This window comes from Cryptotermes secundus, unplaced genomic scaffold (genome assembly GCF_002891405.2).
Source record: "Cryptotermes secundus unplaced genomic scaffold, Csec_1.0 scaffold2042, whole genome shotgun sequence".
NCBI lineage: Eukaryota > Metazoa > Arthropoda > Insecta > Blattodea > Kalotermitidae > Cryptotermes > Cryptotermes secundus.
Window position 1 is genome coordinate 1,936 of NW_019743681.1, and position 71,286 is coordinate 73,221.

At 43.8% G+C, this 71,286-nt stretch overlaps 1 protein-coding gene across 1 annotated transcript; it reads right to left on the reverse strand.

Annotated features, from left to right (window-relative positions):
- Positions 1-26,147: 26,147 nt before the first annotated feature.
- LOC117283077 lies at positions 26,148-34,754 on the reverse strand. The gene is made up of 2 exons (XM_033755400.1): positions 34,738-34,754; positions 26,148-27,580 (listed from the first exon to the last, which is right to left on the reverse strand). The coding sequence occupies exon 2, from the start codon at positions 27,351-27,353 to the stop codon at positions 26,148-26,150; it is 1,206 nt and encodes a 401-aa protein (XP_033611291.1). The 5' UTR covers positions 27,354-27,580; positions 34,738-34,754.
- Positions 34,755-71,286: the final 36,532 nt, after the last annotated feature.

Consider the following 71,286-nt stretch of genomic DNA (forward strand, 5'->3'; position numbering starts at 1 on the left):
TTGTTGTTGTTGTTGTTATTATTATTATATGAATCTGGGTACCATAGTCGGTATAGCGACTAGCTACGGACTGGATGACTGAGTGGTCGGAGTTCGAGTCCCGGTAGGGTCAAAATTTTTCTTTCCTCCAAACCGTCCAGGCCGTCTCTGAAGTCCGCCCAACCTCCTATCCAATGGGTACCGGTGGAGCGTTCTTCGGGGGTAAAACGGCCGGGGCGTGAAGCTGATCACTCACCTCCGGCTAGTGCCTAGGTCAAGAAAATGTGGAACTATACATCCACTCCCCCATACGCCTTCATGGCCTAGTGCTTAATTAGTTAAGCACAGGGACAACTTTTCATTTTTATTATTATTATTACTAGGAGACGTCGCCTCGATGCTCTCTTTCTTATCAAGTTTACTTTGGCTCGAAATTCTGTCCTTCTGTTCTGGAAATTGTTGGTCTCCGAGTTCCTGCTCGGTACATCACTCATGTAAAAACTGTCCCTCTGCTACATGCGCAGCGGCTGCTAATGTTGTCTGCAGGGATGGTGACATATTCGGAGCCAGGAATGTTCTCCCCAAATGATTTGTACGAGTAAAGATAGTATAATTGTTAGTATTATTATTTGCATGTACAATAAACAACAATTAAACTGAATTATTATTATTATCCTCTCTGAAAATCTATACTTTTCATTTCTCAGTTCGCAATAACACTTAGATTTATGTTAAAGAAATTATTATTACTACTGTTGTTGTTGTTGTTGTTGTTTGTTTGTTTACTTGTCTGCATTATTGTGTTTTCCTCCAGTGCTTGCCTGTAATTTGTCTCTGACTTTATGTTGTGTTTGTCCATAATGTAATTGCTTGTATCTACACTGTGCTCTGTCTGTAATTGGCCTTGCGGCTGTTGACTTGGCACATACATAATAAAGAACTGAATTGAATTGAATTATGTCTCTACAGCCCTTTGTTGGACCTTGGCCCCATTTTTTAGTTACTTGATCCTATTCGCAGTCGGTAGGACTCCTTGGACGGGGGATGAGCCCGTCGCAAGACCTCTACCTACACACAGGACAACACAAACACAGAGTAAATGCACACAATACAGGCATCCACGCCTTGACTGGGATTCGGACCCACGATCCCAGCTTTCGAGCGGACGAAGACAGTTCAAGCCTTAGACCGCGCGGCCACTGCGATCAGCAAGTATTGCGAGATATTGCAAAGCTAACCATGCTACGGGTTACACTCTACCCTAATCAGAAATTGTTTTTCTTTGCATTTTATTAACTACACATGACTTCGAGAAATATACCATTAGTTTTGCGGATTTACGAGTATGTATATTTCGTATGTGCCGGTCACGGTAGCCGAGCGGTCTAAGGCATGTACTGTCTTCGCTCGCTTGGAAACCGGGATCGTGGGTTCGAATCCCACTCAGGGCATGGATGTTTAGCTTGTGTGTGTGCGTTTTTCTGCGTTTGTGTACAGGCAGAGGCTTTGCGACGAGCTGATCACTGGCCCAAAGAGTCCTACCGAATGTGTAGGATCTAGTAAACCGAAGTGAAACGGAGAGTTTCATGGTGGTAGGCCAAGGCCCAAATGAGGGCTGTAGCGCCAATGGGAAAAAAAATACAAGAAATTTAGTTGGATCTGAGCCTCATGTAAAGTCTTTTTTGATAGGATGAAACTGTGTGCATTCATACTTATGTCGTAAATGACCCAATGTAGCAGCCGTGGATAACATATGAGAAATGGGCACATTGTAGAATGACAATTGGCAGAGAAAACCGAAATTGAGAACTTGCCTTGTGCCACTTCAACCACCACAAAGCCCACATGAATTTGCTTGCAATTAACCCGAGACTGCCAAAATGGCACAGCTAATTCATCTAAATATATTGGTTCCATTTGCACTGCTATTAAAGTAGGATGGCGACAACTATTGGTGGATCCTCAGCATCAATTTTCGTCAAAATGAAATTAGTCGTTACGGAGATTAAACACGGGATCAGACAGATGGACACTACCTTTCCATTTTGCGCTAAAATCGCAAGCTTTCATCACATGATTCTCTCATGGGGGTGGGGGGGGAGGACTTACTACTTGGCACCATATTAACCCTACCTAACTCCGTCCAAATGTTTTTGTTCGGGATAATGACAAAGGTCCTAGGGGCAAAATATGCCAAAGCAATGCAACAAGTGGCTCCAGAAATGTTGAGCTGCTCTAGAGAAACCTCGCTGTGCGACATCTCCTGTGCGATGAATGCCAAACAGGTCATGAAGGGGAACTTTTCCCGTAACTCCGGTGTAACTTCCATTTCTGTACAAAGTTTTATTAAAATGTTTGGAGTATTTTCTTCCTTAAAATGTTCTTTACCTTATGCCATTTCTAAAGGACTTTTCTTGTAATAGTGCAATAGCAAGTCAAAGAAATGGTTCAGTGTACTTCACACGACAATTTTTGCAGTACTTATTCACAAACTTTACTCTGAATAGTCCAGTAGATTGCATCCGCTTCCTAACCTGCTGACAATGTTAACAACAGCAGAGACAACAGCAACAACAAAATAATCTTGGCCGGCTTCGCAGAAACATTATAGGTCCGCAGTAATTACCTTTTACTTGCCCTTCGACAATTCCTACAACATGCAGAATTCCAAACATGTACCCTTGAACTACACACATTTTTGACATTGAAGTAACAATAGTTTACTAAGTTTATTGTCTCTCTAACACCCGCACACCTACGCTGAACCACGTCGCATACACACACTGCCTTCATTACAACTTCGCTCTAAACACGCACAAGTGCGGAAGAACGGCACTGTCGTACAGGAAAGGGCAAGACAGTAAAGTTATCCTTCTGCTTTATTACTCGTAATTACGTGTCACGACATAAAGGCAAATGGGGGAGCAGCTCCGCCATTGTTGACATCTGCACTGTACGGATATGAGTGGTCTACCTCATACCCTGGTCGGTTTGCCCCAGGGAAATGCCCTCGGTACACATTGGACAGGAGGCTGGGTTGGTCCCTGGGCCACTGAGGACGCTGTGGAGAAATGAAATATCTCTTGGCCGTACCGGTAATCGCAACACAGCCGTTCAGCCGTGGCCAGTCGCTATACCGGCTGAACGGGCTGAACTATCCCGACTCAAAGGGTATGCGAGTGCAAGAATGAATGAAGCAAAATGGCTACCACTCACTAACACAAACACTCGTATCTTCCTAACGCTGACAACACGCTTGTTCACAGTCTACATAACGCTAACTCACTGTGCGGTCCTAGACACTGTTTTTTCAACAATGCACAACAACAGCAGCAACAACAGGGGCAAGAATAATACAGTTAACATCACTTTCTTTATTTACGTATGTTATGTTCTCTCTCATTGGTGGAGTCATAGACCTGAATTCAGAAAATACCTACGTAATACTCTTTCATCAAACATTTTGTCATCCCTCATAATGGTTCAATTTGAAAATCGACTGGGTATTTTATTATTATTATTATTATTATTATTATTATTATTATTAGTGGGGTGAGACTGAGTCCACTTGGTACTGGGAACACATTGCCCTATTTTACCAGCCCAATTTGATAGGTGATGGTGATTGTGAAGCAATTAGTGAAATGAAGATTGGCAGGGGAAACCGAAGTGCTTGGAGAAAACCTGCCCTAGTGTCACTTTGTCCACCACAAAGCACACATGACTTGACTCAGGCTCGAACCCTGGTCGCCGCGGTGGGAAGCCAGCTACCAACCGCCTGAGCTATGCAACGGCCTAAAATCGACTGTGTTACATTATGTTCTAATTGTTTACGTCAACTTTATGTAAAGAATATTTAACCAAAAAACAACTTAACTAGGGATACGTTATTTTCATTTCGGTCGGCCGGAAAAATTCACGACGATTTCGTAAGTCGTCTAGGTACTGTCAAACTAACACAGCATTTTACACAGTCATCATATTCTGACAAACAATGACCAACACCAAGCACCCAAAATATTTTAAGCTGAATTCAACTCACCACAACAGTGATTTACTCCGCTCCAAGTCCATATAAATCCCAGGCGACATGGCAGCGCATCTCACGGGTTCGCTGGAAACACAGCAGCGAGTTATGTTCAGCACAGCATTCCCACGCCTCAACTCCACCTCCGTGTTCGAGCAACAACTGATTCGTTGCCGCCAAGTCTCCGCCATTATCAGCAACAACAACGAGCCGCCTAGCGGTGGACAACCACACTCGTGCCCCAGCAAAGTGCTCGGCTGTATTTTCACTTGCCCGGGGCTATGGTGAAGGCAACTTCTTGGTGATGTTAAACTGGGCTAAGTATATGACTTGTAAAACTTCACAGTTCCATCATGTTCCAAGTGGTGAAGAAAGAATGAATAAATGAATATATGAATGAAGGGACGAGGAACTAAGGGAGTGGCTGTGTCGGTGAGAGAGTGAATTATTGAGTGAATGGATTAAGTACGAAGTCGGAGAATGTGTGAATAAAGAAACAAGGGCCTGAGGGAAATAGCGTACTAGTTAAATGGATGAGGAGTGTTAATTGTGCCGGGATAGCTCAGTCGGTATAGAGACTGGCTAAGAGCTGGACGGTCGAAGGGTCGGAGTTCGAGTCCCGGTAGGGTCAAGAATTTTCTCTTCTCCATATCGTCCAGACCGGCTCTGGGGCCCAATCAGCCTCCGATCTAATGAGTACGGAGGGCTTTTTCAACTGGGGTAAAGCGTCCGGGGTGTGAAGCTGACCACTCACCTCCACCTAGTGCCGAGGTCAAGAAAATGTGGATCTGTATATCGACTCCCCCATACGCCTTCATGGCATAGTGCTTGAGTAGTTAAGCACAGGAACAAATTTACCTTTGCCTTTTACTGTTTATACTCGTACTTAGCGACACAGCACCACTGTTGGAAAAAAAGAAACTGCAACAAACCGGAGAGGCCCTAGAGAATTTAAAAAGAGATTTGCTGTTACACTGAGGTAGGAACATTAATTTACTCAACCATCGCGTCGCATCGCATATCACAGCGTAGCACTGCAGGCCCTGTGAACGTACGCACACAGTTGTCCATATGTTCAGAGGCCTTGTTTTTTATTGCTAGTGGGTTGGGACTAAGTTCCTTGTACTGCGGCCACTTCTGGCCTATTGTACCAGCCCCAGATGATAGATGAGGGTGATTTTGGAGCAACTGGGGGAATGAAGATTGGCAGGGTAAACCGGAGTACTCGGAGAAAACCTTCCCCAGAGCCACTTTGTCCACCACAAATCCCACTTGGCCAGACCTGGGATCGAACCCGGGCCGCCGAGGTGGGAAGCCAACGACTAACCGCTTGAGCTATAGCGCGGCCTTTCAGAGGCCTTTAAAGAACGTCAAAACTAATCTTCAAATCATGTGATTCCACATTTCGCTGTTGCAATGTCAGTAGTGTCGTTGCACTAAACAAATTCTCACCTTCCATCAGGAGTAATGAGGCCGCGGGGAGGAAGACAGCTCCGCCCTGTGTAAGCTTAACACTTCTGTTCACAGGCTTCACTTCCGTAGCCATCAACGTTCTTATTCCCCACCCTTAACCCCCTTTCGCAAGAAGCCCCCTTTTTCATCACTTTTACTGTCAACGAATATTAATGTGGTCTGTGAAATACAATAACCAGCAGCCTATTCTCTACAGACCTACAGTTCAGTGACTTGTCCTCCACTGGCAATTTTACCATAGTAAAGTCAAAGTTTGGCAAGCACTGTCTTCTCTCGCTCGGAAGCCGGGATCGTGGGCTCGAATCCCACTCAGGGCATGGATGTTTGTGTGCGTTTTCCTGTATTTGTGTACAGGTAGAGGCCTTGCGACGAGCTGATCACCCGCCCAAAGAGTCCTACCGAATATGTAAGATCTAGAAAAACCGAAGTGAACGGAGAAGTTCATGGAGGTTGGCCTAGGCCCACTGGGGCTGTAGTGCCAAGGGGGAAAAAAAAAGTAAAAAGACAAAGTTTAACCTTTGGAACTGGTTTACTTTTAAGATTATTTTAAGTTTATTTTTATTAATGATTATTGAAACTCCTGTCCGACACTTCACTTCCCATCCAGCTGACCGTCGCGTCCCATCGGTTCAGTAGTCAATGCTTAACAAAATGCATGCAGTGACTGTCGATAATAATAATTATTATCTTCAATCACTAATTATTATTATTATTATTATTATTATTATTATTATTATTATTATTAATCTGATTCGCCGGTCACAGTAGCAGCGCAGTCTAAGCTCGTTAGGACGCTGGATCGTTGGCTCGAATCCCACTCAAAGCATGGATGTCTGTGTGTTTATTCTGTGTCTGTGTTGTCCTGTGTTTAGATACCGGCCTTGCGACAGGCTGATCACTCATCCAAGGAGTCCTACCGTCTGTGAAAATTAATTACGGAACTGAATAAGAGACCTGGGCCCTAAATGGGCTGAAAGGGTCATTGAAAAGAAAACATATCAATCTGATTCATTCTTGGGACGTCGATAGTGGCTTAAATGAGCAAGAAATCATTTCGCCTCAAATTATAAAAGAGTTAGTTCAGAGTTCATTCGAAGGTATCCCGTGTGGAGGCGGGGTCGTATACCTCCACCGTAGCCCTGCGAGTTGTAAGAGGCATCAAAAAGGGAAATTTTGATTCTGAGACAGTAAAATATGGTCGCGAGTCCCACGGGACTCGGACCCGAGAATGACTGCGCTAGCGAGGCCCAGCAGCAACTGTAAACGACAGACCTGTCCTCCCGTCAGAGAGAGCGCCCCACATCAACAAACCCGCAACTGTCTGAGAGAAATAAAAATCTGATCGTGAGCCCCAGATTGGTGCTTTCTTCCAAGACAGACTGGCCGACTGACTGTCTGTCGTAACGTAAGACTCGACTCGACTCATTCGAAGGTGAGTCGCCATTCTTCCTTCAGTTCAGCCGGAAGAGATACTTCTTTTGCCATTCGTCACAGCGGAAGAGAAGACACTCCTAGTCCAGCAAGTCACTGATTGTGAGCTGTCGTAATTGATTGCAATTATAATAGAAGTGCCAATAAATCCAATCACCGAAATAGAACCCGTTATTTTAGTCACGCGTACCAACCTACACGTGACAACATTTTGGAGTTGGCAAGGCATGCTTAATGAACTTTCAGAAAAGAGGACCTATATTGTTGCCACGATTTAGGGGTGTGACTTTAGACGGGGTTTGGATTGGTGAATGGATTTATTAACCACTTTAACATACAAACACTTAATTACAGCGCCACCGGCAATCTCCAGTATAAACAAATCACCACTGCACCCGCTAATTTTGTCGAGGCTGCTGTCTTCACCAGCCGCTTCCTGGCAACAGCATTTACACAATACACAACTCCAAAAACATTCTTAAACACATTATAAATAATTACTAACTCAACTTTCAGGGGTAAATCAACGCTACACAGACCCTGAGAAGGGCCCCCTCACGACGCGTCGACCTGCGACTTATCAACTTATTCACTTATAACTAAGATAAACCCTGATTTCCCTAAAACTACTCCTAAGTTTAAGCTCACCTTAGACGCAACTCTGTATCTCAGGTGTAACTCTGGTAGCTAATCGGAAAAGTGTTTGATCTTTAATTTTTAATTTTTATTTTCAAGGACAAAAGTGTATTAACAGCTACGTAAATTTAAAATACAAATTATATAAGAAATTATCAGTCTTAATATCAGAAAAGGAAACATAATTAAAAAATATATTGTTAAAGTATTTTGGCGTGTATTTATTAAAGATATCTAACAATAATATGGTATTATATATAAACAATAAAATAAATTGTAATAATATGGATCTATATTAAAACGAATTCAAGAACTAAGATCGAATTCTGGTAAGTACGCCTGATGATGACCTCTTGAAGGTCGAAACATGTATAATAAACAGATGGCGATACATTAGTATCGATTTGTCTTTGTTCACTCCCATAGATATTATTATTATTGTGCGGAAGGCGCCATTTTGATATTCTGAGTGTCGAGGTTCTTCAGCTTCCCGCTTTCAGGTTCTATCTCGCAGCGTCCCTTGCAGAACTCCCTTATTGCTCCAACTCTCCTGGTTATAACGGACAACATAGAAAACACCGTTCTCCCATTGTTGTTTTCGTGGCCGTTTCCGCGTGTGTTCACCGAGCTGTTGTTCAGAAACGGTCGCGGCTCGGACCACACAGAAAACACACGGTTTCGAAGAGTAACTCTATTGTTGCTTGCGTATTTGTTGTCGCAGGAACGTGTTTATCGAGCCGTTGCTCAGACACGGTCGTTGTTTGCAGAGTCCCCGCTTAGCAACGGTCTATACGCCACATTATATTGGTGCTGAAATTGAAGAAATGTGCCACTGACAAGTAACAATGTTGCAGAAAGTTTGCTGCCCGCACTCGACTCTTTCCTTTATTGAACAAAGCGTACAATCGGAGCTGTTCCCTTTATTGAGCGGCTTTGTAATACCCGATAAGTAATGAGAGTGGGAATCCCCGTAGCGTATCATAATGCAGCATCCGATCCTGCCTGCTGTCGCCCGTTACGGGATCGAACCAGAATCTACAAATTTCATTGCCTTTCTTTCAAATCTTGGAAAGTCGGTTTAGCCTGTCTCCACGTGACTGCGTGAGAAATTCACACAGGCCTATCGAATCTCCTTCTTAAAGTTTCACTTGTTCTAATTTGTATTGACTGTAGCTAAGTGGATTCCCTGCCGGTTACGGTAGCCGAGCGGTCTAAGGCATGCACTGTCTTCGCTCGCTCAGAAGCCGGGATCGTGGGTTCGAATCCGACTCAGGGCATGGATGTTTGTGTGCGTTTTTCTGTGTTTGTCTACAGGTAGAGGCCTTGCGACGAGCTGATCACTCGCCCAAGGAGCCTAATGTGTAAGATCTAGTAAACCGAAGTGAAACGGAGAGTTTCATGGAGGTAGGCCTAGGCCCAAATTGGGGCTGTAGCGCCACAGAAAAAGAAATGGATTCCCTAGCAACATGACTTGCTGTACGAGTATAAGTGAACTTCTTGCTAATTAGTAACATTTTAAATATACTTGTCGTAGGCAAAGATAAAATTTAAAGTTGCCCCCGTACTTAATTAATTACGCACTGTGCCATAAAACATATGGGGGAGTTGAGGTATAACTCCAACTTTCTTGACCTCAGCACTAGATAGAGGTGAGCTGTTAGGTTCACATCCCGGCCGGCTTACCCACGGTGAAAGTGCCCACGTTACCCATTCTCTCTCTCTCTCTTTCACCTTGCTCCCACTTTTGGAGCAGAGGACATGCGTGGAACGTTTGTTTCATTTCAGTCTCTTAATCCTAAGACAGTCGGCAGGACTCCTTGGACGGGGGATCAGCCTGTCCCAAGGCTGATATCTACACAAGAAAACGCATACACAGACATCCATGGATTGAGTAGGATTCGAACCCACAATCTCAGTGTTGGATGGAACGAAAACAAATCTTGTCTTAGACCGCGCGGCCACTGTGATTGGCAGGAGTTTAGAATACACGTACATCTGATAATGACACACTGTGCCACCAAGGAGTACGGTTCTTTCTTCCGACTGGACAGAAGAGGGAGGATGTAATAAAAAAATGTATATGATCATAAAAGACCGCTTCTGTGGTCTAGTGGTCAGAGTTCCTTCATACAGATCAAAAGGTCCCGGGTTCGATTCCCGGCGCTACCAGATTTTCTGAGAAGTAGTGGGTCTGGAGCGGGGTCCACTCAGCCTCCTGAGAATAATTGAGGAGCTATTTCAAGGAAATAGCGGCAGCGGTCTAGAACATCGAGATTAACGGCCGTGGGAATTCGTTGTGCTGCCCACGTGACACCCTCTATCCGCTAAAGTTTGCACTAATTTCGCCGACAAGCGGCGGTCGCTCGGCCGGTATATTTCGCTTGTGGACTACAGGCCACGGAGTTTTTATTTTCTTAGTATGATCATAAAACGAACAGCTTTATTATTTATATATCAACTCTTCATGAAAGCCTGAATAGCTCAGTTGGTATAGTGACAGGTTACGGGTTAATGGCCGGGTTGGATTACTTTCTTCTCCAGAGCACCCCCACCGGCTCTGGGGCTCATTCTGCTTCATATGAACTGGCTACCGGAGTCCTCTTCTCCTCAGTACAAAGCGGCCGGTCCGCGAAGTTGACCACTCACTCCAGTCCAGTGTCACGGCTAAAAATGGCGGTGCTTTACCTCCACTCTCTCATGGGTTCTTATGGTGTGCTGTTTAATTACGCACAGCTGGCTGCAGTCCCCTGCTCACACTAGTTCCCAGCTCGCGGATTGTTCTACCCTGAAATAGGAAGTGATACGTTCCTCCGAAACGTCGGTTCACATAAGATCTTCATGGGTCCACATCCCAGTAGACAGCATACTCTTTAACTCTAGAATTGCTGGATGAATTTTTATTAAATTTTATATTGGAAATATGCTGAAATCTGTCAACACGTTCCCATTGTGGACTGGCTAGGAAGATAAGAACTTACATTTTACATGAAGCCCGATAGGTTTATCTGCGCGCACCTGGAGCTTAATTTGAGTTCAACTCGCTACATATTTATCTTCATTCATTGCTTCATTTATTCATGCATTCATCAATGGCTCTACAGCCCTTTGTTGGCCCTGACCTCTTCTTCGGTTTTGTAATCTTTTTTTACACAGTCGGTAGGACTCCATGGGCGAGTGAAATATTTGTCATAGAGAATAAGATTTCCGACTAAAGCTACAGGAAAAAGGAAACACGTGTGTTTTACCCGATGCTGTTCCAGATAACTGAACGAACGGAATATGTATGCTGTGTTGCTACACATTTCCAAAACACTGCGTCCACCCCGCCCCATGCATAACTCTTTAGGGTAGTTCATCAAAATTGTGCCATTCACGGTTTTCGTATCTTGAGGCGATAACAGAACGAATGTGTCACGAACGTTATGCCAAGCATGCATTTCCTAACTTGTTTGTTATTTCATATCTAGATAAAGTTGGTGAAATTGTTCCTATGCTTAAATAACTAAGCACTACGCCATGACAACGCATTTGGTAGCAGACATATAGATCCACTATTCATGACCTGCGCAGTAGAATGGTTAGATTCAAGCCCCGGCCGCTTTACCGACGAGAAAGAGCCCCTGGTACCTATTGTACCGGAGACTGGGTTGGGTCCCAGAGCCGCTCTAGACAATATAAATTCCCTGCCCTAGCCAGGTATCGAACTCCGACCATCCAGCCCGTAGTCCGTCTTTATGCAGACTGAGTTCATGGGACATCACCTATAAACAGGTAACAGCCGTCTCTCTCTTACAACTCACAGTTACGTTCGATGCTACTAAAACCTTGATGTTGAAACAGGGTCGATAAACAAAAAGAAACAGATTTACTGCCTTTCTCTTCCCAATTTCCTATCTCGTTTCACCCTAAACTATGCTTATAATGTGAGGATAAAGTTTGGAAACTTTTTTGTTCTTCACTGAACATCATACCGTGAAGACGTATGGATAAGTGCAGAAATAGCTCCACGCATTCTTAACCTCTGCACTAGGTTGATGTCAGCTGCGTAAATTGTGCTAAGGGATTCGTTTCGTGTTGAGTGCCGCTCTAGTGCTACAAATTCTTTGTCCTTAAGCGGTATAACCAACATTCTTTTTCAGTCGGTATGCCCCGGCACGAGTACCGGCATACTTGTCGAAATTCACGCATTTTCCGGGACCTGGTACATACACACCTCGAGGGGAACTGGCCTGAGCATAAGCGCAGTGCCGCGGGTGTGTTCAGAAACGGTCGAACTCTATTCTCTGTAATGACGTACCGAGAACTTACACGAATAATCTTACCTACTCTCGAAATTCGCGAGAGCGCTGTGTACGCTGTAGACGTTTCGGCACGATATATGTAACATTCAACATATTGTGGCATGTCCGCTGAAAGCCGGAATAGTTTAATCACAAGAGACGTCCGTTACTAAGTTACGGCACTCTTAAATTCCGCGTGACCAGAGTTCAACAGTTTTGCACACAACAATACAGAATTATGGGAAGCGGTGTTTTCTGTGTGTATGTGCAGAGACTATAGCTGGAGAATCGAAACGCAGTTCACCTGGCCCCATTTGCAGACGACACCTCTCTGTATGTGACAAATCGCAAGGAGGGTTTTATTGTCAGAAAACTCCAGCGCGTCTCTGCTCAATGGAGACCTGGTGTGAGAGCTGGGACATTACAATTAATGAAGATAAGACTCGGGGGGTCTATTTCTCTCGTAGTCGTCGACCGCCTGAGTCTAGTCTTACTCTAAAGGGACGAAATATTCCATTTGTAAACAGCGCAAAATATCTAGGTGTAATCTTTAATAGGAGAGTTACATGGAAATTGCACATATAAATGAACGAAGCCAAGGCCTTCAGAACATCCATTAGAGTATATTCCCTATCCAAAAGTGAGCGTTTAAGCGCTAACATTAAGCTGACCCTCCACAAAGCTCTCATTAGATCCGTAATGACTTATGCTAGTCCCGCCTGGGAGTTTGCGGCAGACACCCATCTAGTGAAATTGCAGCGCCTGCAAAACAAGGTTCTCCGCACGATTGGCAATTTTCCGAGGCGCACACCGGTCCGCGATTTGCACATGGCATTCCAAATCCCGTACGTATATGACTATATAACAAAATTATGCAGGCAACAAGCAGAAGTCATACAAAATCATGATAATGAGAATGTTCGCAACACCGGACAAGGCGAAGCCCGACACAGAAAGTATAAGAGGCTTAAACTTGGCGGCGGTCAGGCATACGGCCGTTCAAGTGAGTAGACTGCCGTTGTAGCGGATACTACTAGCTGCAGTGAGCCTAAATTGACAGAGGCCTTGTATAGATTATACACAGAAATAGGAATTACGATTAAATTTGTAAATATATGTAAATACTGACAATGGACTTACTAATATGGACTATGACTGACAAATGATATACCCGACCTCTCGTCAGAGAGGGCACCCCACATTGACAGGAGAGTAACTTTCAAATAAGGGGGAAAAAAAGAAAAAAAGAAAAAAAAATCTGGTCATGAGCCCCAGCTGGGGCTCGACGCCAAGACAGACAGACTGACTGACCGTCAATCGCAATATGACTTTGACATTGGGACGCTCTTACCGGTGTGGAGGCGGAGTCGAATACCTCCACCGTGACCATGCGAGTCATAGGAGGCGACAAAAATGGAAGTCTCAAATCTGAGACAGTAAAATACGGTCGCGAGTCCCAAGGGATTCGGGCCTAAGAAAGACTGCGTTGACAAGGGCCAGCAGTTTGTGCAAAAAACAGACCCGTCCTCTCGTCAGAGAGGGCGCCCCACGAAAACAAGACCGTAACTGTCAAACAGTAATAAATATCTGGTCATGAGTCCCAGATGGGGCTCGACACCAGGACTTACTGACTGACTGAGCGTCAGTCGCAAAGTGACTTTGACTTTGACGGGAGCCCGATTTCGAAACACTCACGTGTCTAAGACAGAACGAAAATCTTGGCCATGAATTTCGAGGGGACTGAAACCAGGAATGATTGTGCTGGCGAAGACCAACAGCAATTTAACCGACCGACAGCTAATTCAGGGGAGAGGCCAGTAGATTTCGAGCTCGGAAGCAGAGAGCCCGAAGTTGATACGGTCGTCTGCAGATTGCGTGGGCAACGGGGCAGCCCCAATTGATGTAAGCCGTTGCGTAGCAAAGTCGAGTGAAGAGGTGAGATAGCGGATAGCCAGTAAGAACAGAATCCGCTGAACACGGAAGCTGAGGGAATGTTACCAGGCGACAGCCGGTAGAGACATGGCAGACTGAGAAGACTTAGTGTGGGTTCTGGTAAGCTGCAGGCTATTGTTACCTCCTGTAGTCACGAACTTATGCGTCCAGTAAACCCGACTGCCAATCCACACACCGTCTATAGTCACTTAAGAGCTAAAAAATTGAGGTGCTTCTTAAATGCGAGGATTATCCACCTGTTTACAAAATGTCCACGGGGTGGGCTGGAAAGTACTTAACGTAAATGTTATCCATCCCCACTTTTAAATGTCAGTCTTAAACACCTTCAGTCTATGTTCCTCCCTTAATGTCAGAGATCAAGTTTCACACCCATACAGAACCACAGGCAAAGTTATAGTTTTGTATATTCTAATTTTTATGTTTTTGGACAACAGACGAGAAGACAAAAGGTTCTTGGCTGAATGGTAGCAAGCATTACCCGAGTTCCATCCCCTCTTAATTTCCTCCTGAACTTTCAGTTCAGTCATTGCCCAGTATTCTCGTAGTTCAGGTTTGTTCAGTTTTTACTCATGGCTAAGCGTTTTACATAAGGCGCCGCTTTCAAAAGGAAAGTAATTCTTTGCGGTCAAAAGATAAGCAGTCGTAGAGCTGGTAGAAAGTATACAATAGTAGGGACATGTGTATGTCAAAGTATAAAAACAAACCGTTTTCATGTTTAATAAACAGAAAGTATTTTTCTGGACCAAGGAAAGGGAGAAATCCTGAGACTGATGTCTCTGTTTTAGCGTATTGCAAAGATTTACGAAAAAAGAAAGAATTGCTCTGTGACTATGGAAGCCTTGATGCGAAAAACAACACAGTGTGCTACAAACAGTAATATACTTTTCAAGGCTAGTCGTGGATGTGTGAAAATTTATGAAGACCGAAATCTTATCATTATGGGGAGGACGAAAATTAGACAAAAACTTCCTTCGGAATTTGAAAACCAGCTGATTCAATTTCAGCGTTTTGTTGTTGAATTACGCCGAAGAAATAAACGGGGCGCATCGCTCATGGAGCTGAGCCCTTCTTGAGAAGCCACAAATTCTGCAGTTATTCAAGATAGTCCAAGAATTTTATGGAACTCGAAGGTTCATTACCGTGTTCACAAGAGCCCTCTACTGGTCCCTATCCTGAGCCACATCAATTCAATCCATTTCATCCCAGCCTATCCCTCTAAGATCCATTTTAATATTGTCCACTCACCTACGCCTTGGTCTTCCCTGTGGTCTCTTTCCTTCTGGCTCTCCCACCAATATCCTATATGCATTCTTGTTCTCCCCCATTCATGCTACATGCCCTGCCCAAATCATCCTCCTTGACTTGATCATTCTAATTATGCTTGGAGAAGAGTAAAAGTTATGAAGCTCCTCATTATGTAGTTTTCTCCAGTCTTCTGTCACTTCATCTCTCTTCGGTCCAAATATTCTCCTCAACACTCTGTTCTCAAACACCCTCAGTCTATGCTCCTCCCTTAATGTCAGAGACCAAGTTTCATACCCATACAGAACCACAGGCAAAATTATAGTTTTGTATACTCTCATTTTTATGTTTCTGGACATCAGATGGAAAGACAAAAGGCGGTGGACTGAATGGTAGCAAGCATTACCCGAGTTCAATCTCCTCTTAATTTCCTCCTGAATGAGGTTTCGATCTGTTATCGTTGTCCCCAAATATCTGAACTGTGCCACATTTTCAAAACATTTGTTTCCTATCTTTATGTTATGATTTTGCCCTGCATTTTGGTGACGAGACAGCAACATATACTTAGTTTTCTCAGTGTTTACTTCTAGACCAACCTCTTTACTTGCGTCAATTAAAGTTTGTATGTCTCTCTTTATGGTGTCTACATTATCACCCAGTAGATTCACATCATCGGCATAGGCCAACAGCTGATGTGTCCCGTTTAATTTCAGTCCCACCTGGTTCCCTGGACCTTACTAATTGCATATTCTAAAGCAAAGTTGAAAAGGAGTGGCTTGTCATTCCTCTTTCCATAGAAAAATGTACAGTCTCCTGCTGGTGCGATGCCACCTCCATCCCATCTCACCTTCTGTACTCCCGCTAAATCTAACTTATATTTTAAGATTTCTTCTGCCACTGCCCTGAGCGAACCTGCCCTATACAAACTCCTAACATTCCACGTACCGACTCTCATATCCATTTTCTTTAGCTTAGGTCGTTTATCCCAGGAATCCTTCCAGGTCCGAGGCTTCTTGTGACAATTCTTAACAAGCGTAGAGGAGTTGTTAACCCCACGCCCAACCCCCAAGCTGGAGGGCCACCCCTTGTCGGCTGCCCGTGACTGCTTATTCTATCCTGAAAATGAAAGTGCGTGACTGAAGAATCATTGGACGAATTTTCTGGTTAAGAAAGAAATTCGCACGTAGTGAAAATTTTAAATATCCATTTTATTCGGACGTATTTTCCATTATTTTTTCAATTTCAATATGTTCTAAATACCTTGTAATGTTAAATGCTGCGTTCTAAATAAACTCACTAAATAAATACACCTTTCTATTTTTCTCCTAAACCCCTCATTTAAAAATTCGAGGGTGTCTTGTACTGAAGGTAATACGGTAAATCTTTCTGTGAAAGAGAACCAGGTGCGTGCAACAGCGGATGTGATCTTCCCAGAATCCACGAGCTTCGGAAGAATTATTCTAGCCCTGCTCCATTTAACCGGGGAGAACGCCGGCCCCCAGCTGGCCCGTGACAAGCACGCGGAAGAAGAGCCGAGTTAAGTAGAAGCAAAGGAGGACAGGTTAGTGAGAGCAAGCGGTGAGGAGAACAGGGTGCTCCGAACCCAAGGCTCGTCGCTACGAAGCGGGACTGACTGCCTTGTGAGCAGTGTGAGCCTCCATTCTCAATGGAGAAGCGGAGGTCCTCACCGAGCGACTCTGCAAGACATGATTCTTTGGAAAATTGAACGAAATGTCATTGTCTCAGAGAAATCAAATGTTTATTTGTAGTTTCTGTTCATCTCTCACGTTCACGTTTGTCATTCTTTGCTTCTTATGCGTCATTTAGGTGCCAGTCTCTTCACAAAGTCCTCTGCGCTGCCGCCCAGATGGCACTGCCTACAGTTTACATTTGTAGTATACGTATTAGAACACAGATGGCGAAGGAGTCTCATTTCATCATAAAAATATAGCAGTACCACACTACGTGAAGAATCGAAGCAATAAACTGCGAACGCTCTGAGACAAAATTAATGTATATAAAATCGCAAAATGATATAGACATCTGATAGACCCATTACGCATCGGACTGAGCGTTAAAAAGACTCTAATTATGTAATGGCTAATTGTGTAGGATTCGCTAAATATTTAGACCTCTCGACACCAGCATGCTGGACAAAATCATACGAAAAATACAGACTTCTATAAAAATGGCGCTGACTAAGATTTAAAAATGGATAGTGACAAGTCAAAATGTACACGTGTAAAGTGATTTGGAGAGTAGATGAAGCCCCAGGAATGTGTTACCTTCAGGTTCACACTCTTCTGTCATTCCGTCCGTAACTACAACTTTGAATCTTACCATGACAGAACATCGAGGGTTCGTGGAAAGAAAATGCTGCAGAGAAAACACGAAACAAGGACAGAGAGAGAACCAAAGAGGCTGAGACTGCTGCATATTCAAGATTACGTAATTTCAATTCTCGACTCTGATTGTCTGTTAGTGTTAGGACGAATAAATGCAGAACGATGAGATGGGCGAGATATGTAGCACACACGATGTAAAGATGAATACAAAAACGTCAATGGAAAGCATCGAGAGAAGAGACAACGCAGGTTGTATAGGTGTAGGCTGACGATAATATCAAAACGGATCTGAGTAAATTATAACGTGAAATGGAGAGAGAATTGAATTCGCTCGCAGTATGGTCCTTCAGTGGTTTCTTGTGAACACAGCGGTAAATGTTTGTATTTCCGTCTAGACTCCTTGTTCTGGGTAGGAGATAGGATTTAAGATATTAAAAAAAAAAGTAAAGGTGTCCTTGTAACAGGCCGTGAAGGCCCACAGGTTTGTGAGACGTCGAGGCTCCCACATTTTCTATAGACAATTGGCTTACAGATGGCGCCGGCCCCTCTTTACCCCCCAGGAATGGTGTAGCGTAGTTGGTTGAGGCACTATCCTAAAAGCAGGGTTCCAGTACGATGAGATTGGATTTTTCAATTGACCTAAACCTTCCCGTCGCACTATGGCCCTGGGGTCGACTCAGTCTCTAATAGAAATGAGTACCAGGATGTTAAAATATACGGGTCTCAATGGTTGCAAGTATTCCCTGAATTTAATCTGCTCTTAACTTGTTCAAGAATGTAATTTTGAATTTATAGAGTGGTTTTCAGATTTCAGTTTTGTGGAGATGGCTTAATTTATTCTAGAACTTCTAATTCCACGCCTTCAAGCCGCGAGGTGATGAGACGTAGACGTGAATATGCCCTGTACTTAAGCAGCGGAAGAAGTAGAAGTGGAGGTATAGCTCCACGCTCTCTTAACCTCGGCATTAGATGGACGTCGTACTATGAGCTTCACGCTCTGGTTGCTTTAAATCCTAGGCATAGCCTCGGTGTACCCTGCTAAATGGGACTGAGGGCCGTTCTGGTCATTTTGGGGAGGGGCAGTCCCTACAATTTTTCACATCGGCCATCGGCGTGTGGGCAACTGCTATACTCCTTTAAATATTCCGGCTTAGAGACGAGAGAGCCGGGATAGCTCAGTCGGTTAAGCGACTGGCTATGGGCTGGACGACTAAGGGGTCGGAGTTCGGATTCAGGTAGGGTCAAAATTTTTCTCTTCTCCACGTCGTCTAGGGCCCAGCCAGCCTTCAACACAATGGGTACCGAGGACTCTTTCCCCGGGAGTAAAGCGGCCGGGGAATGAAGCTGACCACTCACCTTCAGCCAGTATCGAGGTAAAGAAAATATGGATGTATACAACTACTCCCCCATGCGCTTTCATGGCATAGTGTTTTAAGTATAGGGACAACTTTACTTTTTTATAGACGATAAGGGTGAGACGTAAAACTTGTGCTAGTTCACCTTAGAAAGAGATTGTCTTGAAGAATGAGGCAGCTAGTTCCTCCGAAACGTTGGTGCTAACCTACCGGCCTATATGACGTCATATCCAAAAATAACGTAGTATTTGTTACAATTATCATTTCAATGTAATGGGATGACTACAAAATGGTGGCTTGTTTCTGTTGTATGGACAGGGACATGTGAGGGCAGCACTGTAGCTTGAGGAAACGGAGCTCCCCTGGGAGCCCGGAAGTGAGTATGGACAGGGACATGCGAGGGCAGCACTTTAGCTTCAGGACACGGAGCTCTCCTGGGAGCCCGGCAGTGAGTGTGGTGAGGGACATGTGAGGGCAGCACTGTAGCTTGAGGAACCGGAGCTCCCCTGGGAGCCCGGAAGTGAGTATGGACAGGGACATGCGAGGGCAGCACTTTAGCTTCAGGACACGGAGCTCTCCTGGGAGCCCGGCAGTGAGTGTGGTGAGGGACATGTGAGGGCAGCACTGTAGCTTGAGGAACCGGAGCTCCCCTGGGAGCCCGGAAGTGAGTATGGACAGGGACATGCGAGGGCAGCACTTTAGCTTCAGGACACGGAGCTCTCCTGGGAGCCCGGCAGTGAGTGTGGTGAGGGACATGTGAGGGCAGCACTGTAGCTTGAGGAAACGGAGCTCTACTGACACCCAGCAAAATCTGGGAGCCCGGCAGTGAGTGTGGACAAGTCATTTTGAAGGGGGATTTCAATAATCTGACGGGACAACCACAGTTCATGGGCTGACGTAGAAACGGATGCTACAGAAGATGGAAAGTCTGGTGCATTCTGTACACACACAAACAGCTGTAGCGAAGCAATAAAAGATAGAGCATTTCCGTCCGCCCCTATATCTGCAAATTCCATCACTGAACAAGTGAAGGAACGTAAATGACAGTTTGTGTTGGGAGTCTAAATTAATGGACGCTGGACAAATATAACCTGCATATAATGTGTAGCATAAATTAAATGTTATTGATTCTGTAAAGACGACTAATCGCATGATCAATTTTTAGGCGGCATAACACATGGACGTCATTATTCACTACTAGTTTTATTGAGTCCGTTATTTTTTGACGTGGTGAATTATGTTTGATAGGACTGAAGAACAACTGGCTAGCTACTGTTCTAACCCAAGGTTTTACACAGAATGCTCAGTTCGCGGTAGCGTAGTTGGTTGAGGAACTATGCTACAAGCAGGAAGGTCGAAAGTTCGATTCTGGATGAGGTCATTAGATTTTTCAATTTACCTAATCATTCCAGCCGCACTATGGCCCTGGGGTCGACTCAGCCTCTAACAGAAATGAGGGCAAGGAATCTTCCTGGGGGTAAAGGGCGGCCGGCGCGTAGGGCTGGCAACCTCACCGCCATCTGTGATCCGATTGTCTAGATCATCCCTGTCAAACATGCGGCCCGCGGGCCGCATGCGACCCCCATAGCCACAAAGTGCGGCCCCTCAACTTTTATAGCTAATTGATATTAAAATCAATATTAAAATTTTAGTAGAAATATTTTTTGTAAAGACAGTTTTCCAACAGACCAGAAGACAAGAAGTCTCACGCAGACACAAATTAGCAGGATGCAGGAAATTCAGTGTTTTGCTATTTCTAGCACAACTTCTTGTGTAATCTCTCTTTTTACATATTGAAAAGCTGTTTGATACTTGTCAAAAATGGCATTCTCTTGCTTTTTAGAACTGTAAGATATGTGACTTTAGGTAATTATATTGATATTATTCCTAAATAATAAATAGAATTAAATTTCCTTGTATCAAAATCTAATGTATATTTCTATTTTGATGTGCGGCCCTGGACTATTATTTATAGGGCTGAGGTTGCCCTCTGTACAAGTTGAGTTTGACATGCCTGGTCTAGATAGTGTGGGACCGTCAACGTCTCACAACCCTATGGGCCTTCACGGCCTGTTACAGGGATAGCTTTACTTACTTTTTATTTTAAGCGTAGATGGGGGAATGAACTGTATTTTAGATGAATAGAGCACGACTGGACTGGATTGAAGTGGCTCTGGATAGGAATATACACGTACATAACACGACAATGAACTTTCGGGTTCCATAAAAGTTGGCGAATTTCGTGACTGAGAGCCCATCAGCTTCTCACGGAGTTTCTGGTTCCTGGTTGGGGTCCGCAAACTTTTGTCCGGTCCGTCTTTCCCAGTTGTAGAATTAGAATGAAGATTCCTTTTGAGGTACGTTAAGAACAAGCGTAACGTGAATAATTTAGAAATCTGAAACCCATATAGTAGAAAAATACATGGGAAGTGGACAATTTCTTACGTAATTACAAGGTCAGTTTCTATCCTGCATTCCTCTGTTAACGAAAGGAAGAAAGCTCGTGAGTCCCCCGCATCTGTCTCCCATATTTCAACTCGGACAGGTTTGAACGAAATTTGGTATGGACGTTATGTCATTGGAGGTCACTCCAACACATTATTTTTCATTTCCTACAATGAGTAATAACAACATGATGGACACACGCACTTCTGAGGTGGGAACGAATCTTAATGTAAAATACTAATATGAAATACGGTAAGGGTATGTGACCTCTGCTGGAGTAGTCCCCTTTTCTTATCAAGCACGAAAGATGACCACGGCGGCCATGATAAATCTGCCTCGGGCTTTTGATCTGATGGCAACAACCGATGATCCGTTTGAACTAGGCATCTGAGTTTTGGTACGAGTCAATACGGTCATGCGTTGTGACTAGAGACGCGGGGTTTGGATTTATTGAACACTCACACAACTCGTGACTACACGTTGCTTGGTAACGGCCTTCAAATGCGGACGTTCCTCTGCTTCAGCCCTCACGACCTCGCAGGCTGGCGACTATCTCACTCCAAACCCACCCACAATCTGACCGCTGGGTTCAGCTGGTAGCTCCAGGGCTGGACTGACTCACATAGCCAGCTAGAGGAGGTAACAAAGGGCCAGCAGTTCTCGCTTGCAGAGTTCACTCACACTCAGACTATATATAATTTCAAGTGCCGCAACTCGGATAGCTCAGTAGGTATAGTAACGGGCTATGGACTGAATGGCGCGTTTCTGTGACCGACAGGCACAAGAGATTTTTCTTTTCCCCACAGAGTCCGCACCGGCTCTGGGGCCCACCCAGCTGGGGGGGGGGCTCTTTCTCGGGGGGTAAAGCGGTCAGGACGTGAAGCTGACCACTCACCTCTATCTAGGGTCGAGGTCAAGAATGGTGGAGCTATATTTCCACATCCCCATACGTCTTCATGGCGCGGTATTATCATAGTATTCATCATGCAAGGTGTGTCCTTCATTGCTTGTGCACTTTGTGTTCTGTGGCTGTGGTATTTTGTGTTCTGTCTTATTGCATTACCACTGCCACTGGGTAAAAACTCATTTGCAGTTAAAATAAAAAGTAATGAAACACAGACACAATTTTACTTTTTATATTAAATAGTACTATTGGGCCGTGCCATAGCTCAAGCGGTTAGTCACTGGACCCCCACTGCGGCGGCCCGGGTTCGATCCCGGGTCTGGTCAAGTGGGATTCGTGGTGGACAAAGTGGCGCTGGGGCGGGTTTTCTCCGAGTACTTCGGTTTCCCCTGCCAATCTTCATTCCACCAAATTCTCCATCATCAAAATCACCCAGGACAGGCTACAATAGGCCAATCAGTGACCGCCGTGCCAAGTGGACCCAGTTGGACTCCACCCCCCACTAAGCGAATTAAAAAAAAAAAGTGGCATTATTGGCGCTTCCATCTAATAAATTCGTGCGTCCGTCATATTGGTATTACTGATTTCGGGAAATTAAAAATTACGAGTTTGTGGTAAACTTCAACGGCATAATAAGAGTATAAGAGTGAATGAAATCAGTCCGTCAGTTGTCGAGTCGAAATGTGCGGACAAGCAAAGAACGCACCACCCTGTTTCTAACATTCTCTAATGTTACAAGAACGTGGAAGATGTTTATCAAATAACTTTCTTTACATAAAGGCTTAACCTGTTCCACATTTTAATCATGTAGGATTGAAGTGGTTTTAAATTCTATTTTGTGCTTTTTCAGAACAGAAATGATTCCCCCTATATCGATTGCTAAGGCTGGATGGAATTCAAGACCGTTTGCAACTTCAAAGTCAAACAAAGGATTTGCATTTTCCTTCAGGCGACACGTTCAGTTGGAGACTATTCTAGAGGCTCCTGTCTCCTTAACTGAAGTCAGAGGATGCTGTGATACATCCGCTAGGAATACGTTGAGACAACATCAGTCATTAAAACCTAAGATATTGTGACAATCGTAAAAGATAAAGCTATCCCTGTAGCAGGCCGTGGAGGCCCGTAGGGTTTTGATAAATGTGGGTATCACATTTTTTAGACAATCGGCTCACAGGTGGTGGTGAGGTCTTCAGCCTTACGCGCCAGACGCCCTTTACCCACCAGGAAAATTCCTGGTGCTTATTTCTGTTAGAGGCTTAGTCGACCCCATGGCCTTAGTGCGGCTGGAAGGATTAGGTCAATTGAAAAATCCAATGACCCCAACGGGACTCGATCCCGCGACCTTCCAGCTTGTAGCATAATGCCTCAGCCAACTACGCTACCGCGTGTCCCGTGACAACGGTACGTCAGTACAAATATTATGTTCCTGGACATCAACCGTTGTCCTGCTTTATTTAAATCACCGCCCTGTTTATTTCTAAAAACACGGCGTTTCGAAGACTCAATTCTGCCTCCGTCTTCAGGTAAAACCCACTCAACCGGTCCAATCGATAGAGTTAGTCCCTATTTCTGGATCTTCTCTTTGGGGGTTAATTTTGATTTTTTAAGCAGACACTGTGTCAGATTAAATTTGTGTTCCTTAATGCATACTTCTAAATATCTGTTTGTTTCAGCGGAGATAGGGACTAGCTCTATCGATTGGGCCAAACTGAGTAGGTTTTGCCTGAAGACGGAGGCAGAATCCAGTCTCCGAGACGTTGTGTTTTAGGTAGAAACAGGGCGGTGGATAACGTCCAGAAATATCAGTTACTGCCCTATGATTCCATTAAATTTGTCCTTAATCTCTCGTTCATGTCTGCAACTCACAAATCGACTGATGCCATATCTCTGATGCACAACACTAAAGGGGGGGGGGGTCTTCAAAACGCTTTTTGTAGCAGCGAGTTATGCCGTTGGATGCGCCATAACCGCCCCAGTGACGTAGACAGAACAGACTTTGTGTAGTCTACGCGTAATAACCTTTAAATACAGAATGACTAGATGAGTTGGACACGCAGTACGCATGTAAGATATTAAAAATATCAGAAATTCTTATCTGGAATCTCGTTAGATGATTATGTGTCATGATTTTGTAATTATTTCTCTTTGTAATGCGAAGAACAGGCCTAGCGAGATGGGACTACAAATATTGCTTTGACCTTTAAGAAGAGGTGAGAAGGCGTTAGATTGCGCTGCGCAACTGAACAACATGTAGCTATGCGTTTCGTCGTTTGCGAATGTCAGGTGATATATAATGTAGCGCGTACAGCCATTGCTATGCAACGACCGCGAGATAAGCGAATATACATGGCTCTTTCTGGGCAACGGCTAGGTAAACACGTTCCCGCGACAACGGACACGAGCTGAGGAATAGAAAATCTGTGTTTTCTATGTGGTTCGTGCGGACAAATTATAAGAAATGGACAACATGAGTTGAGAAGCAGTTCTGTACGGGAATCGGTGAAGAGAGCACTTGGGCCGGAGGCAGAGGATTAGCCATTATTAGGAGCCGTTGCCTAGCAAGGACTAATGAAGACACAACACACTGGGAACACTTAATATGTGCTGCAGTGATTTGTAGAATGTGTAGATTTGTGAGAGTGCTATAGTTATTTGAAGTTAAGTCGTATAAGTGGTCAATAAATATACGTGCATTTGCCAATCCAAACCCCGTCTATAGTCACATGTACACGCGAAAATATATTTTATTGATTAGCCAAAAGTGTTTTATTTATGGTTTATTTAACAATATTATCAGTAACTAAATACTGTACAGCATCGAAATAATGGATGATGGACTGGGAAGGAGGCGGACAGAAGCGGACGTGTCTTAGTATTGGCTGAATTCGACATCAAGACGGACAGACTGAGTGACTGTCAGTTATTTCATTTGAACTCGGGCCCTCCGCCTCACACCGCAGTCTCAGCTGCACATGCAAAACATAATTCGGACACTTCCTACCCACAGGCCCACAAAAATAGTTTACACTTTCCGTTACTTACAGAGCGGTTTTGTAGTTGTGACCTACGTCATACGACCTCCAGTAGGTGTGTACCCAAATGTGATGTTGTGGACAGTGGTTTTGTTGTAGTTGAATGAACAATAGCGGTATTTTCCTGGAGAGCTCAAGGAAATTTGGTCAGGTTGGATGGTTTTCGAACCGAGATTCAAGCCGGAAACTCCTGAATATGAGCACCCGGCCGAGACACCAGTTATCCACTAAATTCTGACAGGCGCATCTGGCGAAATGAGGTTCACGGTAAGGAAAATATTGGGTAGGAAGGGGACCCTGAAATTCTGCTGTTCAGACAACACAAATCATTATACACACGGGAAAACTTTAAAAATTCTAGAAAAATCACGTGTTTTAGTGCCTACAGACGGTGTTTTGATTGGTGAATAGCTCTGTCGACCACTTACAGGTCGTAACTACAACTAAATAAAATACCACTGCCGATTTCCACACTCCACACTAAACCTTCTCAATTTATTTTCAGTAGTCCTTACGTGGTAACAACTCTTCACAATGGCTAGTTCTCTGCAATGTCTTCACTAGACGTTTCCTGGTAACGAATATCTTAGTAATGGATATTCTTAAGCTTCCGTTGCCCGCTGGTTAACAAACAACTGCTGAGCCCTCAACTGCACTGCACTTATCGCTGAACAGAAGACGGTCGGTCGAGTAATATAGCCTCGAAGAGGAACCACAGAGAACACCGCCTGCATCACCTCTTCTACTGTTGTGTGATGTTGTGGGCGCTACATAGCAACGGCTGATGTTTACAGAGCAACGGGTCTATAAGCCACAATAATTACACATCCTCTGAGGCACGTATGTTTCTACATTGACGCTAAAACCAAGTGTGAGAGAACGGCGAACATGTTTATAGAAAGAAGCGCTGAACAGAGGTAACTGTATTACCACAGAGTGGCCAAAGAAGAGCGTTAACCACAGGACGTGAGACAGAGGCCGCCATTCTAAAGTGCAAACTCCTGAAATTAATAAGAGTATAAAACTGGCAGAAGAACTGTATTGCTTATTTAAAGACTTTACAATATAACAGCTCGCCCACAAATACTACACAACTCATTACACACCCCAGTGCAAGAACACGGAATATAATTGTTAAATGATATAATGAAAACACAGTATAACCATCGTCAGTTTTTGTGATCAGATTAGGTAACTTCAGACCACTAGACCAATTTATATATCTGAAAGTTTCTTTGAAATCATTCGTTGATTTAAGTATCAATCCACTTTCCATTATGCGACGGATAACCTTGTTGAAAGGGCCAAGTAGTGGACTTCCCTTCCTGAAGTACATAGTGTAATCCAGCCTATAAATATCTTCACGCAAAGTGCAGAGTTGAGGCTCCTCACTTCCAGCAGGCACTGATAACAAAACTGCATATTCCGTGAAAACACCGAAGCTTACTGCAGCACCGCGTTGGCTGTTCAGATACTCGGTCATACAAGCGCTCCAGTTGCCACATTCCTCCTTCTGCAGACGAATCCCGCTGTGGTAGTCAGGAACGGTGAATTGCACGAGAGTATCCATTTCGTCGTTACGGAAATATACCAAGTCAGATTGATATAGCTCTTCAATGGTTCTGATCTGATCAATTATACCAGGGTTAACGAGGATGCTAGTAAAGCAGGTCTGAAATAACGTTCTTAGAACAAAACAGTACCAAACCAAACAGAGAAATACAAATCTCGTCGTGGAATTTCTGGGCATATCCGATACAGGTACCCCCATGGATACAGCCCACACATTGTAGAAACATCCGGAAACATCCCTGAAGCCTCGGCTCTCGAAATCAAACAGTTCTGAACGCTTTGATAACTGCCGCATCACCACAGCTGCTAACATAAACACGAAGAATATAGCTAACCACATGTGGGTTTTGAAAATATTTGCTACTTTCTCGCTTCTGGGCACAGGGTTACCGCAAGGAACATACCATTTGAGATACTCTTTCAGATAAGGTATTGTTGGATCCAACATATTTGCGAGAAACAGGTGCAAAGGATATCCACCGAATGCTAAGTCTGAAAATCCTTCGACCACATCATCTATTCCTTTCTTATGGGTTTCTGGAATTCTCCCAGGAGGGACTTCTCCATACAGAATGCTTAAGTTCAACGCCTCCGCTACAAGCTTGAAGTTCTCCACTTCATACCCCACATATGAATAAGTGGTGCAGTTTTCTTCATCTGTGAACTTTTCTTTTAGCATTGCGAAAGGTATGAGAGAAGGTACAGACACTCGGACTGGACATTGAAAAAAATTCTTAGGAACCTTAATCGGAAACAACAAAGCCTTATCCCGAAATCTTCCGCCACCTTCAAGGAGCCAGAGGTCGATTAAGAAAACGTCGATTTCTGAACATTTTTTGTCTTTGTAAGGGATCCAAGTGAACAATGGCAATGCTGCTATCTCTGGACGTCGGATGTTCTGCTCTTCTGAAATTAGAATGACAACATTCATAATCATGTAATATTTCCACATCATCTCTGCAATCTGCTGGGCCAGGAAACTGGAGCGTTGCGTCTGATGTCCCGAAACTACGACAAAGAAATTTGCTCTAGGATTCCATGACTGACGCTTCCAAGTTTGATTCAGCTGATCACGCAGATTCTGAACGGCGTCACCTTCAGGCCACGTGAACATGACGTAACTGTGGTGCTTCACATTTGCCTCCTCAAATTCTTGAATAATCAGAAAGTCAAGGCATGAAACTTCGATAGGCCACTTTGTATCTTCATTCATTTGTTTCAAAAATGAGTTTACCATAAGCCTGTTGTTGTGGTTTTGTGGCATTAATCGTCTGTGTGTTTTTGTTGGAAATTCGTTTTTTTGATTTGGTACCGAGATGAGCAGAGGTCATCCAGGTGTGAAGTATTTATGAACTACATTGCTAACACACGTCACTATGTGGCCCTGCACTCCAATCAGAAGGGGGTCTCTCCAGGAGCCAGCGACACGGATAATTCCAAATAATGCTAGCACCAAAGTTACCTTCATGCTCAATTAGATTTCTCCCTAAAAAGAAACAGAATTAGATACATAAGTGTATGTACTTATAAAAACTTTATCACTCACATCAAAGAATGAAGACAGACCGAGGGAGTGTGGGGACCCTCAGCGGCCGTGCCGAGTGGACCCAGCTGGACTCCACCCCCCACTAAGCGAGGGTATGTGGGAAGAGACCAGTGAGGAGAATATTTGGTCCAAAGGGATATGAAATAGTAGTTGAATAGAGAAAACTTGTAACTCCCACCAAAAATTGACAGTAAGCAAGTCAAGAGGGATGAGATTGACAGGGTATGTAGCATGCACGGAAGAGAAAACGAGTTCATACACGGATTTGGTAGAAAACACTGAAGGAAATAAGCCACTAGAGAGATATAAACATACCTAGGGTGACAAAATCAAAATGGATTTCGGAGAAGTCGGTTGGGGATTGTGGATTGGATTATCCTGGCTAATAGGGAGCTCTTGCATACATGGTAATGAACTCTGATTTTCATAAAATGACGACAATGTCTTGAATATCTGAACAAGGGGTGGAATATCAAGTAGGACAGCGCTCCAGGGACTGAGACAGCTTAGTAAGTGCAGATTTTTGTCTGGCCCAAATCAGAGTACAGACTAATGATAATACAGACCACTGTTTTATGCAGAATAGTAAATAATGCATTTAGAAAATATATGCACTGCAGCTAGTAGTAGTAGCCTTCACACTCGTCATTCCTAACGGCCAGCCAATCACAGATTATATTTTAGGCATCAGCGATACCAGTAACTTGTTAATCACTCCATTAGAAGAGATCACACTACATTAGATATACAGTGAAATTCAACACACTTCAACCATCTATGACATTACCTATTAAATGCGCGTTTTAACACGACGGCAGGACACGCAGTAAGAAACTTGTTTTCTTGATGTCAGACAGCGAGCAGCATGGAGGCATGGTATATCGCTTCTAATTACATGAAATGGATGTACGCGTGAAACTGTACAACACACATTAAAATCAATAACAGACTTTCAAAATAAAACTTGTTCAAATGAAATTTTAATAAGCTCACTTTCTAGATTATGTACACTCATATTAAGTTTCAGAAGGCTGGCACTGAGCTATGACCGAGACGTTTCGTGAGGGAAATGGGCTCTTGTGCACCGAGAAACGGGGAATTCCAATTTACAAAGTCAAAATACAAACCTACGAGTAGATCGATAATAACGCATCAGACAAATGCCGGTAAATAGAGGAGCAATATTCTAATAAAAGAGGATCCTACTTGTTCACTTAAGAGATGTAATATTTTTAATGGTTTAATATACCACTAAACAAGCCGCTTGGCATGAAGACTATCAGGCCTGCCAATATAATATCGTGACAAATATGATCACTGCTGGGTAACGGTTCCGTTAGTACATTCCTGGTGTAATGAATAGAAGCGGAATTAACACATGTTTTTACGGTCTAGTGGTCAGAGTTCCTGCCTACAGATCCAGAGGCCCCGGGTTCGATTCCCGGCGCTACTAGATTTTCGGAGTAGTGGGTCTGGAATGGGTCCATTCAGCCTCGTGAGGACAATTGAGGGACTATTTCAAGAAAATAGAGGATCTGGTCTAGAAAATCGAGATTCGGCCGTGGGGATCCGATGCGCTGACCATGCGAAACCCTCTATCCGCTATAGCTGGCACTAATTTCGCCGACAAGCGGCGGTGGCTCAGTCGGTATAGTTCGCTTGCAGACTACAGGCCACGGAGATGTTTTTATTTTCTGTTCCGAAGGTAGATCCCTACAGACCAGTTCAGTACAAGGTGCGTTTCAGTAACAACAGACATTTCCATGGTTACCGCTACATTATACTCGTACAAAGAGCCGTCCAGAAAGGAACCGTTTATTCGCAAGAGAATTCACAAGTTGAGAGTTCGGCTGTGGAGTGCTGACTAGGGGACACCGGAAGCTGAAGAAGTGACCGATCCGTAAATCAGAACCAAGTCAGTCACAGCAGAAGAGAAGACACTCGTAGTCCAGTGTTCGGCTGTGGAGTGCTGACCAGCGGACACCGGAAGCTGAAGAAGTGACCGCTCCGTAAATCAGAACCAAGTCAGTCACGCAGAAGAGAAGACACTCGTAGTCCAGTGAGGATTGGGGCGAGTCTTAGGCAGTCACTGATTGTGAGCTGTTATAATTGGTTGTAAATGTAAAGAAGTGCCAGTAAATCCAATCATCCAATCCAGAACCTGTTATAATTCGTCACGCAAACCCCCCGTACGTGACAATAAATCTGTCTTCAGTCTTCATGGTTTATTGCTGTGTGTATCTGTGTTTGTTATCCTTACTTGCACATTAGCATTTTCACCTTCTTCTATAGGTGGCAGCTCTGTGTTCGAAACTGCGCCATCTGTGGGATGTGAACACCAGTTCACTGTCTCAACGTCGAAAGATTTACTGTCGAATTCCATTCACGAAGCTATCTTCTGATATAAACCTAGTTTAGACCGATATCGTGGCCTACTAAAATAACATAGCAATAAACCTTTGTGTTCCATAAATGGATTGAAATGTGTAGAGCAGCTAAGTCACTGCCAGCTTCTTTAGAAGGTCTCTGTTCCTCAGATGGTTACACTTCTGAAGACCATTGTTCCTTCTTCTTGTTTGCCTCCTCCACCTATTCAAGGATCAAGCCGATGGCCTGTTCCAGCTTCTATGAATTCCATCTTCTACATGGTCTCCCAGAATATCTTCTTCGAGAACAATTACGGAATCAACAAACGAATGAAACATATTGTCACATGTATTCGTGCCTATAGACGGGGTATGGACTGGCGAGTAGACTTATTATCACCTTATACAATCAATACGTATTTACAAGCAATACAGCGCTATCGCTGATTTACGCAATTTGCAGTTCATCGTTACACACGCACTAGGATTCTCACTCTTCACTAGCAGCATCCTGGCAACGGATTTATAGCACTCTCACTGTGGCTAAATCTTCTAATCACACACTAAGTCTTCATAGGTTGACTTCTAATTCTTCTTCAACTACTACCTTCTCGTGGCTGTCTCCTACTGACAACTGACTGCGGCACGGACAGCGCAGCACAGAAAACACATGTCACGTGTCAGAATGCGTGCCTGTTGGCCCGCTGCCCAGCACTGAGCATGGAGCGGATAATGTAGAAAACAGTCTTCTGTTGTCAGAATGAGTGTCTATTGTCCCGTTGCTGAGCATCGGGCATAGCGCGGACAACACAGAAAAATTTCCTCCAATACCGCTTTTATTGTCGCGTGCGCATATTTCTAGCGTTACGTAGAAATTGGTCTTACTTACTTACTTACTCATGAAGCTGAGCCCTTCTGGAGGAGCTGCAAATTCTGCAGCTACTCAAGAATTTTCCAACATTTTATGAAACCCTAAGGTTCATCACCATGTTCACAAGAGCCCTCCACTGGTCCCTATCCTGAGCCAGATCAATCCAATCAATAACATCCCATCCTGTCTCTCTAAGATCCATTTTAATATTGTCCACCCACCTACGCCTTGGTCTTCCCAGTGGTCTCTTTCCTTCTGGCTTTCCCACCAATATCCTATATGCATTCTTCGTCACCCCCATTCGTGCTACATGCCCTGCCCACCTCACTCTCCTTGACTTGATCATTCTAATTATACTTGGAGAAGAGCACAAGTTATGAAGAAATGGGTCTACATAACACAATATGAATTCTCATACATCTGAGAAAAGCTAAGAGATACAAGGTTATGAAGCGGTGAGTGTCAAGACTGGGCCAACGTTTCCGTTACTCTGTGTAGGTATGAGGTTCCTATATGAAATTACACGGCACATCCCAGAAGAGCGAGAGCTAGCAGGCCTATGCATAAACACGTGCATACACTCTCCAAACGAAGTAATTAAGGATAGCAAAAGATGTGCTTAGGACGTGTCACGGGTCAGGAGGTTAGATGCTGGTTTTTCAACGGGGAGGGCCGGGTTCAATCCCGAATTACTTCGTATGAGAGTCGTAAGGAACAAAGCGGTACTGCAACTTTCTTCTGCTTTCCTTTCTGATCATCATTTAAACATTGTTCCGTACCAACGTTTTCTGGGTTTTGCGATGGCCTTCACCAGGCAACGCATTGTCACGTCTACGCTCTATAAGTCGGGTGCTCATATCTGACCCGGCGCCTGACTGGCCAGAGAACAAGGAAGTTAAGTTTCTACTTGATAGGCGCAAAGAACGTGGATATCATATTGTGGCATACAGACCCGTTGCTAGGCAACGACAGCGAAACAAAGAGAAAAGAGGCGTTGCTAGGAAGCAGATTCTTAACAAGCAACAATTGAACTACAATAATGAGCAACGGTGTTTTCTGTGCGGTCTGTGCCGAGATGTTATAAATGAGACAGATTTGAAGCTGTGGTGGCGGCCCGGGTTCGATTCCGGGTCTGGTCAAGTGGGATTTGTGGTGGACAAATTGGAGTTGGGGCGGGTTTTCTCCGAGTATTTCGGTTTCCCCTGCCAATCTTCATTCCACCAAATTCTCCAACATAATAATCACCCGGGGCAGGCTACAATAGGCCAATCATTGGCCGCAGTGCCGAGTGGACCCAGCTGGACTCTACCCCCCACTAAGCGAAAGAGAATGTCTGTGAAGAGAAGACTAGAAGGTTGATGTGAGATGGCCGCCAGCCTGGAAATTAGTCAGTTGAAGCAATCAGTCAGTTATAAGGGAGCCAGTGAAGATGTGAGTTGGTCGGCGTAGTTGAAGAATCCCCACTTTTAGAATCCGTTACCAGGAAATGTCTAGTGAAGACAGAGAACACTTTATGTGCGCTGTAGTTAAGTGATATTTGGAGTGTGTAATTCAGTGAGACTGTTGCAGCTACTGTATTAAAATTCTTTACCAGGTAACGACTAGTGAAAGCAGACTAGTTAGTTATTTAGTTAGTTATTTAGAGAGGGTGGGTTTCCCCATGCACCGCGACCAGTTTGATCTATTGTTCTTCCCTCTATGATATTCTACCAGTCTCTATACCCTACCGATAAATGGTGCGAACAATCAGTCCCGCCGAGCAAGCGAGTTCGGCCACTTGCTTAGCGGTATCTATAATGCTTCCCCCATCTATCAGAGGCCTTAGAGACTATTGTTGAGCGGGAAACGTCCTGGAATTTGGCTCAGTGATCCCCTTTAAGGATATGAGGTTCTTTTACGTGCCGTAAAGTTATGACACGGGACACACATCTTAAAGTCCCTCCCGGAGGACTTGTTCCCTGAATTTTTCCACCCTTAAAAATTCGACGACCTCCGCCGGGTATTGGAACCCGCGTACCACGAGTCATGAGGTGGGAACGTTACCTCTAGACTACGGAGGCCGCTGAAAGCAGACTAAAAACACAGCGTGTGATTTGTAAAGTGTGGAAATTAGCGATAGTTAGGTGTAGTTTGATTTGTTTCATTCTGGTCCGTCACACTAACAATATTATAAAAGAAAACAACTCCTTCCAGTGTGACTGCTGAAGTTTTTACTACTTCAGTTCTTAGCACCCTTACATGTTTCGGTCCCTATAGACCATCATCAGAGGGACATCGATACTCTGTGGAAACCACTATTACAGTGGGTGTTTTGAGTGTTAAAATACATACACATACAAAGTTTGTAATGCACAATATATACAAAGTCTAAAGTTTTCACAACTACAGCGGCCGTCCTGGAATATTACATTTTTTTTAACTTTTGTTATTTAAATTAAAATTTATAAACCAAGTACAGTATAAATTTTAACTCAAACAACAAAAGTTTTTTTTTTAAACTTTAATATACCAAGACGGCCGCTGTAGTTGTGAAAACCTTGGACTTTGTATATATTGTGCATTACAAACTTTGTATGTGTATATATTGTAACATTCAGAACACCCACTGTAATAGTGGTTTCCACAGAGTATCGATGTCCCTCTGATGATGGTCTATAGGGACCGAAACATGTAAGGGTGTTAAGAACTGAAGTAGTAAAAGCTTCAGCAGTCACACTGGACGGAGTTGTTTTATCCTTTATAGTATTATAGTTATTTGTAGCTACGACCTGTAAGTGGTCAATAAATACAATGTCAAATCCAAAACCCTTTCGAGAATCAATCTAACACGTGACAATATTAAAAATTCGGTGATGTTACAAATGTTATTAATGGCAAAGTAAAAGCAAGAGACGGTAGGCAGCTGCCTAAATAAACAGTAGTGATAGCAACTATTGTTGACGATCGTAACAATAGTAAATATAATAATAATAATAATAATAATAATAATAATAATAATAATAATAATAATAATATAAATAAGAATAATTTCTGGGAAATATTGATCGCCTGTTTTCTTATGGCAGAAAACGGATTGCATAGAAAACGACGCTACAGTAATTCTTATATTGTTATATGTATATTCGTTGCACATTAACCGAGCTATTTCCTAGCTACAATAGGAGGTCTACACAGACGAATAAACAAGGTGATATCATAAGCCCCTTTCTATTTTTCAAAATAAGGAAAGTATGCTAATAATAATAATAACAATTGGTTTACAGCCCTGCGAAAGACTTACCGCCCAAGTTTATGACACTGCGCTTGACATGTGCCTATGTCATGCTAGTCTTCAATCAGTGATCCTTCAGAAATGTCCTGAAGTACGACAAGCTCATCAGCAAGTCACTAACAGCACCTGAAATGATGCATTGTGGGCCGCGGAATAATGACATATGGAAGTAATACATAAAACATTAGTGAATGTTAGGTTGACGACAAAGGGAATTCACGCATGCGCATACAGATTGCTTTGACCTCTTTTCAAATCTCACAACGTCGCAATTTATATTCAAACAACAAATACACCTCGGGGTATTGACATTTACCTCAGAATTGTGCAGTTTTTTTTTTTAATCTGGCTCCTGCGAGGATACATATCTCTCGGTTCAGAAGACAGAACTAACGCAGAGTCCTTCCTGAGATGGCCTGGTTCTTTGGCTGGTCAAGAAATTTCCCATATTTCATTACTTTCCCCACAGTAACTCGCCATTGGTTGTCCGGTACATAAGCTGATACTGTTTCTTTAAATTTCATTTTAATAACTTCAAATAGGTTTTGTACGAGGCATTTTGTGCTCTGGATTTGCGACCAATACATTGTAGTCCTGTGGCCGGCCACGGTAGCCGAGCGGTCTAAGCCATGAACTGTCTTCGCTCGCTCGGAAGCCGGGATCATGGGTTCGAATCCCACACAAAGCATGGATGTTTAGTGTATGTATGTGTTTATTCTGTGTTTGTGTTGTCCTGTGTTTAGGTATCGACCTTGCGACGAGCTGATCACTCACCCAAGGAGTCCTACCCTCTGTGGAAAATGATTACGAACTGAATAAGAGGCCTGGGCCCTGAATGAGCTGGAAGAGCCATTGAAAAAGAAAGACCCTTAAACTGCTGTGATCGCTCTCCATTAAATGCTTTTATCTTTTACAGCTACGAGTACAATGATAGCAGTTGGTGAGTAGCAGAAAATGTGCCATTCTCCAGCCAAATGATTTACATATACACGTAACATGTTACTGAAGTGACGTGGACAATAGTGACGCCTTTCAAAATGTGTGGGTTCAGTGAATCTGCCGAAGGCTCCATCTACCATTTCAGCACGTTCTCCGCATGGCGGCGTTATCGGCTACATACGTTCTTATTGGGGTTCATACCGGTTAAATTGCTAAAGCAGTCTTCGAAACGCGCAACACAAGTCTTGCCTGCCAAGTAGGAATAACAGTTGCCGTTGGTGTGGTTCTTTAGGACCAGTTTTATAGGTCTGAACGGTAAAACTCTTGGGCGATGTGTTTATATCAGGTCACAATACAAATGTTACATTTGTTACAGTCAACAAACACAAAACGTTTTGCTCGGCTGCCATGCCTTCCGAAACACAGACACCCTTATGGGAGAGCAACTGGAAGACACATTAATAGATCCGACAGTAATCACAAATCCGATCTTGCGAAAATTGGTTTTGAAGGCGTGAAATAAATTTCACTGATACAGGATCTGAAGTTTTCACCTCAGTAATCGTTTTAGGATGTGAAGTCTCGTAGATAAACACCAACGTTTCCGAGGAATATTCTACCTCCATCTTCAGGTAATTCGACTCCTAAAATGGAGGTAGCATGCTCCTCTGAAATGTTTGTATCCACTTACGTGAATAGTTGATCTTGAAGATTGAAGCAAAGTGTTTCTCGTGTTCAGAGTTGGTTGTTTCGATCTGCTGATCAGATTAATACAGATGAATCTTTTTTTATTGCTAGTGGGATGGGACTGAGTCCATTGTACTGCGGCCACTTCTGACCACTTGTACCAGCCCCAGATGATAGGTGAGGGTGATTGTGGAGCAATTGGTGGAATGAAGATTGGCAGGGGAACCGAAGTACTCGGAGAAAACCTGCCCCAGCGCCACTTTGTCCACCACAAATCCCACTTGACCAGACCAGGGATCGAACCCGGTTAATTGTAAAATCCTATGATCTCATCAGGAATGGAACCCGCGACCTTCCTGCTTGTAGCATAGTGCCTCAGGAAACTGCACTACCGCGTGCCCCAAAGGAAAGAAAAGTACACGGATAAAACTGGGGAGAAGTAAGAACTGCAAATAATTCCGGGAAAAATTTTAAAGGAATAGCTTGTTAACAGATGATGGAAGGTGTACTTGTGAAAATAAATCTAGGATTGCCATGGAAAAAGCTGCACTTAGCAAGAAGAAGAATCTTTTTACCAGCAAATTGGACTTAAATTTGAGGAAGAAACTAGTGAAATGCTACATATGGAGCATAGCTTTGTATGGGGCTGAAACTTGGACACTTAGGGCAGTAGATCAGAAACATCTGGAAAGTTTCGAAATGTGGTGTTGGAGAAGGATGGAGAAGATCAGTTGGACCGATTATGTGAGAAATGAAGAAGTGTTAATTAGAGTCAGTGAGCAGAGGAATATCCTACACGAAATAAGNAAACTTTTTGGAAGAGACTGTAGACCTGTCGTCTTGACAGATTACTGATGAATGAAGGTGAAAGAGACTGAGAAATCCAGGCTTTGTTTTATTTTCCTGTTGAAACCCGGAGTTGAATTCATTCTCCGATGCCCCCTCCCTCCAAAACAAATGTTACTTGTTGCGAAGTAGCGTCTACGTCCACAGTTCAATTCATTATCTAATTATAAAATAGTTTACATATAAAAGCGTGTCTTGTGTAGGAGTCCATTCTTACCTGACTTCAAGCAGCTGTTTCTCCGTTAATTATTTTAGTCACACGGTGACAGGCCTTCAAGTTGTAGACGATTTGTAAGTTGTTTCACTTCTTTATTACAACCTGGCCAACAATCATTTGTTGTGAGCGAGGTGCTTGTTCCGTCATGCCCCGCGGCGCCCGTTCAAACAAATTAGCTTCACACTTTAGAGTCCAGTCCGACATGCTTATTTACACACCGCCGCCTGTAATTAGGCCACCGGCAACATGTTGCATGAGCCGTGTTCTGAAACTCGTCTGGTCCCGCTGTCTAAAACAAGGAACTATTATTATCTACGGAGCACGTTTAAAAATCTACACAATTCTTTTAGTACAAACTGGTTCCACAACGATGGAGCATTACCTTTTGTTTCTTATCAGTACTTAAAAAGAACAAAATTGTTAATTAAGCCTACCCAAATCAAACGAATACAGACCGACACAATTCCAAGTCTACTTTATACATACCAACCACACCGGAACACAGCCACTCTGCTTACAGGAACCCGGCTATCTTGGTCTCAAAGTGAGGCGTGATGAATCGAATTGCCTCGAAAACTTGTATGGCCTTCAGTCTATATAAAGGGTTTTATATTAAGTGGACGTCCAACGCAAGTCTTTCTGCATGCTAATAAAATATGTCAACCATAAAAAGGTAAAGCTATCCATGTAACAGGCCTTGAAGGCCCATAGGTTTGTGAGACGTTGAGGCTCCCACATTTTCTAGACAGTCGGCTCACAGATGGCGGTAAGGTAGTCAGACTTACGCGCCGGTCGCCCTTTATCCCCCCCCCCCAAGAAGATTCCTGGTACTAATTTCTATTAGAGGTTGTGTCGACCCCAGGGCCAGAGTGTGGCTGAAAGGTTTAGGTAAATTTAAAATTTCCACTTCATCGGGGCTTGAAACCGTGACCTTCCGGCTTGTGCCGGAAGTAGTCTCTTCAAGTAAAAATGAAAGAAAATACAGAACCGGAAATTGTCTAAGATAATTAGTACGAACATGTGACAGTTACTAAAAGAAATATTTGTCAGCAACTAATATCGGAAGTCAGTCTCTCTTCCTGAAGTCAGTAAGATTAAAAAGAAAGTTACAGCTGTAATCTCAGCGAAATTACATATTTGAAGCAAAATTTTCCAGTGAAAACTGGATTACAGTTGTAAAAACTTCTGTTATTTTAATCGCTTGGAATTTGTCTGCCCACATATCTTCACACAATGAATGAAAGTATTCTAAAATCTATAGCGAAAATTTATACGCACAGAATTTATACAAGTATTCTCCAAATAAGTAAACTTTCACAGTCGTAATGTGAGCTTTTTCCATGGGAAAAGCGAAAGTCAAGCAGCCAACCAAAATTAGGGAAACTTAGAATATTGATAATAAGTAGCAACGTTCATTAATATTCAGTATTTGATTGAGAAGATAACAGATCATAAATTTATTAAAGGGTAATATTACTCTTCTATTACAACAATTTTGCGCTTATGTTTTGGGTAAGGAAATGCAACTCTCCCATCAAAATATGCAAATGGGAGAACAAGTGCTGGCTTTGCAAGTACATACAGTGGTATCCATCATTCAGATATTGGAAAGAGATATTTGTTTTGGGAGAGTTATTTTTATTGGATGAAACCCAAAATAATACTCTATTCTTCACTGTAGAGGTCAGAAAATTGTTGAAAGATAATTTGCAACTTTTGGATATCAGTGAACACGTCTTAAGATTGTATAGTGATGAAGTTTATGTAGTTGTTACCTGCCCGACACGAAGTTGGATGCAAAATAAAAGTCAGTTTTACTCATTAGCATAAAATATAATTCACTCTGTCAGTCGCTTTATCGAGCAGGGGAGCATCTGAGAAGCTGATAGTCATTTCTCCGTTTTTGTGGAGCGCAAATGTCAGGTCTAGTCATCTTGTCCGAGCAGTCTCCACTGGATCCCACTTTGGGCCATTTGATTCCTGTGCTCTGTTTCTTGAAATCCATTTCAATATTATCCTTGTCGAGGTCTCATTAGTCGTCCCTCTTTGGGCCATGACACACGGAGCGGTTTTCGCCGACTCGGCGCGTAGTTCTGTTGCATCAGACGGGATAAAACAGACGAGGCGGTGCTCGCCGACAGGCGGCAGATTTGCCGACTCGGCCTGTCATCTGCAGGCGGTGCAGCGAGCGGTTTGAAGACTTGCTCCATAGATTGAATACATTCTCAGCAGTTTCTGACGCGGCCGCCGAGTCGGCGTACAGCCTCGTGTGTCTCGTCAGAAGGCTGCGGCCGACTCGGCACAGCCGCTCCGTATTCAGGTGCTCTGACTGGGCATCGCTCCATCTTGCCAGCTCTGTCCGTCTGTTCTGTGCATATGTAAGAACCTCAGTGGATTACTCTCCTCATGCGCAGAAGAAGCAACACAGAACATGTCCTCCGTCAATACACGCGTTTCATCTCCCAAAGTGGCTCTTTCTAAGTGGAACTTCATTTCTCCGAGGAGCAGAATTAGCCAATGACACGTAATGTTTCAGAGTTAAAATTGACCTAATTTTCGTAAAAGATATACGTAAAATTTCTTGTACTTTTCGTTCATTAGCAAATCGGCAATTCGTTTTTAGGCAAAACAATACTTGCGAGTTTTTAGTAGTTTGTACATTTGCAGAAAACAAGTTTAATTTACGTCATGTGCTTCTAGAAAGCGGTCATTACAGACGATATGTGTAAGCCTTTATTGCTGATGGTAGGTAAGGGCTGAAGTGTGAATTTATTACGGAGGATGTAAGTTGATTAATTCTTTTGTACTGATTGAGATTAAATTGTTCTTAACTTAATGCAAATGTGAAGTAAGTCTTAATAGAATTAGGAAGAGAAAAATAATGAATAATATTTTTTGCATAAGTCAATATTGACAAAATTTGAATTCAGCCCTTCTTCCCAAGCACTAAACTTACATAAACGTCACAAACTCACACTCTGAGTCTACGAGTTATGGTGTGGTTTGTCGGTTATCAGGACTTATATTTCCCTAATATTTTGGGAACTGAAATGCTCCACGATCGGTTCCTTCTGTATTTTTACGTAACATTAATAATCACATTCACATTACATTCGAAGTTACGTAATCTTTGTATCATTGAATAACTTGAGCATTAGCACTTTATATATTCAGAAAAACCTTCTTTAAAAGTAATGATCGTGATATAAATCTTTTAGAGGTTCTAATGAGTACACGGTCATTGCGGTAATCAAACTAAGGACTATAAGCTGCGCTAGGCATGTAGTACGGATAGCAAAGACGATTAATGAATACGGAAATTCGGTTGGTAAACATAAGAATAATTTCTGAGTCCTAGGACAATACGAGGTGAAAATTTATCTTAAGGATATATCGTGAGCCATTCTGTACTGGATTCAACTGGCTCATGATATGCGCCAAGACATATTTTCTGTACAGAGTGATGAATCGCTGAGCTGCAATAAGAGCGGGAATTTCTTGACAACATGAAGGCCTGTCAACTTCTCAAGGTGGATTTTGCTACGTTTAGTTAATTTGTTTAGTTAGTTAGTTCTGGCTATTCCACAGTGTACAACGGACGACTATACACATTGCTGCTTTCCAGGAAAGACGCCAACGCGACTAGTGACGGTCGACTATACAGAGTGTTACACGACTTTAGGGCATAACTGCAGGAGGTGATTTCCTAGGTCTTTGTGATCAAAAAAGTTCATATAAACATGTGTCCGATTTTGGACGGTTACCGAGTTATGACCGGTTTTCATTCCCGTACACGCCCTCGTATGAACCGCGTCTGTCAGCTGGAGGGTCGCTATTTTTAGCCGGCTACAGACAGAGCGTTCTCGTTATCTCGATACTTGAGAGATACCTAAGGCGTGGTTGGTTGGTATGTCCGGCGCGGTTCACAACCGAGCGGCAGCCTGTGTTGCGGCCAGCGGTGGCATTTTCGAAAATCACCTTTAAGCACCAATAAATTCAAATTAAATGCAATTTCACGAAGTTAACTTTACATTCATACTTTAAATGTATCATGTATTATGCTGGTTTATTATTTTGTTCCGTTTATTGTCAGTAATCGTTACCTTCTATTCTGAGTTTAAAACGGTCATAACTCCGTAACCGTCCAAAATCGGATACATGTTTATATGAACTTTTTTTGATCACAAAGACCTAGGAAATCACATCCTGCAGTTATGCCCTAAAGTCGTGAAGCACCCTGTATACCGAAAGCATGAAGTTAAGGTGACAAGGCTCTGCCGAGTTGCAGGTTCTAGCCACAAAGACAAATATCACTCCGTAGGTTCAACAGGCTTCTTTGTCCTTTCGGAAATAGAAAAGCCGTTAAACACGTGAGCCAATATCACTCCGTAGGTCCAACAGGCTTCTTGTCCTTTCGGAAATAGAAAAGCCATTAAACACGTGAGCCCTTGTGTCATCGCCAGCGTAATGACTGGGAGCGGGAAATTTGGAGACGAAATTCGTGGAAAAAAAACAACCTCTTATTCTTTTACACTGTCTTTTCTGTGTGCCGATGAGTTCATAGGCTCGGAAATCTGCACAGAGCATTGTCTCCTGTGCCACCACTTCCGGTGACGTAATAAGTGGGAGTGGGGATGTCAGTGTTGGTTGTACTCCAGCCGTACTCGTCCTGGTCACTTAAGACTCTTCCAGCAGGACATTTCAGTTTTATAAAGAACTATAACCCGCAGGATAATGATTTCTGATCAAATAACACATACTTATTGATGGTGCCCCTGCCTCAAACCTGAACCAATTGAAAAATCAATGTAAAGGCGCGTCCACATTACTTGTGCTCGTGTGACTCGCTATGCTCGCGAGTAATGTGGATTATATGACAAGTCACGAGACAAGCAAATTTTAGATTTTTAATTTAAGAACTATAGCCAATAAATTAAAATACGACTACAGCCTATACACACTACGAGTAAATGTACAGATCCTCACGCGCCGAAGCCTGGCGAGCAACTGAAGTAGTGTGGACGAAGATTTACGAGCACAAGTAAAAGCCAGACGAGTCTCCCGACGAGCACGAGCACGAGTAATGTGGATGCGTCTTTATGTGAACATCTAGAGGCATTAAACTATAAATTTTCCTGACGCCTGTGAAGCTTAGTCTCTCACTGTGAAGTCAGAACATAGGCTATGTTTCAGAACTGATTAATGAGGAAAACAGATGGAGTTAAGAACGAGAGGGCAAAAGAGAATTGAAGAAAATTACACAGTGAAGAGTTTCAGGATTCGGGAATATTCTTTAATTAACACTGTTTTTCTTTTCTTTGGCTCTACAGCCCCAATTTGGGTCTTGGCCTACCTCCATGAAACTCTCCATTTTATTTCGGTTTACTAGATCTTAAGGCGCGTCCACATAACTCGTGCTCGTGCTCGCCAGGCTTGTGCTCGTCGGGAGACTCGTCTGGCTTTTACTTGTGCTCGTAAATCTTCGTCCACACTACTTCAGTTGCTCGCCAGGCTTCGGCGCGTGAGAATCCGTATATTTACTCGCAGTGTGTATAGGCTGTAGTCGTATTTTAATTTATTGGCTACAGTTTCTAAATTAAAAATGTTAAATTTGTTTGTCTCGTGACTTGTCATATCGTCCACATCACTCGCGAGCATAGCGAGTCATACGAGCACGAGTAATGTGGACGCGCCTTTAGACATTCGGTAGAACTCCTTGGGCGGGTGATCAGCTCGTCGCAAGGCCTCTACCTGTACACAAACACAAAAAAGCACATAAACAAACACTAAACAGCCGTGCCTTGGGTGGGATTCGAACCCACGATTCCGGCTTCCGAGCGACTGAAGACAGTGCATGCCTTAGACCGCTAGGCTAATGTGGCCGACAATTAACACTGTTGCGATATTAAAGCCAAGGTTGATATAAGTGATATCGTATGAGGAGATAAGAAATGAATGCATTATTTTAGCGAAGAGCCCAAAGAAGGACAGACTGCTTCAGAGAACTATGAGTTCATGAGGAGGAAACGGAGTGCTACTTCTAGAGCAGTCTCTGAAGGGTTCAAATGGCTAAGGATGAGATTAAATTATGGACTTTCATGAGCAAGTTTTGAATATTTGAATTAGAAAAGAGCATGGAATTTATTGGCCAGCTGTGATACTACCAGCTTCTTAAGAAGGACTCTATATCATCTCTCAGCTATCGTATCTCTATGTTAGGGGGTGTGTCTGTTTGTTTGTTTTTACACATCTTTATTCCATTGAATTTTTCTGACTAAATTCATCATGGTGGCCAAGAAACCCTCTGGGGATGTTTTACACATTAAAAACACCCCAGAAAACAGTCCTTTGTTCACTGCTCGAGAATTATCGATCCTAGCGTAAAGGTGAATCTGTCTCTCTGCTTAATTAATTAATTAATCATTATGCCATGAAGACGTACAGAGGGGTGACGGTATTTCTGAGGACATGTTTTCTAATACAATATTTATATTAAGATCTAAATGTTTGTGACGATAGTAAATTGCTACAAGTATTATGTTTTTGGACATTATCCATCGTCTTGTCTATTTTTAAGAAATCGTCCTGTTTCTATTTCAAAACACGACGTTTCGGAGACTGGATTCTGTTCCCGTCCTCAGGTAAAACCTACTCAGTTGGGTCCAGTAGACAGAGCTAGCCACTATCTCGTATAGGGGCTTTTTATTGCTAGTGGGGTTGGACTAAGTCCCTTGTACTGCGGCCACTTCTGGTCTATTGTACCAGCCCCAGATGATAGATGAGGGTGATTGTGGAGCAATTGGTGGAATGAAGATTGGCAGGGGAACCGAAGTACTCGGAGAAAACCTGTCCCAGCGCCACTTTGTCCACCACAAATCCCACTTGACCAGGCCCGGGATCGAACCCGTCCTATAGTGGCTAGCTCTATCCATTGGACCTAACTGAGTGGGTTTTACCTGAGGACGGAGACAAATCCAGTCTCCGAAACGTTGCGTTTTGAAATAGAAACAGGACGGTTTTTTAAAAATAGACAAGAAGATGGATAATGTCCAAGAACATAGTACTTGTAATATTTCTATTATTTTCGTGGTTAAATTCCAACCTGTTTCATGCTAGTTAAGATAAAAACCGCGCATATTAATAAGGGTGCCGCATGTTGGGACTACGGCTCGATTACATTACTGGAACTACGCATGCGCAGACAAAAGGTATAAATGATGGCATGATGCATATATTTTAGTATGAATTAAAACTTATATTCGATCACATTCGTAGACGACATACGAAAACTTTGCAGGTGCCCAGTGCTGCTAAAGTTATTCACGCCGCCTGCATGAAGTACTCCCTATTGTGGAGAAAGAGACCGGAAGTGACAAGCGGTAAGGAGATTAGTGTTATTATAAGTGCACTGCCGTCACACTACTCCCGCATTCAAATTCAGAGAGAGAGAGAGAGTGGACTGCTGGTTGCCTCGCATGGGCTCCTAAATACAGGAATATCACAGAAGTAGAAACAGAGGAGTGAATTTGCAGTTCATACTAAAGGGTTTCTCATTTCATTTCAGATAAATCCAGCTTTTTCCCTTATCTAGTTGACATATCAAGTCTTACACACGTACGTACATCCAGACACACACACACACATATGTACTTATATGAGTCTACATGTTTCGATGCTGATTTGTAGTTGATCATCTGCTTTTTCTTTGATGACCCGAACGAGTTTTTGTGGGTCGTTTCGCCCATGTCTGGGAGGCCTGGCGAGACGAAGCGAGCAGACAGCGTCTTGAGCCGAGATTTCAGTGGCGGGCACAGGCTGCAACTTCTCGAAGTGATCAGGGACTATAGATTTTTCAAAAAGAATTCCGCTCCGTGGGATTAGTCCTTACTTGTTGGTGTAGTAGTCAGCTTGATTCCCGGCTGGGACACCACCTATTCTAACTCACGATTTTCGTGGTTTTCTTCTGTCTTCCGGGATAGCGTCACAAATTAGGCCATTATCGCTTCCTTACAAATTTGTTATAATTCATTATTCACTAATGATCCCACCTCCCTCGCTCTCTCTCTATGGATGTATAGCCCTTCGGACCTTGGCCGCTTTTTTCAATTTCTTAATCCTATACACAGTCGGTAGGACTCCTTGGACGGGGATCAGCTCGTCACAAGGCCTCTACCTGAATACAGGACAACACAAACACAGAATAATCGTATACACACACCAAATATCCATGCCTTGTGTGGGATTCGAACCCATGATCCCAGTGTTCGAGCGGACGAAGGCGGTTAATGCCTCAGAACGCGCGGCCACTGGGATCGGCACTAGTCTTACCATTCGACGCTATACAGACTGAGACACTAGCAGCGTCATTAAGTGAGGCACAAACGGCCATCCATGGGATCAGTAACGTGCCGCCCCTGTGTCTTGACTCTGCAGTCAGTACAGCGCATTCGTGGTCCCAACCTGGAAGGATTCTGAGGCCATGAGCAAACATATTCTAATTTCAAACTGAGCTGAAATAATTATTTTCAATTGTATTTAATCCACTCCTCCTTGGTCAACGCCAGGACTGCTAATCCAGAAGTTAGAAAAATACAGTGACTAAATTTCAGCATTTATCCGAATTATTCATCGGAAAATAAACAACACAATGCAGCATTTCTTTTAAATTTGAATTTTTTATTTACAGATTAGTTGCGGGACTAATTACGAGTTAATTAATCAAAAGGGATTAATTATTTCAATATAAACAATTGGCGGGCATAAGGGTTTCGTGAAAACCAAAAGGGGTTGTCATGTAAAGAGTCTGCGAACCACTGACTGAAATAGATGAATATCTTCCCACTGATTACGAAAGACCATGAACCAGGCTGTTGCCTAAGTCCGAGTATTTGCTAGTATTTCTGGTTTCCTATATTTCCAATTCACAAGTTCCTCCTCAGCACTGTATAAGCTTCAGCCCATGTGTTTCAATGATCCTTGCTTATTTGACGAAACTTTTCAAATATTACCTTCAGTTGGAAAGAACGCGGGAGGAATCCATTGCTGTTCATTGTAAGATAATACACCAGCATCATGAGTGACTGAGAAAACCACGACAATTCTCAGTTCAAGAAGCAACAGTGGTAACTCCTTCGTCGTTGCTTTCAATTGTTTCCATGGGCATCTAGCAAAGAAAATTGTGAAAATAAAATAAGCTGCATACTGTGTGTAGTCCCGTTGCAAGGCAACCACCGCAAAATAAAGAACTATAGAACAGCCATTGCTTAGCTATGGTCCGTAAACAGCAACAGAGTAGTGGTGTTTTCTGTGCTGTCAGTGCGGAGATACTATATGCAGGAGAGTTAGTGAGGATTAAGGGAATTAGTTAGTTGCGTGAAAGTTACTGAATGGCTGGTCGCTGAGTCAGAGGCCTGCTGCTGTTCAGCTGTTCTGAACTGTTGCTAAGGCCGGGGACAATTCGGGACAGCAAAGGAAGGGAAAGGTACGCCCTTGGAAGCCGTCGCCAGGAGACTGGTGAAGTTACAGCTCTAGTGAAGTGTAAAGTGTGTGAATGACTGAAACGTTTGTATTTACTTGCAGTCGCGATCTGTAAGAGTTCAACAAATCCACTCAGCAATAGAAACCCGCCTGTCGTCACTATATCACGTGACAATATACACCTGATGCTGAAAATACATGCAAGTGCAAACAGGACATCCGGTTTGGATATCACCATCTTGCACGGAAGAATATCTAAATGATTGGTTCACTACAGACATATTTTCAATCAGCTGATGTTGTAAATAAACATTTCTTTGCGCTTCTCATGACATCAAAAGCACAAACTTCGGTAAATATTTTTTCTGAAGTCTATAATTGTTTGACGGACGTGAAGGCTCTTCAGCTGTAGATTGGGGTATCGGACTGAGCGGTAGAAATTCCCCGCCATTGCTGAATTTATATTGACGAAAACTGATTACGGTTATGCAATGGATTGCAGTTTGCCTCAAGAGAATTTAGATGTAACTAAAAAAAAGTACAAACGTAATATATGAACTACTGTGCCCTGAATATCTCTAACGATTAGCAATGTCAGTGGAAAATAATATTCCAATTCCATTTAAATACAAAGTATCTATATCATATCAGCAACTTATGCCTTAGATTCCATAGACACAATAGACATACTAAATTGGCGTTTAAAACCTTCATTCGCAACTGTATATTTCGATATATTGAAATAATATTTTCATATTACTTAGTCCTCTGACGTCATTTGTTCTCTCTCTTCTGCTCATCGTATGAGACGCTTCTCAGGAAGGCATCCGATTGGGCCTGTGTAAGGATATAACATAGGCCTATCATATGACGCCCGAAAGCCTGAATAGTGAAATGAGAATAGACGTTTATTGCTAGGCAATGACTCGGTAAACAAATTCCTGCGACAATAAATACGCAAGCAACAACTGGATAACTTCCATTGCCATACAACGGCGCTGTAAACGCACATTCCCAACAATATACTAGATGCTGTGTTTTCTGCGTGGTCCATGCCCGCAGTCCTTATAAAGAAGAGTTCAGTTGAGTTTCGAGACACCAGCCTGCCAAGATATGAGCCTGGGAGAAGAGGAATTGAACTGAGAGAGCCAGCCTGCCAGGATATGAGTCTGGGAGCGGAGGAATTGAACTGAGAGAGCCAGCCTGCCAGGATATGAGTCTGGGAGCGGAGGAATTGAACTGAGAGAGCCAGCCTGCCAGGATATGAGTCTGGGAGCGGAGGAATTGAACTGAGAGAGCCAGCCTGCCAGGATATGAGCCTGGGAGCAGAGGAATTGAACTGAGAGAGCCAGCCTGCCAGGATATGAGCCTGGGAGCAGAGGAATTGAACTGAGAGAGCCAGCCTGCCAGGATATGAGCCTGGGAGCAGAGGAATTGAACTGAGAGAGCCAGCCTGCCAGGATATGAGCCTGGGAGCAGAGGAATTGAACTGAGAGAGCCAGCCTGCCAGGATATGAGCCTGGGAGCAGAGGAATTGAACTGAGAGAGCCAGCCTGCCAGGATATGAGCCTGGGAGCAGAGGAATTGAACTGAGAGAGCCAGCCTGCCAGGATATGAGCCTGGGAGCAGAGGAATTGAACTGAGAGAGCCAGCCTGCCAGGATATGAGCCTGGGAGCAGAGGAATTGAACTGAGAGAGCCAGCCTGCCAGGATATGAGCCTGGGAGCAGAGGAATTGAACTGAGAGAGCCAGCCTGCCAGGATATGAGCCTGGGAGCAGAGGAATTGAACTGAGAGAGCCAGCCTGCCAGGATATGAGCCTGGGAGCAGAGGAATTGAACTGAGAGAGCCAGCAGTCGAAGGTAGTTGAGAAGAACTGGCAAGAAGGGAATTAGGCTGCGAAATAAGACTTCATATGTGATTTTAAGTGACAATGAGATTGTTACAAAATCCGTTGCCAGGATACGACTAGTGCAGACTGGGAACCCTAGTGCATGTGTAAGGGTGAACTGTAAATAGTGCAGAAGAACGATAGCGCTGTATTGCCTGTAGCCACGAAATGTGTGTATCAGATGTCAATAGAAGTATTCGTTCAGTCCAAACCCCGTCTTATAAATCATACACATCCCCCCTCACGTGTTAAACTGGTCACGCGCAACCAACACGCGTGACAGTATTATCAGTCTCCATTGCAAACGTTTGCTCGTGGCCCCGAGCCCATAGCGCAGTGCCTGCTGACAGTCCCGACTGATTGGGACTTGAGATGTTCAGTGCTCCTTGCGATGAGTACTTCTGTCTCTTGGGACATAACGCTGTTTCGGAGGAACATCGCCTCCATCTTCAGGGTTGAGTAAACCAGACGAAAAGCACAATAGACCACTGTAGGTCTGGAGGCCCACCCCTTATGCATATACGAACCAAACGAAATACCAACATGAAAGAGGTGGTATCTTGTTCGGCTTACTCAGTCCTGAAGATGGAGGCGATGTTCCTCCGAAATGGCGTTATACCCCAGCATATAGTACTCATCTTGACTGAGGTCTCTCGTGGTTTCCCTCGGTCTTTCCTGGGAAATGTTGGAGTAGTGTCTCAGTTAGTCTTCGGCTGCTACCTACCGAGTCCTTTCGAATTCGTCAGACATCAGTCATCCGAGTATTCATCGCTATGTGCTCTATATTCATTCATTCATCAGTAATCTGTCAGACGACAGGTCCACAGTCTCTTCCAAAACAGTTCCTCCACTTAATGCGATCTCAAGCTTTCTCCTTCAATTAAAATATCTTCTTCGGTCTTCTTCCTCGTCTTTTGGGCACTTCTATCTGCCCTCCGGTTTGTTTGTCTCCAGAGGAAACATCTCGCATACATGGTATCTCTGTTTTTGGAAAGAGACTATCCAGGAAAAGTGATAATGTGGTAGTATTTCTATTTGCTTTCCACATCGCAGTACAACAGCCGTTCAAACCACTCTGGTCAGGCCTGTTGCTATACGAACTTGAACCATCTCGAGCATCATTTGCTCTGTGCTTCAAGTCGCTACTGATGACGCTGCTTCCGGCATCAGTTTTTGGTGTCTCTCTTCGTCTAATGCCTACCCTTTGACCTGTCCAGCAAGGGAGGCCCTGCCAGTAGCTACGCTACCCCTGGTATAGCTCTCAGGCTCCTTGGCATACTCAAACCCCCTCACCACGATAAAGTGGAGACACCAACGAGGGGGATGTGCTCTATAGATAACTATAAAATAGCTTATTGTAGTACTGTGTTTTGCTGCTTATAGAAAGGTTAAGAATTGCTTCAGTTAATTTATTTCTTTTATGATATGAACTTATATTTTTAAGTTTCCTTCTTTTATTTGGTTATTTTTGCGTATATAATATGATTTTGAGTAAAGTTATTTGTATATTCTCTATTTCGTATCTGAATACTGTGTGAAGATATTATTATTATTATTATCATCATCATCTCTTGTCACAGGTTTATTTCCTGGTATTCCTTTTCTTGAACCAGTGATGCACCTCACCACTCAGGCTTCAAGCTTCGCACTGTAGCATCTGTTGATGCCAGGAAACACCACACAACTTCCTTCATTTCCTCTTTGTTCCATCGGGTTCGTATATTAGCTTTGTCTTCTCTGTTTGGTTCCCCGACGTTGGGTTGTTTTGGAGGTGGTCCACGTTGAGTTTCCTCTTTGTGGTTACCATTCTCGCCTTGTTGATCGTTAGAGGATTGCGCTCTACTCCTTCTGCCTTTGTACATATATTCATTTGCATTTTTTTCCATTGCTGTCCCACGAGTAGCTAGGGAATTATTCTGTCCTCTGCGGTATTGCCCCGCCTGCCGCAGTAAGGCTGCTTGTAACCAAGGGTCGCCGCTCCTTGGAGTTGACCGTTTATGACTTCTCACCCTCCGCCGCAGGTGCTCCTGTAGTCCATCAGCACGGCAGTGTACACTTTGGGCTAGGGGATTTTTTTTTCGAGGTTTACTGCTCTAGATCCGCCATGTTCTGTTAAGATGTTCAACGGGGCTACCTCTTGTAGGGTGTGATTCTTCATCACGCATGGACGATCTTGAGTATAGAGAGGCTATATATTCGCATCTATATTCCTGGGGTCGGAGAGGATCTGTGCCTCTTCTTCCCCTTGGCCCCTTATTATTATTATTATTATTATTATTATTATTATTATTATTATTATTATTTGTATTATTAAATGAAATACTTTCCGAGAACAGAAAGCGCTGAAGTGTGTTATGATAATAGGAATAATTTTAAGAGATCTGCTTTTCTTATGAATATAATTCCTTGACCTCACTGCATAATCTTTTCTAGACATTTTCGCAATCCCGTCACAGTCCTTTCTTAGACCGTCTGCTTTCGGTTACTGTGTTAGACTGAAATTTATTGGTTTAACTCGTAAATCACGTGAAAACACAAACACAGAAATCACAAAAGAAAATTTCTTACAGAATGAATTTATCGAATGCTTCCTATCTTAACATCTCGAGCATACATTTTATGGTGTCGTATTTCGTTGTTTGAGAGGCTTTAAGTGCCAGATGACTCCTAAGTTGCACAATCAACTGCAAATTGAATTAGTCAGTGGCACAAAACTGCCTGTACACGAATCTCTGCTTCTCAAAAGGAAACGTGATAGACCCAAACGTCATTTTAAACAAGGCAATAAACACGTTTACTCAACACTGTTCAATATTCGCAACACTTTCCTAGCAACTATACTCTTATTATTTACAACTTCTCCCAGTATCTCTACAGAAGTGGATGTTAAGCTCCATACGTTCTTACAGTGTGCACTAGATGGAAGTGAGCGGTCAGCTTCATGCTGTTAGATAAGCGCTTCGGAGTGCCAAAAATCCAGTCTGGACATGGTGCTACAAGAAATTTCCTAGCATCGGTCGTCGAACCCACAGGCATTCTCTTTATCGATTCGTCTCTCGTGGTGCATTCACTTTCTTCTCCGCGTAAATCTGTGTATTCATTATCCTTCTTGCATATGGCGCCGTGTGACGTCATTGTGATTTATATTTACTTGCTCAGCTCGCTTTTTACCCTGACGATGGAGGCAATCAAAACATTCCTCCAATCGTCGCTATCTTCTATAAGACTACCCGACGTCACAGCTCAGAAGTTTGCAAGCTGCTTTTGTTATTCCCCGTCGTGAGAACTTCAGACCTCTCTTTCTTGAATGTGGAAGTCATAAGCTAACATCGAATTCAGTATATCACATCATCATCATTATCATCATCATCAGTCGCCATCACCAGCTTCACCGTTTATGAAAATTGGCCTGTTCAGACTCCATTCAAATCTCCCTTCATCAATTACTATTTTAATTGAAAATTGAACTTGAAACATTTCTGTTCTCCTCGTGGATCCAAATTCTATGACTTTTACGTGATTTTCTTCCGTACCTTCAGCATGTCTTCATATGTGTTCCTCTCTGAATCCCTGCCTGTGATACTAATACCAACATTACATGAAACTAACCGGCCAACATCTTCCTCTCAAAATGGAGGAGACTGTATATGCTGCGGGGAGCAGAATAAACCCGTACAGTTTGGGCTCTATCTGACAATACGGATCATAAGGAACCCAGAAGTGTGTGTGGGGGGGGGGGNNNGGGGGGGGGGAATAAGAAATCAAAAGAGAACTTATCAAGCGTCTCGGTTGAATATTTGACAGTCTTGTGTGTCACATTAGCTCTTGTCCTTCCAGATCCTTTGCCTTTATCATTCATTCGATCGTCCACTGTTCGACGCTAATGCGCATGACAAATACGTGTAGATGTTTGAGCGGAGTCTTCGCATTAGCTCCCTCAGTCTACATCTAGACAAATGTGCGTTGCTCTTGAGAATGCCGGGATAACTCAGTCAGTATAGCGGCTGGTTACTGGCTGGACATAGTTCGAGTCCCGATAGGCTCAAGAATTTTCTTTTCTCCAAGCTGTCCAGACCGACTTCGGGGTCCACCCAAACCTCTATCCAACGGGTACCGGGGGTTATTCCTCTGGGGGTAAAGCGGCAGGGGCGTGAAGCTGATCACTCACCTCCAACTAGTGCCGAGGTCAAGAAAGTGTGGATCTATACATCCACTTCCCACATATGCCCTCATGGCGTAGTGCTTAATTAATGAAGCACAGAGACAACTTTACCTTTCTGCCTTTCTTCTTGATTAGCAGTTCCCCTTTGTATGCTTCGAGCTTTGTCTTTACCAATTTTACAGCCGGTGCTTGTTTGTTGACGCACTCAAGATTTCTGTTTACTGATGGATAAATGTTGCATTCTTCTTGCTTTCTGGTTTAACTGCATTTATAGTGGGCCTTGGCCCCATGAATTGTTTCGTTTTATCTCCGCACCAGTTAACGACAGACAGGAAAACACGCAAACATTTAACTCGTTAAATAAAACAAGTCTTTATTTTTCTCAACAAATTTAGACGCCTAAGGTTATCTCACAAGTTTAGGATCTTTCGTGTTGAGTAGGTTTCCCTTCCGGCTTCCATGCCTTGTGATGACTTCGGCTGCGTCTTCGTCGTCATGACAACTGAGCTCTGTCGCCTTACAGCAACAAATATAATGAAGTTCTCTCTCTTTCTTTTCGCAGGTTTTCCGTTCGCTATTTCTAAAATTAAAAGGACCTCACAAGAACATATAATGGCCAAGCCACTTCATTTGTTTTCATATATATATGACGAGGACAGCAAGAATTTCATAAGCTGGTAATTTAGTAGCACCTTGCATATAGCTCAAGATTATTTTAAACACATCGCCATACTTTTAACTGTTAACATGCAAAAATGTATTACAAAATGCAGGTTCCAATCCCTCACAAAATATACTGTTTAATGATATGCGATTACCAAACGATAAATTGGAGAGAGTACGAAAGTTAGACGCTAAGCAACGTCTGCAGCTGATAAAGTAATGTTATACAGTCCAGCATCCCAAAGGCCAAGTTCCTCATAACAAAGGTTAACTTCAATTATTGAGTGTGACTAAAAGTTCTTAATTTATTGTTTGTTTTATAAATTCCATGGTCAGAAAGTTAAGCGTTCAAAATGTCTGTATTATTATTTTCGATAGGTGTATGGGTATTATAAAAGTTCCATATAAATTACTATTATCACGTATAAAGGGGTTTGCGTGACGAATATTAATGGGGTCTAAATTGGATTTATTGGTGCTTCTGTACAATTACAGTTAATTGTGACAGCCCCTCCCGAGTTCTCTTACGGATGAATTACGACTCCTGTCTGACGAATGCGCTAAAGAATCTCTTGAATTCACGAACGAACTCCCTTTCGAATCTCCGGGAGAACTGAACAGGGCTCACCGGCTCCAAGGGTTCCTTTCGCATCTCCGGGAGAACTGAACAGGGCTCACCGGCTCAAAGGGTTCCTTTCGCATCTCCGAGAGAGCTGAACAGGGCTCACCGGCTCCAAGGGTTCCATTACTGTTCTTCGTGAATGAGTTGTATCGGAAACGCGCATGAACCGTTCCCTAGTTCTGGCTCCACTACTCCGGTTTTCAGGCGGTGTTTACCGAACCGTCGCCTACAAAATGGTCACATACCGTCACGTTATACTCCATCAGTTACCTTCATTAAATTAATTATATCACGAAGCCCACATATTTTTATTTTCCGTTTTTAATATTACCCTAATAAACGCTGCATAGATTATTTTTAGGAGCTGTATCGCGAAACGAGACTGGAAACCTCTGCGCTGAATGTTCCCGCGCCAAAATGTCGCAAGCCTCAACGTTGCGGTTGCTAATGGCAGTGAACTGAGAGTTGTCAGTGAGGGAAATGACTCCGACGCGACGCTCTTCGTACCACGTTGCATGAAAAGACCCGTTTTGCATTTAAACATCGGTTTCCCTAGAGGAACAGAAAGACACAGCTGATTACTAAAGTTCTTAACCAAAAACTCCGTTCCCTCTGATATTCTAGATTTGCGCAGTTATAAGTAGCGTCTGTTACGGTCCTACTGCTTTACCGACCCAGGCTAGAGTCTGCGCTTAGTCTCTCGGCTTGGCAACAGCTGTGACGGGAGGCTACAGTGGTGCTTCGCTCTTCTAAACATTCACATTGAAGCATACGTGGAGATACACGCAATTATGGCCGGTCACAGTGGCCGGCCGCGCGGTCTAAGGCATGAACAGCCTTCTCCTGCTCCAACACTGGGATCTTAGGTTCGAATCCCACTACAGTTACGGGTGTTTGTGTGCGTTTATTCTGTGTATAGGTAGCGGCATTGGGACGGGCTGTTCCCCGGTCCAAGGAGTCCTATCGACTGTGTATAGGATTAAGAAACTGAAAAGCGGTCAAGGTCCAACAAAGGGCAGTAGAGTCATAGATAGATAGAAGAAAATTATAGACACATCCCCCTTTTCTTTTTAGTTCAACTTTATTAATGATATTTTTTCAAGTCTGGTGTTTACCGACGCTGTTATTGTCGAGACTACATACAGAGTCGATGAGAGGAGGATTAATGAATATGGAGCAGTTGGTGGGATGAGAACTGGTAGGGGAAACCTATGTACTGGGAGAAAACCGGGCCGCCGCGGTGGGAAGCCAGCAACTAACCGCCTGAGCCATGGCGCGGCCCCGTCACTGTTGCGTGTTGCTCTGTGTAGTTGCGCAACAGGGCTCGCCGTGCGGAGGAGTCTGAACGCAGGTTGCTGAATGTTACGTTTCGACATAGGATAGGAAAATTTTGTCTGTCCACCATAACGAAGCACCCAAGGTTTGAACTCATCAAATATTAATACTGAAATAATGTGGAGAAGCGTGAGATTGGCAGCGAATAAAGCACGCATAGGAGAGATACGAAAAGCATAAAAATATAATCGGAAAGCCTCAAGATAAGAAACATTCGGGAGACTTAAGCTTATATGAAAGTGTGACATTAAAAGGGATCTCAGAAACATACTTCATTCGCAGGGAGTGAAGGTGAAAACTGGATAAATCTGGCTTATGATAAGAGTCAGTTACAGGGTCATCTCTTGCTTAACAAAGACTGCTGGATGGAGTTGCTTTAACTTGAATAGTACTATCTTCTGGGATGTGTCGCCGTGTAGTCTGTTGAAAGTCCACCGACGTTTCGGAGGAATATGTAGCCTTCATCTTCTGGGTCGGATAATAAGCCTAGCAACAAGCCAGCAAGCAGGGCAAGTAAAACAGTTTTCCGGAATTTCGGTTGACTTTCAACGGACTACATGCCTTTTTATCCCTGAAAATGTAGTCATGTTTTGTTGCTTCCTGTTGTATATAAATCACTATAGATAATGTTTATTATATTCCGATATAAGAGTGCAGCTCCCCGTGTGGAGGCGGGGTCGAATACCTACACCGTGACTCTGCGAGTCGTAGGAGGCGACGAAAAGGGAAATCTCAAATCTGAGACAGTAAAATATGGTCTCGAGTCCCAAGGGACTCAGACCCCGAGAAAGACTGCACTGGCAAGGACCAGCAGCATATACTCGTACAAAAGGCAGACCCGTCCTCTCGTCAGAGAGGGTGCCCCACAAAAACAAGACCGTAAATGCCAAACAGTAATAAATATCTGGTCATGGGCCCAGATGGGGCTCGATACCAAGACTTGCTGACTGACTGACTGACCGTCAGTCGCAATGTGACAACGTAACAATATTTCCAGCAGCTGGAGTTTGCTATCTAGAACATGTTTCGGCACCAATGTGCCATCTTCAGGTGTGGTTTCATTTACGTCAAACCATTCCAATGTATGCCATNGTAAGCCCATGTGGCCTGCAGAAGAGGGCGACCTTCACAACTTTGTGAAGCATAGCGCATGCTGATACTGACAAAGTAGTTTGATAGGCAGGCGACAGCTAGCTTCATTTAAATGACTTGTGTACTCTGAATTGTGGAAAGTCTGCCAATATTTCGTATAGAACTCAGGTTATTTTGAAAGCAGTTGGCACTCGATTGGACGTTTAAATTAAGCAAAGGTTTGTAGATTAATTTTGCGAATCCTATAATGACGTAGAGCGTCATGTAGTTCGCCTTGTGACCACGTTTACGACTCACCGAGCGAGGCGTTACGCCCCCCGGCGCTCGCTCTCAACACACTGCGCATCTCACAGAACTTTTGTGTGATCAGCGGTTCCTAGTTGTTTCTATTTAGTTTAGTTTCCTGGGGTGGGCCACTGTTTGACCTCTTGTACCATCCCTCGATGATAGATGGCGAATGTGGAGCAGTCGGTGGAATGACAATTGGCTGGGGAAACCGAAGTGCTCGGAGAAAACCTGCCCCACTGCCACTCTGTCCATCACAAATCCCACACGACGTGACCTGGACTCGAACCCGGACCGCTGCGGTGGGAACCCGGCGACTAACCGACTGAGCTATGTACTCGTATTAAGGTTAATACATCCTTTGAAACTGTGGCAAAATTAAAACATTTGAGAATGACAGCAACAAACCATATTTTATTCAGGAGGAAATTAAGAGGAGACTGAACTCGGGTAATGCTTGCTACCATTCAGTGCAGAACCTTTTGTCTTTCCTTCTGCCATCTAAAAACGTAAAAACCAGAATATACAAAACTATAATTTTGCCTGTGGTTCTGTATGTGTGTGAAAATTTGTCTCTGTCAGTAAGGGAGGAACATAGACTGAGGGTGTTTGAGGACAGGGTGTTTGAGGAGAATATTTTGACCGAAGAGAGATGAAATGACAGGAGGTTGGAGAAAGCTGCATAATGAGGAGCTTCAAAACTTGTACTCTTCTCCAAGTATAATTAGAATGATCAAGTCAGGAAGGATGATAGGGGCAGGGCGTGTAGAATGCATGGGGGGATAGGAATGCGTATAGAATATTGGTAGGAAATTCAAAAGGAAAGATATAGGTAGATAGATAATATTAAGATGGATATTTTTTTATTGCTAGTGGGGTGGGACTAAGTCCCTTGTACTGTGGCCACTTCCGGCCTATTGTACCAGCCCCAGATGATAGGTGAGGGTGATTGTGGAGCAATTTGTGGAATGAAGATTGGCAGGGGAAAACGAAGTAATCGGTGAAATCCTGCCCCAGCGCCACTTTGTCCACCACAAATCCCACTTGACCAGACCCGGGATCGAACCCGGACCGTCGCGGTGGAAAGCCAGCGACTAACCGCTTGAGCTATAGCGCGGCCCTAAAGATTGATCTTAGATAGAACGGACTGTTGCAAACTGGGTTGATCTGGCTCAGGTTAGGGACAAGTGGATAACCCTTGTGAATACGGTAATGGAACTTCGTGTTCCATATAATGTTGGGAAATTCTTGAGTAGCTGCGCAACTGCCGGCTTCTCAAGAAGGGCTCAGTTTGACGGCGTTACTAAGTTGTTAAGGTTATTGCCGAAGTGAAATATCGTTCCAGTACTTGGAACGTATTACCACAAGGAAACAATATTTGTCATTAGCGATGCGTGCAAAACTGTGTCGAGTGCAGGCGTCTAATACGTCATTGAAGAGGTGGCAGTCCAGACGTGGTACAGTTTTCCGTGGGCGCTATGATCCTCTTCAGCCATTTCGGAAGGGCAAGACCAATTTATTAGCGATTTATGACTTGTTTTTTCGTATCTGGGCAGAAAATAACTGCCTTGCTTTTCTTTACATGCAGTTGGGATGACCAGAAGGGGTCAAGGCCACCACGGAAGGCAAGTCTGTAGTTTTCCGAAGATGTGAATTTTGTTTTGTTGACATGCTTAGCTGTCATAAAGTGTCTTCGGAAGGGTGTAAAAGGTGAAGTTGTCCCTGTGCTTAACTAATTAAGCACTACGCCATGAGGCGTATGGGGAGTGGATGTAATGATCCATATTTTCTTGACTTCGGCACTAGTTGGAAGTAAGTGGTCAGCTTCACGCCCCGGTCGCTTTACCCCCGAGGAAAGAGCCCCTGGTACCCATCGTATAGGAGGTTGGGTGGACCACAGAGCCAGTCTGGACAACATGGAGAGTGAAAATTCTTGCTTCACCGGGACTCGAACTCCGATTCCTCCGTCCTCCAGCCCATAGCCAGTCGCTCTACCGACTGAGCTATCCCGGCTCCCTTCGGAAGGGTGTAGCCGGACCTTAAGCTAAAGAAATTAACAGCTTTCTCATGTGGGGTTCCGAGTTCTCTATCTTGGGAAATGTTTTAATCTCAAAGGTCGTTATGTGACTGATTTGTGCTGATTGCCTGGTGACTTTGGCTAGTTAACATCTGCCAGTTGGAGACGAATTCTGGTCTGAGAGATTGGCCGTCAATTCAAATCCTTCTTGGGGGATGAAGCGACGCTCCCGCAAGACACATATCTTCGGGACTTTTAATTAATCGGAGACAGACGTTATTGGGCTGCACTCCTCGTGTTTCTCTAAACATTTTGTGGACAGTGGAATTCGTGTTGAGTTGGAGCAGTGGACTGGCTTCACGAGAGCAGCTACCGGTTGCCTCAATTATTGTCGTGACACGATTCTGAGGGGAGTTAAGTGATCCACCGAAGCCGGCGTACGTATGAAGCAAGGATGGAAGGAAGGCGGACGGTTGCATCCTCCACACCGCTCCTTTACGCACTGCAGTGAAGGTCTTTTGTGTACCCTCCAATGCCTCCATATCTACCGCTACACAATTGCTTCTTGCAGTCCAAAGCTGCGAAATGCGACCTGAAGATTACGGTCTTCTCGCCTCTGTATCTCAAGCCAACATGGGAACTATACACTGGAAAAGGACATGCAATGATATGTGACCTTTTTTTAACATTCTTTTCCAATTTGTGTGGAGGGACTAAAGAAACCCGTGACGAATAACAAAGGGTCGAGAATCTGACTGGAGGAAATGGGCATTTCTTTTTATCAGGACGAGTCCGGCGTTGGAGATCCTACCAGTAGCTATGCTCCCGCTGGCAAAGCTCTCAGGATCATATGACCACGTCAAATGATACGTGGGGGGGGGAGTTGAATTAAGTAATAAAAATAATTATTATTATAACTGAGGATAGAGGTACAGAACGTGAAGATAATGAGGGGCATTAGAGAACTGGGTTAGCAGATGCCAATGCAGTAAGAGGCCTGTGAATGGAACAGTGCAAGCTACCATAAGCGTTACTCATTGTGTCTAGATTTTTGTCGGTGTTTATACTATACTTCATTTCATTTACGTGCTGATCTCAACAGCCAATGGCCAATTTCAGAGTCAGCACAAACACAAGCTACAACAGCAACAAGAAACTTGAGGAGAGAAAAGAACGAAATCGATCAGTTGAAGTTTTTTTTTGTATTTAAACGTGAGTTTCCAAAAAGTACGTGTAGACCCGCAAACTGCATTTGCAGCAGGGACACAATGGGCTGGGGGGAGCAGCCGAGCGTGGTATATTGCGCATGTTTCGGCCAGGGACACGAAGGGCTGCTGTTTCGAGAACAGAGGCCAAGCATTTGGCGCCACAAAAGACTAGGCATCGGAGTGACGACGCCTGGTACGCTGCGTCGGCAAATTCAATTTTCCCAATAAATTATCATAATGATGCTCGATAACTTGAAAAACTATAATAATAATAACAATAATCACTTATGAAACTGAGCCCTTCTTGAGAAACCGCCAATTGTGCAGCCACTAAAGAACTTCCCAGCATTTAATGGAACCCGAAGGTTCATTTCCGTGTTCACAAGAGCCCTCCACTAGTCCCTATCCTGAGCCAAATCAATCCAATCAATACCATCCCATCCAATTTCTCTAAGATCCATTTTAATATTATCCATCCACCTACGTCTTGGTATTCCTAGTGGTCTCTTTTCTTCTGGCTTTCCTACCAATATCCTATATGCATTACTCTTCTCCCCATTCGTGCTACATGCCCTGCTCACCTCATCCTCCTTGACTTGATCATTCTAATTATACTTGGCGAAGTGTACAAGCTATGAAGCTTCACATTTTTCGCTTAGGTCGTTTATCCAAAGAATCCGTCCAGGTCCGGGGCTTCTTGTGATCTTCCGTAACACGTTTAATTTTTACGGCGAGAAGTTGTTAGCCCCACGCCCAACCCTCCAAGCTGGAGGGTCACCCCCTGTCGACTGTCCACGACTTCTTATTCAGTACATTCGCAGCTACCCTCCATATCTGGAGGGCGTCTCCTCCATCCGCAACCTGAGGAAGCGCCATGCCGCGGTGACAGGGACCCACCTAACATGGATATTAATAATAATAATCATCATCGTCATCATCACTCCATTGTGCGAGATGAGGAGTTGTAACAATGGCGAATAGGAAGGTATATGCCACATAGTCTGGTAAGATATTTACCGACGTTTCGGTTCTTCCACACTGAAGTTGGAGGAAGTACATTCTTTCGGAACGCCAGTGAACATCTATGAGACTACACGGCGTCACATCCCAGAAGAGGGCAGTCTTGAGCACCTCAGTTTTCATCTCTGAGTGCAATGCTGTAGCTCCTACTAAGCGCTAATTGCGCGCTTCTGTGTGGTTACGATCCTAATAAAAGCGGTGACTTGTCAGGCTAAATTAAAGTGTGGCACTGCTGTGCTTAAGTGACACCAGCAGTTTGGAATGCGGCAGCCGGTTCCACCAGCAGCGCACCAATCAAGTGATTGCTGCTGCTGCGTGCGTGTAAGGTGTGGGACTCGCTTACCGTGTTCTGTGGATATGAATGCATACAGTTTGCCTGCCCAAATGTCGCACTGGCATGACTTACGTGATTAAGAAGCACTTCTTCCATCATTGAACACTCGAAAAGTGAGGTTATTTCTTACCTTAGACCGGTATTAACAAAAAGCGCAATATTTCGACAATATACAGACCATACATACGAGTACAGTATAGTACAGTACAGTACAGTATACAAACGAAACTCCGTGGTCTGTAGTCCGCAAGCCAACTATACAAACCGAGCGACTGCCGCTTGTCGGCGAAGTTAGTGCCAACTTTGGCGGATAGAGGGTGTCGCGTGGTCAGGGCAACGAATCCCCACGGCCGTTAATCTCAGTTTTCTAGACCAGAGCCGCTATTTTCTTGAAATTGTTCCTCAATTTTCCTCACGAGGCTGAGTGGACCCCGTTCCACACCCACTACTTCACATAAAATCTGGTAGCGCCGGAAATCGAACCCGGGACCTCTGGATCTATAACCAGGAACTCTGACCACTAGGGCACAGAGGCGGTCAAGGCGGGTATTTCAGAATTGAATATTCACGGTAGCATACATCAAACATAGTAGAACTGAGGTGTGCCACTGTGCAACTGCAGTTGCATCTTCTGAGGGAGTTAGGTACTGCTTCTGCCTTCCTACTTTGTTGAACAAGCACGAGCAAGCACAGGTCGGAACATGTGTACACACAACATCAGCGGAGAAATCTAAAGGACTAAGACCGCTAAAATACGTACCGGTTGAAGGGACGATAATAATACAAGCCCAGAGAACAAGTAATCGCCAAATAGACGCAGAGACAACAAGGTGATCTCATGAGACTCCTCTTATTTGTCAAAAGTAGGCTAAAATCAGATTTAGACATGAACTGCATGCATCTAGCTGAGCATTGGGACTAGTAGCGTAGTTGGTTGAAGCACTGTGCTACAAGCCGGAAGGTCGCGGGTTCGAGTCTCCATGAGGTGGATTTTTTCAATTTACCTAACCCTTCCAGCCGTACTATGTCCCTGGGGTCTAACCCTTCCAGCCGTACTATGTCCCTGGGGTCGACTCAGTCTCTAATAGAAGTGAGTACCATGAATCTTCCTGGGGGGTTAAGGGCGGTTGGCGCGTAAACCTGACAATCTTACCGCCATCTGTAAGCCGATTGTATAGAGAAAATATCACAACATTATGGTCCTTCACGGTCTGTTAGAGGGATAGCTTTATCTGTTCTTCTGGGACTAGTGATGAGCCCTTCGAACATGGCCTAGGAACATCTGGAGCAGCTGAACAACTATTAGCATCTGATGAAGGAATTTCCTTCATGGTAAAAGTTAGTTACCTAATTAGATAAGAAGGAAGTTGGATTTTACGTACAACAGCCATATTGACGCTGAAAATTTATTTGCGATGGATTATGTACTAGTTATGCAAATGTTCCCACGTTATTATTTGGCTGTTAGTGGATTTTATATGTAAATCAATAGGCAGGGGATAATTATAAGGTTGCAATCAAACTCTACTGAAACACAGCCCACCAGTGGCCTCAGTCCGCTGTGAACAGTTACATTTTGTCACGTGTTTGAGTGACCAAGACGTGGATTTGGATTGGTGAATCGGTATATTGGATCTTCACTAGCAGCAACTATAATCAGTTCTTACGCTCTCAGGATTACTGTAATTATAACACACAAAGTCTTCAGTTCACTCCTTAAGTCTTCGCAGGTCTTCATCAACTACGAACTTCCTGTCGCTGTCTCCTACCGAGATCTGAACTGAACTGAACTTCTGGTGATATTCTGTAAACTTCCATATATAGCCTCCGCACGGACCACGCACAGAAAACACAGTTCTATTGTTGCATAAGGAAGACCACACAGAGAAGTCACGTGATTCCAAGCCAGCGTCTTCATTGGTGCGCTGTTGCTTAACAACGCGCAATAACATTCGTCCACTGAGACACATCTTCCATTGTTGCATGTTGATCGTGTTTACCGAGCCGTTGCCTAGAAGCACTTTGAGCAAATCCGTTACAATATATTAGACGCTCTCATGAAGGAAACATTGTTCCAGCTGACAATTACCAGTGCTTTGTGCCTCACAATTTTCCCGTCTAGACAGGGCACTTGGAGCATCAAGGGCCCACTGGCTTCTGTACTCCTGTAAACAGCAAAGCGCTCTATGTGCCTCCACTCTGCACGAGCATCACAGCGAAACTTTCCAGTGCGCCCTCTATGCATCATCATTGCGGACTGGGCTGTTTAGCGTGTTCAGACCACAGATGTAACTTACATACTGTCAGGTGTAGGGGTTTGTGCGTGACTTATAGGACGGGTTCTGGACTGGATGATTGAATTTACTGACACCTTATTCTCAAACCCCACGGCTACAGGCAATACAGAGCTATCGCTGATCTACACACGTTACAGAATGAAAGGCTTTCCATCGACTCTTCAGACGTACAAAGACTACCATGATCCGGGGAGGAACATAAATTGAGCCGACTGAGAAACAGTGGTCTAGTTCACTACTCTGTCCAACTTCATTGATTAGCATATGGCCGACATGCAATTGAAATATAATTATAGACTCTTAAGAAATCTGCATAATGGAATAACACGATATGTAAAGTGGATGCATGTTACACTTAACACACCGGTATGCACGTTAAATTAAATGCCGACGCCATTGTATGCACATAATTAGTCCTGTTAATGTGGAGTTTATACTTACTTACTTACTCATGGAGCTGAGCCCTTCTTGAAAATACTCCAATTCTGCAGTTACTCAAGAATTTCCCAGTATTTTATGGAGCCCGAAAGTTCATTGCCGTGTTCACAAGAGCACTCCACTGGTCAGTATCCTGAGCCATATTAATCCAATCAATACTACCCAATCGTAGCTCTCTACGATCCATTTCATTATTATCCTCCCACGTACGTCGAGGTCTTCCTGTTGGTTTATTTCCTTCTGCCTTTCCCACCAATATCATACATGCATTCCTCATCTCCCCCATTCGTGCTACATGCCTTGCCCACCTCATCCTCCTTGACTTGATCATTCTAATTATACTTGGAGAAGAGTACAAGTTATGAAGCTCCTCATTATGCAGTTTTCTCCAACCTCCTGTCACTTCATCTCTCTTCCGTATGCGGAGTTTATACGCAACGAAATTCCATTTCTTTTCACGCGTGTTTGCTTGTCTCACAAGGGTGATGCTTTCAGTCCTCTGTCCGATATTCAGGAGGAACGTCTCCTCTCTATTTTCAGCGCCGAAGATCAAGCCAAGCAAGAGACAAGGAGGAACAGTTGGTAAGCTGGATTTTCGGCCCTGAAGATGAAGTCGATATATTCCTCTCAAACTTTTGGATACCTCCGAACTGCAGCTTATTACAACCAAGAAGACTTCGTATCCAAAATGACTGAAAAATATTTCGGAAAAGGACTCAGATGAGAAATTTATGAACAACTGACCCGAATCTAGAGATACCTTTATAATGAGGAGCTTCAAGAATTGCGAAGTGCAGTGAACCTAGCTCTTGTGGAGGAGCTGGTCGGAAAATCTGAACAGGAAGGATAGTTTCAGATCTTGAAGAGACAGAATGTAAGAGTGTGGCTTGAGACATGAGCAGGAGCTAGTAATGGGTACTTGTGTACATGGAGAACGGTACAACACACGCAATCTTTCACACTGAAGTAGAAATGTCTGTGAACTTCCGTCCTCAAAGGCGTCCTTGCATGTGCACACAATTGTTGTGCTCGTACGTGTGTATACATAACTACTTTATAGATTAAGAGTGCAGTAAAANCGGAGTTAATACCTACTTACTCACTCATGGAGCTGAGCCCTTCTTGAAAATACTCCAATTCTGCAGTTACTCAAGAATTTCCCAGTATTTTATGGAACCCGAAAGTTCATTGCCGTGTTCACAAAAGCCCTCCACTGGTCCGTATCATGAGCCACATTAATCCAATCAATACTACCCAATCGTAGCTCTCTACGATCCATTTCATTATTATCCTCCCACGTACGTCGAGGTCTTCCTTTTGGTTTATTTCCTTCTGCCTTTCCCACCAATATCCTACATGCATTCCTCATCTCCCCCATTCGTGCTACATGCAATGCCCACCTCATCCTCCTTGACCTGATCATTCTAATTATACTTGGAGAAGAGTACAAGTTATGAAGCTCCTCATTATGCAGTTGTCTCCAACCTCCCGTCACTTCATCCCTCTTCCGTATGCTGAGTTTATACGCAACGTAATTCCATTTCTTTTCAAGCGCGTTTGCTTGTCTCACAAGGGTGATGCTTTCAGTCCCCTGTCCGATATTCAGGAGGAACGTCTCCTCTCTATTTTCAGCGCCGAAGATCAAGCCAAGCAAGAGACAAGGAGGAACAGTTGGTAAGCTGGATTTTCGGCCCTGAAGATGAAGTCGATATATTCCTCTCAAACTTTTGGATACCTCCGAACTGCAGCTTATTACAACCAAGAAGACTTCGTATCCAAAATGACTGAAAAATATTTCGGAAAAGGACTCAGATGAGAAATTTATGAACAACTGACCCGAATCTAGAGATACCTTTATAATGAGGAGCTTCAAGAATTGCGAAGTGCAGTGAACCTAGCTCTTGTGGAGGAGCTGGTCGGAAAATCTGAACAGGAAGAATGGTTTCAGATCTTGAAGGGACAGAATGTAAGAGTGTGGCTTGAGACATGAGCAGGAGCTAGTGATGGGTGCTTGTGTACTTGGAAAACGGTAGCACACGCAATGTTTCACACTGAAGTAGAAATGTCTGTGAACTTCGGTCCTCAAAGGCGTCCTTGCATGTGCACACAATTGTTGTGCTCGTACGTGTGTATACATAACTACTTTATAGATTAAGAGTGCAGTAAAAGCTGGCAAAAGCTCAGGTGGCCAAGAAATATCCCGCTTTTTATAGAAATAGAATATTTTTTACAGCGTCCGCAAGAGTTCGCCACTGTATCCAATGATGAACCAGCTGGAGGTAGGCCAAACGCTTCTAAAAACAAACTCCGTGGCTTTAGTCCGCAAACGAACTATATCGACCGAGCAACCGCCGCTTGTCGGCTAAGTTAGTGTCAACTTTAGCGGATAGAGGGTGTCGCGTGGTCAGCGCAACGAATCCCACGACTGTTAATCTCTCGGTTTTCTAGACCGGAGCCGCTAATTTTCCATTCAAGTAGCTCCTCAATTATCCTCATGAGGATGGGTGGACCCCGTTCCAGACCACTACTTTTCAGAAAATCTGGTAGCGACGGGAATCGAACCCCGAAGCTCTGGATCTGTAGCCCAGAAGTCTGACCACTAGACCACAGGAGCGGTCCCAAAAGCTTCTACACTATATTTTTAAGACTAACTTTGAAACTGCTGAGTTTCACGCTCTAACAGCGGTGGCTCTCTTCTGGAGTGTCATATCCAGGGTCGAAGTGTCAGGCGACCAAGCGAGCAGCAAACCTACACTTACACCTTACAAATGGAGGCAGTGTGTTTGTCCGAAACGTCGGTACACTTTTAACAGATTACACAACATAATACCTCACATGACACCGTCGCGGCAGATTCACTTGGGTGTGCTTTTGAATGCGCGAGACCGTCTTGCCACGTCACATTCGTGTGGACGGTGAAGTGTTCCAGAATCTAATAGCATTTGCTAGCTGCAAGTGTGCCCTGTCACTGGTTAAGAACATTACGTTTCATATAAAACAGCCTTATTTAACCATTTGTATCCCATTTTGATGTATATGTACAAACTCCGTGGCTTGAGTCCGCAAGCGAACTATACCGACCGAGCAACCGCCGCTTGTCGGCTAAGTTAGTGTCAACTTTAGCGGATAGTGGGTGTCGCGTGGTCAGGGCAAAGAATCACCACGGCAGTTGATTTCGGTTTTCTAGACCGGAGCCGCTATTTCCTTGAAAATATCTCCTCAATTATCCTCACGAGGCAGAGTGGACCCCGTTCCAGACTCATTACTTCTCAGAAAATCTGGTAGCGCCGGGAATTGAACCCGGGACCTCAGAATATATACATATTATGTATTTGTGTGTTTAATGTCAGTGGCAAACATTGCTACTCGTGCCATAAATTCCCCTCAAGATGACAATCTGACAAGCAAACACCAATAGAGATTTGTCTGCCCACTAATTCAGTGACGTCACATTAATAATTGTAATGACATAAATTGTTTCGCAGCGGATTGCGTTACGTGTCACAGTGACTGGAAATGTTTAAACATAAATCGAAAGTGTCCTGCTCATTCTCACTCAGGTATCTTCATTGCTGATTTCTGTATCTTCCGTTTCCTTTTATTGTGCCTCTTCTCCTCCATTATCTCAGTTTTCTTTCTGTACGTCCGTCCCTCTTCTTACATTTTCGATCATTTCTTTCATCGCGCTTGTCTGCCTACTTACCCTGCTGTGCCTTCAGAATCTGGAAGATGTGAACATTTCTCTATGTATGTTAGAAGGCGATCCGCAGGTGTTCGCCAGTAAACTCCTTCACTCCTTCACTCGTGTTCCCGCTGCTAAACACAGAGAAACTTCAGTTGAGATGCAATCGAGAACGGAGACAAAGAACGGCTTCATCTGGCGTAATCTAATTACAGGGTGAATGTCATTTACGGCAATAAATATCATTCATTATTAATGGCACTGTCAAGCGGAAGGTTGCGAACGGACGAAGTGCGCAGTAGCGCCACCGTCTGCACTGCTCTTCCTGAACAGTTCAGCAACTCATGCTGAAACTGATATAATCTTGGCTTGTTTAACATATCTTCACGTCGACAGGTTACATTACGTCTAATGACACCATGATTTTATATACTGGATGAAAAAATTTGTGGTCGCGGCCTATTTTAACGTACGATCCAAGTGTTTGCCTCCAAGAAATGAGGAAAATCATAACAATCATTAGTCCGGATAGCCAGTTGAATCCGAAATCTCAGGGATACGAATTAGGAATGGTGCTAACTTGACCGCAGTGATGTTTGGTACAACCCTGGGATTTTCAGGACGAGAAACTCTCGTTGCATGTTAACTTCGTTTGCAACAGGCACAGCAACAAGGATCCAATACTGACGTCATGCGCGCAATTGTGTGTGAGACCACGAGCTTGTCCGTGCTTTTTGAGTTCAGGTTCAGTTCAAAACGTGGGGAGAACACAACATAAACATCACAATATGAGGATGTCAGGGGGTCGTAGAGGTAAAACGCTACAGGTTCTTATTCTGGCCAGTTGATCAATGCTCATTTAGCTTCACGGTGCAGCCGGATTTATCCTGTGAATATGCCCCTTTCCAGGAACACTTCATGAGAGCCTTAGGGGGCCTAACTAACTCTTAAATTATGCATACAGGGTTTCATGGGAAGGAAATGTGGTCATTGAGCGAGACGACCCTTAGTGCTCACTTTCCTTCGGCTTTCTTACCAAAATCCTACATGTATTTATCTTCTCTCCCATTCGTGCTACATGTCCTGCCCACCTCAGCCTCCTTGACTTGGTTATTCTAATTATGCTTGGAGAAGAGTACAAGTTGTGAAGCTCCTCATTATGCAATTTTCTCCAACCTCCTATCACTTCATCCTTCTTCGGTCCAGATATTCTTCTCAGCACTTCTTTCTCAAAAACCTGCAGTGTGCTTAAAAATTAGGTAAACTTAAAACTATCCCTGTAACAGGCCATGAAGGCCCATAGGATTGTGAGACGCCGAGCCTTCTACATTTTCTCTAGACACTCAGCTCACAGATGGCGGTGAGTTTGTCAGCCTTACGCGCCGGCCGTCCTTTACCCCCAGGAAGATTCCTGGTACTCATTTCTGCTAGAAACTGAGTCGACCCCAAAGCCATAGTGCGGCTGGAAGGATTAGGTCAATTGAAAAAAATCCAATGTCCTCATCGGGAATCGAACCCGCGGCCTCCCGGCTTGTAGCACAGTGCTTCAACAAACTACGCTGCCGCGTGCAGGGTATGTTCTGCGCTTAATGTCACAGACCAAGTTTTACACTCATACAAAAATGCAGTCAGCATTGTATTTTTGTTCTTATTGTGGCGTATTTACTCCATGCAAGACCTGGTTAGCCAAACGAACAGCCGTTGCTAAGTAACACACGCTCGCAACAATAGAACAATGGGGCTATGCAGCCCGTTTCTAGGCAACATATTGGTAAACACACTTCCGCCTATGCAGCGATGTCACGCAACAATCAATAGCGATCACGAAACGTGTTTTCTGCAGGTCGGCGCCGAGGGTTTATAGGGGGAAATAAAGGTCGTTTGCGGGCAGTCGTAAGCTGGAGTGAGTAATAGACGGAGTTTTTAGTTGAGTTCCGATGTTCAAGGGTGATTGAACAAGAAATGGCAAGAAGACTTCATAGCGATTTGAAGTGCTAGTTTCCGTGTGGAGATCCGTTGCTAGGAGACGACTAGTGAAGACAGAGGATCCTAGTGCGCGTGTAACGGTGAACTGTAAACTGTGCAAACCAGCGATAGCGCTACATTAATTGTGTTTGTGAGAGACTGTAACAGAAGTGTCAATAATTCCACTCATCCGAATTAGAAGCCGTTATTTTCTTCAGGCGTGCCCCATACATGTGGCAGTCTTCATGTAACGATTTTGCACCCCATTCTGGTGACACTAGCACACCCTGAGTCCTCTCTACATCAGCCTCTTGACTAGGGTCAACTAAAGGAACTTTGAGAATCACAATAACTGCTGCTCAGTCGCTGGTTCGAAACGTCTGTCTGCAGGGTAAACTGACTCGGTGGCTGGATGGTTCTACACCCTCACGAGTGGTGACGAAGAGAAAACTACCAGCAGGGGTAGCTGCTGTCGCGGAGAGCCGACAAGGGGAGGTCCCTCAACATGATGCTTATACGTCAAAACAACCAACAAATATGTTACAGAAGGCGCGTATTTAGCCGGATTCTGGGTTCAATAGTAAGCTTCATGAAAGTCTAAATGTTTCCTCACCGAACGAGTGTTTTTTATTGCTAGTGGAGTGGGACTAAGTCCCTTGTACTGCGGCCACTTCTGGCCTATTGTACCAGCCCCAGATGATAGGTGAGGGTGATTGTGGAGCAATTGGTGGAATGAAGATTGGTAGGGGAAACCGAAGTACTCGGAGAAAACGTGCCCCAGCGCCACTTTGTCGACCACAAATCCCACTAGACCAGACCGGGGATCGAACCCGGACCACCGTGATGGGAAGCCAGCGACTAACCGCTTGAGCTATGGCGCGGACCGAACGAGTAACTATCAGCTTGTCAAGAGGAACCATGCTTCAGTAAATCAGTTAGTTAATTAGTCAATTAGTTGTTTAGTTAAGAAATAAAGAGATTATCAAATAAGCGGCAAAATTTCCTTGCCTTCCTGACCTTCACTTTGTTATAAAAAAAAGAGGAAGAAGAAGATAAATTATGAACACAACTAGCTGCGCCTGATAATTTCCTTTACACAGACTCTCGCCAAGAACGTAACCTCAAGGATTCGCGGCGTCGCCATGTTCGTACTCTATAATAATGTAATTTTCCATTCAAGGATTGGCGCCATGTCCTCCTCATACTATTACGCACGTTAAACTAAACCATTGCATTAGCATAATGTGGGCTTTCTGTTTTCCGCTCTAGACAAAAGCCGCAGCAAGCACGTGACCAGGCAAGCCTACCTGTGCATTGGCAAAATGTTAGCTTTCTGTTTTCCGCTCTAGAGAAAAGCCGCAGCAAGCACGTGACCAGGCAAG

Bases quoted from the DNA above. Each gene is read 5' to 3' on its own strand.
- LOC117283077 (XM_033755400.1), bottom strand. From the start codon at position 27,353: ATGCTAAAAGAAAAGTTCACAGATGAAGAAAACTGCACCACTTATTCA.